Source organism: Euleptes europaea, chromosome 8 (assembly GCF_029931775.1).
Source record: "Euleptes europaea isolate rEulEur1 chromosome 8, rEulEur1.hap1, whole genome shotgun sequence".
NCBI lineage: Eukaryota > Metazoa > Chordata > Lepidosauria > Squamata > Sphaerodactylidae > Euleptes > Euleptes europaea.
The window spans coordinates 62,318,815-62,389,076 of record NC_079319.1 but is presented as its reverse complement, the minus strand read 5'-3'; the positions used below and the strand labels follow the sequence as shown (position 1 = coordinate 62,389,076).

General features: G+C 42.2%; 1 protein-coding gene across 1 annotated transcript; it reads right to left on the bottom strand.

The window, feature by feature from the left end:
• Positions 1–37,287: 37,287 nt before the first annotated feature.
• CCDC102B (coiled-coil domain containing 102B) lies at positions 37,288–60,597 on the bottom strand. The gene is made up of 5 exons (XM_056854943.1): positions 60,022–60,597; positions 59,052–59,269; positions 57,224–57,332; positions 45,435–45,539; positions 37,288–37,497 (listed from the first exon to the last, which is right to left on the bottom strand). Exons 1-5 carry the CDS (start codon positions 60,595–60,597, stop codon positions 37,288–37,290), a joined length of 1,218 nt encoding a protein of 405 aa, XP_056710921.1.
• Positions 60,598–70,262: the final 9,665 nt, after the last annotated feature.

Sequence of the window (70,262 nt, the reverse complement as noted above, 5' to 3'; positions counted from 1 at the left end):
CGGTGACTGTGCCACTTGTGCTGTCCAAACTGGCATGGATGCCAGTGTTGGGTCACTTATGCTGGACCCGTGGACCTGGGCCACAGTACAGCCTCATGCCAACATTCTCCCAATGTAAGTCCCCACGCCGGTGTCCCAGGAGCTGTTCCCAGGGCGTTCCGGGGGAGGGGCGGAGCTGCTGTTAGGCTCTATGGCATTGAAGTCCATTCCCTCTCCAAACCCCGCCCTCCTCAGGCTCCACTCCCAAAATCTCCAGGTATTTCCCAGCCAGGAGCTGGCACCCCTATTGATCGGTTACAGTAAAGATTCCTAACCTTTAACTTACAATATACTGCACTAGAATGAGTGAAACATGAGTAGATGTCACAGTTGGAAAACAAGACTTCACATAGCCATGAAATACAAGAGCTGGAGAAAGAATAAAACAGTGCATTCGTTTTGAATTGGACTCAGTGACCTGGTTCATAGAAACGAAAATTCTCCATGTGGAGCAATTCCAGGCCACAGCAGCAGGAGGAGTAATATACGAGCTGAGGGGACTGCAGCTTCCTGGTGACAATTTCTGGATAGAGCAGACAGTTTTTTATCCATTGTAATTGCCAGCTGGGAACTGTGTGACCCTACGGTTCATCCATTATTTCTGCCGTGCGAATGCAGCCACAGGGTTCTCCAAACGGGGGAATCATTGTTCAAGTAAGGGTCTACCAAAGTCTGTTCGTGTTGCAGACAATTCCCTGGAACTTTGCATTCAAAAACCAAAGGCTGAAACAGGGCAATTAAAAAGTTCACCTAAAACTTTCCATCCAACAAAACAAACAGCTGCATGGAAAGGAATGAAAATAAATATATAGCTGGGATCTGTCTGCCTTTGGTATGAAAACTCTTTTTAAGAGTTGAGTTAATTTTTGCTCTCCAAAATTTCTCGAGCAATATCCACGGTGTCACAATTGCTGCAGCTCCCTCTGTAGTTGCAATCAGTGCTAATTGTCCTGTTTTTACAAAGGCAACACACAGTCGGAAGACAAATAATAGTCCGTGGTTCAACAAAGGCGATGGAACAACGAAGTTGCTATAACTGGAAACTGTTTGATTGCCTCCTGCTGCTAGGCCTTGTTACACTCCAGCTGTGTTTAACAGGGGGCACTCAGAAGAACAGTTATTCTTGCATGGAAACAAGTTGACTTGAGTACACGATGTATTGACACTATAATCCAATCTATTTCTTTAAAAAAGGAAAGTAGCAGAAGTCATCAATTTCTGCCCCGTCTACCCTTTTCCGTCTCTTAAAAAAACCCCATGTAAACAGGAAACACTGTGGAGGAAATGATCCTGTAATTTTCTGTAGGACCCCGGTAGGGTTGCCAGTAGGATTGCCAGATCCCTCTTTGCCACCAGCAGGAGGTTTTTGTGGCAGAGCCTGAGGAGGGTGGGGTTTGGAGAGGAAAGGGACTTCAATGCCATAGAGTCCAATTGCCAAAGCGGCCATTTTCTCCAGGTGAACAAAACTCTATCGGCTGGAGATCAGTTGTAATAGCAGGAGATCGCCAGCTACTACCTGGAGGTTTAGCAAAGCCAAAACAAAAGCACCTCCGTGCCTATACCTAACCGGTTTGGAAATTAGCACGGGTAAAAGGTATACAAATACTCAGAGCCAGTTAACAAAATACAAAAATTATTATTAAGTGCTAGACAAAAGAGACAATATGAAGTGAATATTCTTAACAACTGTGACTAAGCAAAATACAATATGTACAAGGAATAAGTTATTTTCTGGGCAATAAAGTCCTCTTCTTAAAGATGATCCGTTTCAATGGTATGATTAATTTTCAGATATTAATCCAACAGGTATGGATCCACAGTATGTCTTGATTTAAAATACTGTGGATCCATACCTGTTGGATTAATATCTGAAAATTAATCATACCATTGAAACGGATCATCTTTAAGAAGAGGACTTTATTGCCCAGAAAATAACTTATTCCTTGTACATATTGTATTTTGCTTAGTCACAGTTGTTAAGAATATTCACTTCATATTGTCTCTTTTGTCTAGCACTTAATAATAATTTTTGTATTTTGTTAACTGGCTCTGAGTATTTGTATACCTTTTACCCGTGCTAACTACCTGGAGGTTAGCAACTCTAGTTGCCAGCTCCGGGTTGGGAAATATTTGGAGATTTTTGAGGCAGAGCCTGAGGAGGGCAGGGTTTGGGGAGGGGAGGGACTTCAATGCCATAGAGTCCAATTGCCAAAGCGGCCATTTTCTCTAAGTGAACTGATCTCTATTGGCTGGAGAGCAATTGTAATAGCAGGAGATCTCCAGCTATTACCTGGAGGTTGGCAACCCTAGTCCCCAGCCTGATGGATAAAAGACAATGTGCAGCCAAGACTACTGGAATAAGCACCAAGTGGCATTCCAAAATCGACATACCAAGTAAAATAGAAAACTATATATTTTATTTTGCTCCAAAAAGGAAGGGAACTCAAAAAGAAGCTTGAGGATAAAATATGCTTTGCCAAACATGTCTCTGTGTATAATAAATGCATTTTAATTCATCAGTGTAAGGAGAAAAAAATGACCTCTGTGTAGAAAATTGATTAATATAAATGTATATTTTCCATGGCTTAAAAAACAAACTAACAAAAAAACCCTCTGCTAATTCACTTTATTAACTAAATCCAGGGACACAACATGTCCTCAGTCTAATTTATTTAAGGTATTTAGATACCCAAAATTTCCCCCAATACTGTCAGGATACAAGGTGGGTAACAAAAACGCATATCATACAAAATAATTATTTAATAAAATCATCTATTACAATCTGGATTATGATTACCCATTTTATGTCAGAACCTCCTGAATTATTTTATTTAGTCTATATGCTGTCATTGTGACTCAGGAAGCCGCATAAGAGACTACTGATGCAAAGACTGAATTATAATAACAGTTTACAATACCATAAAACAGAACCACTGGAGTGAAGGCCTTCTCGATTAAAAAGTCCTGCAACAAAGACATCAGTCTCAATTCTGCAGGAGAGAGTTCCGCAGTCACTTCATTGGGTGTGTCTTGTAATTTTTGGAATGCTTTATATAAATCTATCTATCTATCTATCTATCTATCTATCTATCTGTCTGTCTGTCTGTCTGTCTGTCTGTCTGTCTGTCTGTCCGTCTTAGGGCTGCCAACCTCCAGGTACTAGCTGGAGATCTCCTGCTATTACTGCTGATCTCCAGCCAACAGAGATCAGTTCACCTGGAGAAAATGGCCACTTTGGCAATTGGACTCTAAGGCACTGAAGTCCCTCCCCTCCCCAAACCCCGCCCTCCTCAGGCTCCGCCCCCAAAATATCCTGCTGGTGGTGAAAAGGGACCTGGCAACCCTTGTCTGTCTGTCTGTCTGTCTGTCTGTCTATCTATCTATTGTCAAAAGTTTTCCAATATAAGGGAAGGCTTATAAGATGCTGCATATAGGATTTTAATGAAAAACAGCAGTTATTGGTGACTCATTTATATGATTTGTGAGGCAACTAATTGTCTATTTAAACAATTACCTATTGAGCAAAGCAGCTATGAATCAAGGATTGGGATAGTAGAACTCAATCAGGCTGTGTGAGAACATGTATGTGTAAAAAGCCGATCGTGCTCCACTGCATGGTTAGTAAGGAATACAGTGAAACAACCTGCCTAAAAATCCATGAACAGATTGTCAAACAAACTGATAGTTGAAAAATAAGGTCTCTGTTTGCAACTGGCAAACAGGATGTGAGCCAAACGAGTGGGTGTCCGACCACCACTAGTAACCAGACATTCCAATTGTTGCCATAGAATAGAACCTCTGTTTGGAGATAGTTTCATGACCTGTCCTGAATTCTTGAGCTTTGTGGTGTCTGGGATTTAATATTAAAGCAGAAGAATTAAGATCAGTCTATGTGCTATTAAGACGCCACTGCATAAGGAAGTAGCCAGTTTCCCTGAAATTTCTGGGACCATCCAGGAATCTACCTCATAATGCAGATTTCTCTGGAAAGCTAATCTAAAGCTATGCCAATGTCATGAACCCATCTCTTGTCCTTTGTGACCTGTCACTCAGGTAAATCAATCATCTCACCCAGATCTATCTCACCTCCACAGTGCTTCATTAATCTTTTCCCTACCACCATCTTGCATAAAGAAAAATTCAAATTTGCCAATAGACAACAGGATTCTGATACACACACATTAAAAACAAGGACTCTAAATTCTTTCTTCATTCAGAGAGCAATCCAAATTCCTCCAGAAACATGCGGAATTCTGAAAAATGGCCTGCCTGTAAAAAAGTGGAATTGTTGTTTATTGATACTTTGTATGTTGTCCACTTCAGTTGTGATAGACCAGGGATCTCAAAACTGCGGCTCCAGAGCCGCATGCGGCTCTTTGGCCCGTTGAGTGCGGCTTTCCAAACTTGGTTCAGAGCCCCTGCTCTTGCGCCCGCTTGCGCCGGCAGCCGGGCTGCGGAGCCAGCACGCCTGAGAGAGAGAGAGAGTGGGTGCGCGCTGTCTCTCCCCCCCTCCCACCGTGGAGAATGGCCGGGGGCCCCTTTCCCTTGCCCTCAATGGCTGGGAGGCTAAAGCCTCCCCTCCCCTCTAGCTGCATGATTGCTGGGCGGGCGGCTCGGCGGTTTCTGCCCCCCCCCCGCCTATCAGCTGTTGGGCGGGGTGGGCTTCCTTTGGTAGACCTGGCCTCCGGCTGAGTCCCATTGGGAGGCCATGTCTACCCACTGGCTTTCTTGGCAGTAGACCTGGACTCCGAGGAGGGGAAAAAGTCCCCCTTCAGAGGCCAGCTCTACCAATTGGCTTCTATGGGCCTCCGGAGGCCAGGTCTACTGCCAAGAAAGCCAATGGGTAGACCTGGCCTCCCAATGGGACTCAGCCGGAGACCAGGTCTACCAATAGGCTTTTATGGTGGTTGACCAGGCCTCCAGACGAGGACTCCGGACGGGGAGGGGGAAATGGCAGGGACTTACAATTTAATTTTTATCAATAAATAAGATCACTATTAAGTATGATATCAAGTTTTATTCAGTGTACCTATAGTTTAATTAAGACTTAAAACTTTAATTAAAGTTTATTAAGTTAATAAACAGTGTACCTACCTATATAGTTTAAGTTTAAGAAATGTGGCTCTCAAAAGAAATCTCAATCGTTGTACTGTTGATATTTGGCTCTTTTGACTAATGAGTTTGCCGACCCCTGTGATAGACCATTCTGTCATCCTCTTTAATTTTCATATCAGAATTGTTTTTGATACTATTTATATGTTGACTTGTTCTGGATAGCTGAGATTATGTAGCAATTTATGCAGTGTACTGACTACTTCTGCATAGCCTTGGTGACAAATATAAATTAGGGTTACCAGGTCTCTCTTCGCCACAGGCTTGAGGTTTTTGGGGCGGAGCCTGAGAAGGGTGGGGTTTGGGGAGGGGAGGGACTTCAATGCCATCGAGTCCAATTGCCAAAGTGGCCATTTTCTTCAGGTGAACTGATCCCTATCGGCTGGAGATCAGCTGTAATAGTAGGAGATTTCTGGCTAGTCTAGAGGTTAGCAACCCTAATAGAAATATAAACCACAGTACAGCTCTGCAACCTCAGGAAGGCTCTGTGCAGTATTCTTGCAGCTATACTGTTGGGAAGATGGTAACTGTTTGCCAATGCACTGTTCACTTGTATGCTAAGTAGATGGTGGCTGACTGTCAATGCACTTTGCCAAGGTAGTGAAAGCATTTCTTGAGCTGTAGATAGCAGAAATAAGTATCCACATCACTGCAGAACTCTACCAACTGTGGAGTTCTGATAAGGCAGAAGGACAGCCCTGGGAAAAGTACAGAATCTTCTGCCTGGTTCTGCAATTATCAGGACTCTCTTGCAAACTTTTAAATGGAACTCGAAGGAATTCCAATGTGGAATTGTTCTGTTAGAATCTTCAATACGATTAATTGTACCAACAAGGGCTTACTCAATTATTACAACTTTCTTAGCCACTAAAGGTATTGCAACACTCAGCTAAACTAGGAAGGCTGCGCTATCACCAGGTATGGCTTTCACGAATGGTCACTGTGTTCATCATGTGCACTGAAGTTTGCATGGAAATGATACAGGTTATCTCCTTTGCATTTTCATAGCCTTTTAACCCTATTGTTAATCATTGTTCCCCTCTGTGCATGCGGACTAAATGTTGGATCCCCTGGAAGATTTCCAGGTGTGCGTAATCCGTGCACAAATGGAACAGCTGAAATTACTTCTCACTGTCTGCTTCTGCTCAGTGAAAGGAATTGTATCCCTGCTATCTTTTCTGCATGCAGAAGACATAAAGTAAAGGTAAAGGTCCCCTGTGCAAGCACCGGGTCATTCCTGACCCATGGGGTGACGTCACATCCCAACGTTTACTAGGCAGACTTTGTTTGCGGGGTGGTTTGCCAGTGCCTTCCCCAGTCACATTCCCTTTACCCCCAGCAAGCTGGGTACTCAAGACTACCAAAGGGTATTTTCTCTGATACAATTTAAAAACCAAATTAAATGAAACCATCTGAATCCCATTGCTTCACATGCACACTGTTATTTCATTAAAAATACATATTAAATTGATTTGTGTTGCTGCATCCATTGCACTGCTGTGCTAAGCAAAAAAAAAAAAGTGCTAAGGTACATTTTCCTCTCCTCTCAAACACCACTGGACCTAACCCTGAGTCTTCATTTCAGGCACTTGATAGAGTGGAATGTAGCTCACAAAAGCTTATGCTGCCATAAATCGGTTGGTATGTAAGGTACCACAATATCCTTTTTTTGGTTTTTGCTGAAACTCACTATCATGGTTTACCTTGCTAGAATTCATTTTAAAAAATTGCTTTGAAGACAAATAGATATAGGTGGTCAGTGCAACACATAGGGTTGCCAACCTCCAGGTGGAACCTGTAGATCTCCCAGAATTATAACTGAACTCCAGATTACAGCGATCTGTCCCCATGAAGAAAATAACTGCTTTGGAGTGTGGACTGTATGACATTACATTCGACTGAGGCCTCTCCCCTCCCCAAACCCTGCCTTCCTCAGACTGTACCGCAAAATCTCCAGGAATTTCCCATACTGGAGCTGAAACCCTAGACACTCTGGGCAACCACATATATAGGTGGTCACTGCTTGTCCCGGGACGTGCCTCCCGGCCCCCTCCCGGGCCTCCCAACCCCCTCCCGGGCCTCAGCCAAACCCCCACCTAACCCCCCTTTTCCCAAGCTCACTTATGGGGGAGGGGGGAGGGCCACGTAACCCCACCCGGATCTCCCGGGGGCAGCCGGGGGATGCCAACTCCTTTCCTTCTCTCTCCCCAGGCTGCTGGCGTGATGAGACACGCCGGCCAAGAGCCGCCGCATCGGAACGAGGAGCCTTGGTGCCGGGCGCAGCCGGAATGACACGCAGCCCAGGACCCCGCCCCGCTCCACAGCTGATCTTTGAGGGGGGGCGGGGGAGGGCCGACAGGGCAGCTGCAGCGGGTCCCGGAGAGGAGCTCATTGGGCTGGCCTGCTACGGGAATGGGGGAGAGGGGCCGGGGGCCGGGAGGGGCGGAGCCTCTCTGGGTCCCGGAGAGGAGCTCATTGGGCTGGCCTACGGGAATGGGGGAGAGGGGCCGGGGGCCGGGAGGGGCGGAGCCTCTCTGGCTGGGAGAGGATATGAGGCGAGAGAGGAGCCTCGGCCAGGGAGGAAGCAGTGACAGGTTGCGAAGGCTGAGCGTGGGAGGGCAGACAACCTGGCTGCGTCCGAAGAGGAGGGTAGCTCTGACTCTCCCTCAGACTGGTCTGAGGCCAAGGAGGCGCCTCCTCCCCCACCCTCTTCCAAGCCAGAGACCTCGGACCCCGCGGAGGTGCAGAAGTGGCATGACACTGCTCTTGTATCTTTAATAATTGTGCAGAAGAGACATTATTCCACTTGTAGCTTAAAGAGCTGCATTTGTACATGTTCCCAATTCTTTACAATGATTAAAGGTTCAGGGCCCAGAGGTTCTTCATCTCTAGTGACCTTGCTAGGTGAAATACTATCTTTTGTGACCTTACAATGTATTGAAAGACTTGAAATGGCAACTGATGAATGTTAAAGGGAAAAGTGCCAAAGCAGGATTACAGCTGAACATCAAGAAGACAACAGTAATGACTATGGAGGGATTATACAATTTTAAGGCTGACAATGAAGAAATTGAAATCTATTCCTTGCCTGAATCATAAAACAAAAGGGAGACTGCAACCAAGAAATCAGAAGGAGACTGAGACTTGGAAGGGCAGCCATGAAGGAAAAGATCTTTAATTTTAAGGAAGTGTCATTGGAGTCCAAAATCAAGATAATTCATGCTATGGTATTCCCCATTACTATGAACAGTTGGATAGTGAAGAAAGCTGATAGGAAGAAAATTGATTCATTTGAAATGTGGTGATGGAGGAGAATTTTACGGATACTATGGACTGCCAAAAAGACAAATAAATGGGTTCTAGATCAAATCAAACCTGAATTCTGCCTAGAAGCAAAAATAACCAAACTATTGTACTTTGGTCACATCATGAGAAGATAATCACTGGAAAAGATAATAATGCTAGGAAAATTTGAACAGGAAGACCATGCATGGAATGGATTGGCTCAATAAAGGTAGCCCTACCTTTGGTTTGCAAGACCTGAACAAGGCTGTTAATGATAGGACTTTTTGGAGGTCATTAATTCACAAGGATGGCCCAGGCTATCCTCAACTTGTCAGATCTCGGAAGCTAAGCAGGGTCAGCCCTGGTTAAGATTTGGATGGGAGATCGCCAAGGAAGTCCAGCTTGCAATGCAGAGGCAGGCAATGGCAAACTATCTCTGAACGTCTCTTGCCTTGAAAACCCCATGGTGTCACCATAAATCAGCTGTAATTTGACAGCAAATAAACGTAAGGTCCCCATAAGTCAGAAGTGACTTGATGGCACATAATACACAATGTATTGAAATACATGCTGGCAAGTGCAATACTAAGCATTTCTTTAATGGCAAAGTCAGACATAGGATTAGACTGCTAGTAATATAACTATATAATGCAAACTATCTTATGACTGTATTCCAAGCCTATTAAATGGATTAGTACGTTCCAAGCCCTATTACAATTACCATTTCCAAAGACAAATGTAAAGGAGCTATTAAGCTTTCAGCATGCCTCTTTTTAATGGCTACCATGTGACACTTAAAACTATTTAAGTGTTTAGTATGAAACTGTTTCCTCTTAACTTCTTGATATTGCCACAGATGTACAATACATTAGATGAACTTGAGTTCTGATCCAAGCAGACTGTCTTTGGTAGTAATATGTGTATGCACTGTTTCGTTCATTGTCAGCTGAAGAGGTCAGTTTGCACTGACATAAATTTTCACCAGTTTATGGAAGCCCTTAGATTCCTGAGCAATTAATTGAAATGACCTATCCTCTGAGTTGCAATTAGGGGAAATATAACTTATGTGATAGAGTTAGCGACACATTTCTAATCAATAATCTTACTATGATTGCCAGGACAAAATACCCACTAGAAGCCATGCCAAAGATCCAAGCAATCTTTTAATATAATTAATATTGCAGTCCTGAATCTTAAACCAATTCTGTAAATCTCATTGATTTACTTATATTTAAATTGCTGTTCAATTAGGTGCCTTTTACATGTTCTTCTAGTTTTATGGCAACCATTTATTTATGAATAGCTCCTACATGGTTGGGAGAAGCTGAAATGACCCAACCATGTGAACTGGGGAGAACTGGTATTGCTCCATCTTGTGCAGCTTGCTTTCACATGTTAGATTGGATTTGCAATGGAAAAAATGGGGGGGGGTATTCGGATTTTGGGGAGGGTATCCATACTGGTCAATCCATCTCTTATTGGGCCTTCCTCTTTTCCTGCTGCCCTCAACTTTTCCTAGCATGACTGTCTTTTCTAGTAACTCTTGCCTTCTCACAATGTGACCAAAATATGATCACCTCAGTTTAGTCATTTTAGCTTCTAGGGTCAGTTCAGAGATGAACAACAAGAGATGGATTGACTCAATAAAGGAAGCCACGGCCCTCAGTTTGCAAGATCTGAGCAAGGCTGTCAAAGATAGGACATTTTGGAGGACATTGATTCATAGAGTCGCCATGAGTTGGAAGTGACTTGACAGCACTTAACACACATGCATCCATATTGGTATTCCAGATTATTCAGGGCTGCAATAATGTTTGGAAGTCAGTTTTTTTCTCCAGGATTTTGAAATATTTTGGGTCCACTATTCTCTATAGGAGATTCTTTGGGGGGGGGGGGGCTGGAGTGTTTGTTTTCCAAGCAAATGACACCAACATTGAAGGGAATCTAGTTCTGCCTGTCCTCTAAGTGTCAAGCAAATTGATCAAGGGATATAATTCTATGGGCCTGTGAACAATGTGCCCCTAAACCCTTCTACTTGTCTCCATTGTTTCCTATGGGGAAAACCCCAAAATTTATCCAGGCAAAGAAGCCAATAGCCAAACACACCATTGCAAGCCCAACAGAACCAATATCAAACAAAAAAAAAACACCCAATTGTTATGACTGGGCAGACAGTTCTAGTACTCTCCCTAATATCTGATGCCATTTCCTAGAAGAGCTGCCTCCCTCTCTCCTCCCTCCTATTTCCCAGGAATCCTGTGAAACTGATTAAAAAACAGGCTTGGGAGCCTTAAAATGCTGGCCCCGAATATTTTTAAATATTCTTGAACATTTCTGGAATTTTTTGGGACCTGATTATCAATATCCTAGAAATACTCAAATATACCTGAAAAATACTGAGAAGATATTTTTCTAATATATGTTTGGACTAGGAATAGCCAGATGCACAACTCTACACTTTAGTAGCTTTTCAGCCTGAATCCCCTCAGGAGGCGGTGTGACCTTGCCGCTGGCGTAAGTATGTGTAACTGTGTGATTACATGTACTTACACCGGCGGGGAGGCCGGGTCCTCCGGTGGAGAAGTACTGCAGGGCCGCGCCTCGCCACTCTGCTGGCGCGGCCTCTCTGTGGCGCTGGCCACGGTGTGGAGAGGCTGCGCCAGCACAGGGGGGCATTCTGGGGGTGGGACGGGGGGAGGAGCCGCCGGTTAGGTGGCTCCCTAACCGGTTTCGGCCTGGTACACTGGCGCCGGGAACGGCGGTGCTGCGCCTGCATTTTAGCAGGGTCAGCTTTGCTGTCCCCTATGGGGCAAAAGCCGCTGCGCCTCTTCCCTGCCATTCCCCTACGCCATCAGCTCAGCAATGGGCTGTTAATTAAGAAGATACAGTCTATAATGACTATATCCCCTTAACATGATGTCCATCCAGGACACTTCCAGTTTTGCTGCTTAATTTGGACAAGATGGATGTGCTACTGTTGAACAGAAGGTCTGACCTGGGATTTAAGATGTCACTAGTTCTGGATGGTGTTACACTCCCCTTGAAAAGCTCTGTAATCTGGGGGTGCTCTTGGTCCCAGGCCTTCTGCTGGATAAGCAGGTGGCAGTTGTGGCCAGGAGTGCCTTTTACTAGTTTTGACTCATTAGTTGCGGCCCTTCCTGGGAAGAAAAGGTCTGGCCACTTTGGTGCATGCCCTGATTACATCTAGATTAGAATACTGCAGTGCACTGTATGTGGGCCTGCCCTTGAAAAGTGTTCGAAAACATTAGTTGGCACAGAATGCTGCAGCCAGGATGTTGATTGGAGTGGGTCATAGGGTGCTCTCATGTAGAAAGAGTAAGTGACTTCAAATAGGCAAAAATCAAATGACAATAGTAATGTCCTACCTTATTCACTTACTATTTCATGGTAGCAGTTGCTTTGAAACAGTTTCTGGAAAATTGCAGCCAGAAGTTCTTTTATGTGGCTGACCTGGGTTCTTGTCCTTTTCACTATAGAAGTCATATAATTTGTGGTACCTTGTCTTTAAATCTAGAAGGATCCTGGCAACAATACGAAAGGATCCCTGTCACTTACTTCTAGTGCTGGGAGCCAGTTCAATAATGGTTCACCAAAGCAGTACCAGCACAGGAGAGAAGCCCCTACCTGGAACTGAAGCATGATGACAACGTAGGATTGCCAGGTCCCTTTTCGCCACCGGCAGGAGGTATTTGGGGTGGAGCCTGAGGAGGGCGGGGGTTTGGGGAGGGGCGGGACTTCAACGCCATAGGTTCCAATTGCCCAAGCGGCCATTTTCTCCAGGGGAACTGAACTCTATCAGCTGGAGATCAGTTGTAATACCAGGAGATTACCAGCTATTACCTGAAGGTTGGCAACCCTATTTAGGGAGGGGGGACAAGTGGGGGAGAAGACAGCAAACTACTACTATCACTTTGCATACCAGTGGCTGAATAACAGCCATTGAAGTTGTAATGCAGACACAGTCTCCCACGAGCTAAGAACTGCCATTGTATGTTTGATATGCATTATTTTATCAGTACTTTCCAACATTCTAAAAATAGGTTTAGCAGACTTATGGCTGCAATCTTAAGACAGTTTCCTGGGCATAAGGCCCATTGAATAAAATTGGATTTACTTTTGAGTAAACCTGCCTAGGGTTGCCCCCTCGTTTGGATAAATGTGCCCTAATCTGTTGGCAGAGCTTTTCCCAAGTGCAGCTGCTGCACAAGTTCTTTCACCGGCTCTTGCAACACCAGAAGGCTCAATGTACTAGAATGAAAGTGCCTTAATTAGCAGAATGGATCTGTGGATCCAATGCAGTGAATACATTAACCTTTGGGAATAGCTAACAGAATACTCGGGCTTATTGGCTCAGTGGTAGAGTCGCTACTTGGCATGCAGAAGGCCCCAGGTTCAGTCCCCAGCATCTGATGGAACTCCCTTTCCAATGAGACCAGGGCCCTGCGGGATCTTAAAGAATTACACAGTGTCTGTAAAATGGAGATATTCTGCCAAGCCTATAATTGAGGGCAGCAATGGTGTATTATCAGAGCTGGTCTGCCCCCCACCTTCCTTTATGGTGCTGTCAACTTATTGGGGGCCTGGACTGTTTCATCAAGCCACCATAACCCATGCACCTGCGAGTAGCGCCATTTGTTGAAATTTTTTAATTGACTGGAATTGGAATTGGTTTTAATGTTTTAAAGTTATCTATGGTTTTATTGTACTGTATTTATTCATGAATTGAAGTATGAATTGAAGTATAAATTGAAGTATGAATGAATGGATGGAGGGATGGATGGATGAATGAATGAATCTCCTGCTAAAAAGATTGGCTAGTGGATGATGTGGAAAAACCTCTAACTGAGGCCCTGGAGAGCTGCTGGCATCTGAGTAGACAGTACTGACCTTGATGGACCAATGGTCTGATTCAGTATAAGACAGTTTCATGTGTGCGTAAGCCCTTCCATCTAAAAATTCAAGAATATTATCTAAAGGCAGGTTATGTTTTCAATTTCCATTGGAAGTGTTGAAATGATTCAGTGGATGATGACGGCAACCACCTCTTCTGTGATAAAGTAAAAGATTTTTTAAAAAATGTGCTATTCATATTTCTTACCAATATCTATAGTAAAGTTTACAACTACAAGATGTTAAACTAGTCCAAATTACCAGTATCTTTGACTTATGCATTAAATCTCCTCTCATGGTCTGGTTGTCTTCTAACATTTTTCATGTTTCTATTTTTATTGCTGAAGAAATTGAAAGAGAACATAAAGCATTAAATCGGAACATTATTTTATCAATCTGTAGAAATGTATTTCTCTACATCAGAAAATATGATCTGGAAAGATAATATTATGATGGTTGAAAACCCAATTTACTTGAAAAATCACTATTATACTAGATTACCTGAAAGTAAATACTGGCTTATAACTTCACCAATGTTTAAACAAGCTAATGGTTTTGCTGGTTTATGCATTGCTGTTTCAATCTCAGTTTCTATCTTATTTATAAAACTTTATGTAGGCAGACAGATCAATATTGCCACCTTAATCCATAAATATATTCATTATTGTGACTTGAAATAGTGATGTTCTCAGCCTGAAACCATTATGCAGAAGTAGTTACAGTAAATCTGTTTAATACCCCTGGAGTTGAAAAGGCTGTCTTCTTAAACTTAGGTACTGAACTAACCAATTTGTGGATCACAACATATAAGTCTGCTGTGTAATGCTTATAGAATTCTATTGGAGAAAAACTACCAATAACAATCTCTACTATGCTATATAGAACACTAAAATAAATGCTCCTCCATCCTTCCTACTAAAACAAAGTGTCATGTACAGGGCCAGAATATAGGGGAACAGTTGCTGCACTGCCCCCCCACCCCCCCCAAAAAAAAACCATAGAAAATGTCTCTGTGAATAGAAACAGAGCTAGCCTGGCCTTTCAGGGAAACATGCCAACAAGAGAGTACAGAGACCCAGAAAAGAATAGCCTTGGAGAGGGACAACAAACCAAGTAGTAACACACTTACTTAGCCTTGTGTAGGTTAGAAGCCGCCTAACTCATATCAATGGATATTAGATTTGTTGAGGCCCAGGTGCAGAAGTGTCTGAGTATGGCAGGAACATCCAACTTCAGTGAAGTAAAGATATTGTTCAAAGATGAGTGTGGTGGTTGAGGGCCAAAAGATATTCATAAGTATGAGAAACTTGTAATCACTATTTTTAAATAGACCAAGTCAAGAGAAAAAGTAGGAAGAATGAAATAACAGTTTTATATATTTTTAAGAAGGCATTTCAAGTGCAGATAACCTTGTATGGTGTTTGAAGTTATAAGATAATGAGTTAGGCAAGAATGTGCCCCCTTATCAAGTGGAACAGTTAGCTATTGTTAGGAAATGAGCATAATAAACGAATAGGGGAAGTTGAATTGATGTTCTTCTCAGAAAGGGCTCCTTGGTGTGACCTGGTTATTTTGAGGGTAAGGTACTTTTGTGGTCTCATGTATTTGCTCTCCTGTAATTGTCTATGTAAGAATGACGGCTGGTATAATGTTATGTTGATTTATGTTAATTTAGTCAATGTTAAGAAATCAATAGTTATGCTTTAATAAAAGCTTAAAATGGAAGCAGAGATGCTCTAATAGTATTATTCATACACTATACCTATAATGAATCTGAAATGTTACAGATGTTATTCTGTGTTTGCATATTCACCCAGCCTTATGGGAAGCAAAGTTAGGGTTGCCAGGTCCCTCTTTGCTACTGGCAGGATGCTTTTGGAGCAGAGCCTGAGGAGGGTGGGGTTTGGGGAGGGACTTCAATGCCATAGAGTCCAATTGCCAAAGCAGCCATTTTCTCCAGGTGAACTGATCTCTAGCAGCTGGAAATCAGTTGTAATAGCAGATCTCCAGCTAGTATCTGGAGGTTGGCAACCCTAAGTACAGTGCCCATCTCATGTCATACAATTGCCTGACCTGACCATCCATAACCCCTGTGGGAGATTTGATTTTATCTCCTCCATGGATGCAAAAGCCCCTGCCAGGCAAGGAGACAAAACTCTGCCATGACAGCTATCGCACAGCCAAAAAAAATAAATGATACCTATTCAACTTGGCTGGCAGTGAGATGAACAAATTCAAAGCTCAACGTTTAAGTGTTTGTGGCTGTTGGACACAGTGTGAACATAGATGTTCCAGAACCAGCTGAACCTAATTATGGAGAAGTTCATGGCATGCCTACTCTAAATCATGACAAGAGCCTACATTGTCAGCATGAACTATTGCCTTACAAAGTTTCCCCTATCAAGTAATGGTGAGCATCTCACTAAAAATGCTCATGGATATATTACCATTTTGCTTTTGGATCTTGTGGCTATCTCTGTCAAACATCCTTTAAAGAGCTTTTACTGTTCGGTGTGTTAAAAAGTAGATCCCATTGTTTTACTAAGAACAGATAATGGCAGTTATAATAGTTGATAAGAGTAAAAATGTAAAACATGGCCTTTTGCTGGTCTTTCGGATGACAGATGTACTAGAGGGATGATTACGCATCCTTCCCTTTCTAGATTCTCATTTTTAACATGAAGCTTCTTACTCAAAAGGTAAAGCACGTAGTTTGATTTTACTGTTTTATAGAATGTCTTACCAATGGTGCTCCTGGTTGTTTAATAAAATATTCTGCTTTTGCATTTCGCTGTTCTGTTCTGGAACATCTATAGTTACAAGATAGATCTTGTAGTCTAGCTGGGTACATTATACACATGAAAGCAGGCTCCTTCATACATATTCACAACTGGAATGTGAACGGTATGCATAAACTAGAGCTGCCCAAAGGAGTTTCCTCTTGCAGTCTAACAACTGCAAAATGCCTGGGCTGCTCTTTCAAGGAGGTTAAAACTCTAGAGCTTAGATGTCTGGGAGGGAGACCATAGAGGTACGATCAGTTTACTGGCTACCTTATTTTATTGGGTTCCATGTGTTCAGCTCCATCTGTACTGCAAGCACTACTTAGCATTGAGACAACTGTGTTTTGTATTTATAATAGTGACATAATTTATACTTGTAGCATTATTTTGTTGACCCATGCTCTATTAATTAGAATTAATAGGTACATATTCACAGATGTTAACAACCCATTCCTGAGCCGGAAGGACGAAAGTCCTTAGGAGGCCAGGAAGGGGCTGCGCCAGCGTCTGGGCCCCCTGCGCCAGCACCCGTGCCACTTATGCCACCTAGGGTGGCATGGATGCTGACGGGGGGGGGGGCGTGCTAAGCCACAGCACCGCCACAGCAGCACCACAGCCTCATGCCGGCATCTGGACGGCACACTCCCATATGACATCCTCCCAGGGACATTCCCAGGGTGTTCTTGGGACATTCCCGTGCCGGGACAGGGAAGGAGCTGCCTTTAGGCAGCCTCCTAAGCCCTTTTGGGCCAGGAATGTTCTCTTTGCCCTTTTTAGGTGGCATGTCCCCGTGCAACCCAATGGAACGTTTCCAAGGGTTTTACAGGTAAGGGCAAAGGTTTGGCTTCATTGGGGGGCAATCACCAGCCCAGCCCCTTCCCTCACAAAGGGGCTGCCAGTATTTTCCCACACAGTTTAAACAACAAAACCAGAGGATACTGTTCTAGAATATAGACCCAGAAGACAAAAATATTTAGAAAATCACATATAAAATCTAGTTCTTGATTGTCATATAAGTTTTGAGTCTATATTAGCACTCTGAAGCTTTATTCAGAAACAAAACAGAACACCCCCATCCATTTTACTCTCAAATATACAGATACAATCTAGAATTTCTTACTCTTTTTAGACCAACAACACAGGAGAATTTATATGCTTTCTTGTTAACGTTTTTTCTTGGCCATTTCATAAACCAGTAGGTGAATAAATAATCCTTTGAAATGCTTTAGTCAAATAGTTTTATCGATTTCTAGTACTGGATATTCACAGAGTTTTCATTCAAAATGTAAATACAAATTAATTGCACGCTAAAATAAACCCAGACAGCAATTCTGATAACTGCATGATGGAAAAATCAATAGTCAAATATCTACTGAAAAACATGAATTACTCGCCTTGGCCTGGGTTATTTGAAGGTCTGGTCACTAAACAACTGCAGAGTTTGATGCTTCATCTTTAAAAACGTCGTTAATTTAAATGTTTACATTTCTATATAACTCAAAGAGAAAAAATTACAATTACAATTGTTATGTATTTAATTGATTAAGCTGCTTAGATTAAATTGGTAGTTTTTATTTTATATATGTTTCAGCTTATACCTAGGGTTGCCAGCTCCAGGTTGGGAAATGCCTGGAAATTGTGGGGGTGGGGCCTGAGGAGGGCAGGGTTTAGAGTGAGGAGGGGACTTCAATGCCATAGAGTCCAATTGCCAAAGTGGTTTTCTTCATGGGAACTGATCTCTGTTGCCCGGAGATTAGTTGTAATAGCAGGGGATCTACAGCCACCATCTGGAGGTTGGCAACCCTACTTATACCCCTTCTTCAATCCACCACCCAAGTCTGGGCTCAAGGCCTATAGGCAGGGCTTGTCATCCTTTATCATAGTAGTACATCTAGGAACCTTTTTTTTTTTTTTTTTTTTTGCCATCAAGTCATAGCTGCCTTATGGCAACCTTGTAGAGTTTTAAAGGCAAAAGACTTTCAGAGGTGGTTTGTGCACCATTTTTTTCCAGCTTTGAACACATGAAACTGCCTTCTACTGAATCAGACCCTTGGTCCATCAAAGTCAGTATTGTCTACTCAGACTGGCAGTGGCTCTCCAGGATCTCAGGCTGAGGTCTTTCACATCACCTACTTCCCTAGTTGGGCTAACCTAACCCATTGACTAAGCACATTCCGAGAGGCTCGAGAGGCATCGGTAGATGGAATTATCCGGTGTAGGACAAAGATGTACAATGCTGCACCTGGGTGACTCATTCATTTGACGCCGGAGGTGTGATCTCGTGCTTTGGTTAGCTCGATGGCTTCCAAGGAGCCATTAATTATGTAGATGGAGGGTGGAGTAGGGTGCCTTCATGTCCGGTCATCCCTTGCAAAATGGCAGCTTTCTGGAGACTGGGTTAGAGAAAATGGATTCCCTCTGGTTCTCCCTTCACCGTCCTTCTCACTATTACAGGTGCCTCTGTCCATAGAGTCTGGGCTTCACTCCCGCCTGGGATGGCGGTGACATGGGTCTGTCTGGTTGCCAAGTAACATCATCCAGGAGATGGCAACCGTTAGGCTACACCTGGGCCATCAAGGTCAGGGCACAAATATGAATTATTAAATCAAATTAATACTGGGGACTATAGTGTTAATTAAAAGATATACACCATACTTACAGTAGCATATTCTGAATTAATTTGCTTTCATTCCATATTGACTGAGCCATACTGCCTCAAGATATACATGTTCAATATTAAGTTATACATGACTTCACAATCCTCAGACTTGCTGTCAGTATGCAAATGTTTAAGAGAGAATGTACCAACAGCTGTAACAGCACGACAGCATCAGCATAAATGTTCAATGTTGAAAAAGTTGTTCTCATAATTCATCAGACTGACAATTAATGTGTTTTTAATTTACAAGCTATTTTGAATAGCTATAGAACAAAGCTGCTATTTTAGCAGATCAGCAGTACATGTTAAGAAATAAGCACAGTCAATGTCGTCAACATTGCACAAAAAAGTAAACAAACAAATCTGCAATTATTTGATTTATCCCAAATCTTTAACTTTTTAAAATTATAAAATGAGAATAAAATTGCACAGAGGAACTATGGCTCAGTGGTGCAGCATCTATTTGGCATGCACAAAAGTTCCAAGTTCAATTCCGGCATCTTCTCTTAAAAGTATCTGGTAGCAGAAGACATGAAAGTGGATCTGGAAAAACTGCATTCCCTTATCCTTATAAAAAGGTTAAGGTAGTCCCCTGTGCAAGCACTGGGTCACTCCTGACCCATGGGGTGACATCACATCCTGACCTTTACTAGGCAGACTTTGTTTATGGGGTGGTTTGCTAGTGCCTTCCCCAGTCATCTTCCCTTTACCCCCAGCAATCTGGGTCCTCATTTTACCGACCTTGGAATGATGGAAGGCTGAGTCAGCCTTGAGCTGGCTACCTGAAACCGACTTCCATCGGGATCGAACTCAGGTCGTGAGCAGAGCTTTTGACTGCAGTACTTCAGCTTACCACTCTGTGCCACGGGACTCTGTTCCCTTATCCTTATTTTTCTAAAATGTGAATATAGTCATGTTTTGTGCGCCAGGTTACCCAGATGGTAGGAAGGGCCAGGGGGCCAGACTTTTCCACCCTAATTTTCCATGTGAGAGTACTTACAAGTTCAAGGTAAAGCTGTTGAAGAAAAAAAATCGCTAAAATTCGGATTCGGCAAAATTTGGCCTGTTTTTATTTGGGAAATGCCGAAGTCTGAACTCCCCCACTTCGGGTCCATGCAATTCGGCATGAGATCCGGAGTTCAGGGGGAAATTTGGCCGAATAAAGCCATTAAAAACACAATTGCGCTTTTCCGTGGCTCCGGGGGGGGGGCATTTTTGGTGGTAGAGGTCCAAAACATTCAGCGTAGCTTGAAGGGACCTTTCTTGCAAGAACCCCCAAGTTTTGTAAAGATTGGGTCGGGGGGGCTGAGATATGGGCCCCGAAAGGCGTCCCCCTCCTTAATGTGCATCTCTGACAATGGGGGTTTGCAATTAGCAGAGCTTACCGCCCACTCCTGAAGCTCCCAGCCCCGACAAACAGCTGAGCTGCGGGGAGCAAGGGCGGGGCAGGTGCGAAGAGGTTTGCAAACCATGCAAAGCAACACATTTGCAGCCATGCAAACCATGGAAAGCAACACATTTGCAACCATGCAAACCATGCAAAGCAACACGTTTGCAACCATGCAAAGCAACACCTGACACCTGGGAGTTTGCAAACCATGGAAAGGGACAGAGGCAGCTAGCTATGCATAAGGAGCAGGAGGGGGTGGAATTTCCCCTTTTGCATCAGACTCAGGACCAGGAAAATGCATTATTTAAGACACAATTTGAACACCAGTTTTGAGCAAGCATCAAAATAGACCTAACCGATCTTATGAATGAGGGAAAACCTGAGGACACACAACTGAAGCCCCCCCCTCAAACCAGGGAGAGAGAGACTCAGGGGGCACCCCCCACAGAACAGGCCAAAGCCCCCTTTGGCTCCCCCCACCTCCAGAAACTGCTCCCTCCCCACACACACATAGACACTGCTCCCCCCCCCCACACACACAGGAGAAAAATTATAGAGAAAAGCCCCAAAATGGGTCTTACTGTGGATGTCTTCTGTTCCATCAGGGGGCACCCCCCCCCCCAGCAGAACAGGCAAAATCCCCCTTTGGCTTCCCCCCCACCCACAGAAACTGCTCCCTCCCCACACACACACAGACTCTGCTTTCCCCCCCCCCACACACACACAGGACAAAAATTATAGAGAAGAGCCCCAAAATGGGTCTTACTGTGGATGTCTTCTGTTCCGTCTTCTTCGCACCTGACCCACCCTTGCTCCCCATAGCTCAGCTGTTTGTCGGGGCTGGGAGCTTTGGGCATGGGCGGCAAGCTCTGCTATTTGCAAACCCCCATTGTCAGAGATGCACATTAAGGGTGGGGAAGAAGACCCAGCTTGGCCACAGGAGAATGCTGCTTACTAACTGACGGTTATGCTGCTGCACCGAACCCCGAATTTGCTGAATTTATTCGCTGAACACCCCGAACTCGCTGAATTCGGCTCCCCGTTTTCCCGCCTTTTTTGAGTTCGGTTCCATCCAAACTAAAAACCGCCGAATCAGGGGAAATTCGGCTGTTTTTCGGTTCGGGATGAACCGAATCGACAGCCCTAGTTCAAGGTCCTCCCTCCAGCTGGCTGGCTCTGCAGTGCTGATCCTGTGCCTACTACACATAACATTACCTGAATGCTTGTAAGTAGAAAGCTTAAAATTATTTCCTAAGCAGTTTAGAGCTATCTTGAATCACTGCTCATGTATTAGTATTCTGTAGCCCTTTAAAAATCTCATTGAGCTATAGCAGCCAAACAGAACACACCATTCAGCAGTGAATATAATAAGGTTTTGTGGTACAACTACGGCAAGATGAACAGCTTCACAACCGTGCAAAAATGTACACAGCAGGGGCATTTTTCCAGGAGAAGTTCTGATTGACTGAAAGGATAAAGGAGCCAAAACATCTCCTCACATAGCAAATGTGATTGCATTGACATTTTTCATTAAAGCTTGTATAGTCAGCATATTCTAGCAGGAAGCATTTACTGATAGCAATAAGCTTTGATCAAGTCACAGGGGAAAATGAAGTCTTTGGAACTTGAACGAGATCAAAATGAATGAAGTAGTTTTACAATCAACAGGGTTGTAAAGAGAGAACACCCTACAAAAAAAGAAGCAACAGATCTCAATTAGGTGAACTGGAGACATTCCATAGATTACCCCCCTCCCCCACACACATACAGACACACTTCAGCTAGATTCTAAGCAAAGAGTTCCAAGATCCCTCAGTATCTTCAGACTTTAATGTGTTGGTATGTGCCTGTGATATTTATTTAATGAATATCAGGCCTATTTTGCTACTCCTGAAAATTGCTTGATTACTAGTTCCTAACATCAATTTTTAAAAGAAAATATCTAACCCTTTTCTTTGCGGAATTATTAGGCCTAGGTTGCAGGATGTGGAGCAGCGTTGCCAGGTCTGGGTGGGGAAATACCTGGAGATTTTTGGATGGAGCCAGAGGAGGGTGGGGTTTGGGAAGTGGAGGGACTTCAGTGGGGTATAGTGCCATAGAGCCCACCTTCCAAAGAGGCCATTTTCTCCAGGTGAACTGATCGCTATCACCTGGAGATTAACTGTAATAGCAGGAGATCTCCAGCCACTACCTGGAGGCTGGCAACCCTACTGTGGAGTAATGACAGAATCATCAATATTATTCATGCACACATACTTGAACACATGAATACATGAAGCTGCCTTATACTGAATCAGACCCTTGGTCCATCAAAGTCAGTATTGTCTACTCAAACTGGCAGCGGCTCTCCAAGGTCTCAGGCAGGGGTCTTTCACATCACCTACTTGCCTTGTCCCTTTAACTGGGGATACTGGGGATTGAGCCTGGGACCTTCTACACGCCAAGAAGATGCTCTACCACTGTGCCAAGCCCCTCTCCTGTACTTTTTGTACATTGAGTTATTTATTTCATTTATACCTACCCTGCTTTTTTGAATTCAAAACACTATGTCGGGTGTTCTCTAGTTCTTTTTTGCATGGTATAAACAGCCTTGGCCTGGGTTATTTGAAGGTCTGGTCATTGAAGTCATTTGTGGTGGCCTTTCTCCACATGCCCCAGCCTGCTGAGATTAGGAAATAAAGCCTAAATTATCTATAATTAGACCAGCGCATTATTGCTTTATTTGAAAAGCAGATGCTCTGATTTAGATTGGGTACAAAAACAATTCTTTTGCCCTTAGTGGACTATCTCAGAACTTGCACACAATTCAGCAGCAGACCACCTCCAAATTCAGTACCTACAATACTAGTTACATCCCTATAATGTAACTCCTCTCTAAGCTTCTCTTATCTGACCTGTGCTTTAAAGCAACAACTTTGTTTGGCATGGGGTACCTTTGGTATGTTCACCCATAAAAAAAGAAAAACAACAACCAGTCTTCTTTTTGAAAAAAAGTCATTGTCAAAGTGGAAAGAGAACTATACCATCAGCCTTCTTTTTGAGTCATTTCCTGACTAAAATTTTCTGCAAGATATTAAGCTACTGATGAAAAGATTTAAAAAGACATTTTGATGCAATGTGCTCCTAGCTGGTGTATATCCATTCACATGCACATTAATTATCTCCATGTTTAGACATTTTCAGCTCCATCGTTTCTCAAAAGAATGTTCACAGGCATCCATTTTCTAGGTATTCTTATTATAAGTGGAAATCAATGAGCCTGAATATCAAAGGCATGGAAAAGCAGGAGTAGATAGAATAATGAAATGGTATGTACCATGGCAACCGTGCAAGTCAACAATTACCTGTTTGATACTTTCATTAAAATATTTCTTTGGATAAAAATATTTTACGAAATTATCGTGCTCCCGATATGTTACAGATAAAAAAGCTCTTTCTAAACAGAAAATCTAAAAGCAGTGAAGAAAAAAATACATGTAAGTGCCACTCAGATTTGGTTTCTATCTTTCAACAATGCAGAGTGCATCCCTACCTAACGATTACCAGACAGTGAGTCAATGAATGAAACAACCACAGTATCCCTCTGTAAAATAATACTCATACCACTCTATGTGTACCCTGTGTCATGTTTTTGCCAAAAATGACTTTTGGGAATCAGAACATAAGATCATAAGAAAAGCCCTGCTGGATCAGACCACAGCCCATCAAGTCCAGCAGTCTGTTCACACAGTGGCCAACCAGGTGCCTCTGGGAAGCCCACAAACAAGACAACTGCAGCAGGACCATCCTGCCTGTGCTCCACAGCACCTAATATAATAGGCATGCTCCTCTGATCCTGGAGAGAATAGGTATGCATCATGACTAGTATCCATTTTAACTAGTAGTCTCCCATCCAAGTAATAACCAGAGTTGACCCTGCTTAGCTTCTGAGATCTGATGAGATCAGGCTAGCCTGGGCCATCCAGGTCAGGGCATCACATGATTAGCTGGTTGCTTTTATAGGGGCAAGCAGGAATTTTCAGTGTTTCACTAGACTGACTTGCAGTGAGCACCCCCCCGCCTGTTCTGCAATATCCCTGAAAGAGGGTTGGTTAACTAAATAGGGTTGGTCTCAGACTGGTTAGGCCACAACTAGTTGGCAGGAATAGGGCAGGCTGTACAAGATAAGTAGGGATAATTGGCAAAAACCCTGAGGCACTGGGAATGACAGAAGGCATGTCTTGAACAGATCATTACACGTCTTATGGTGGAGTGTGCTGGGAAAGAGAGCATCTTTCCAAACCTGGGGAGGCCCCATCAGGGGAGGGGTATGAGTCTGGGCCCATCTCAGCACATAGTGCATGCACAGCCAAGGATAAACAAGGCCAGCGGAAGCAATGGGCAAGTTTGGAGCCAGGGTGGACCTCCCAAAAAGGCATCCGTGTTTGGATGCCGACGGCAGCTCACCCTCAAAATAGTCCACTTGTTTAAATAAGCAATGACGCAGATCGGCCATTTGAATAAATAAATAAAAACTGATTGAACCCATGGTGCTGTCTTTTTTTTGGGAGGTGCCAGGGTAAATGAGGGTCCATATGGCTGAGTTTTTATTTAACTAGTTTCTTCAGCTTTTGTTTGATTGTCATGAAGCCTTCAGTGTTTTGAAATGTAGCACACTGTGATTTTTTCCCACATGGGGTTCATTTGTGCTTACAAAATTACAAAATTTAAAACAGCAATATGCTGGTGCACTTCATTTAACATGCTTTTTTTTTAAGGCTGCATCAGCTATTCAACGAATCACACTTACCTGCATTTAGATGCTACCAAGGCTCACGTGCACTCTGAAAATGTCTCCTTGCAAGCCTCCGGGGTGCTGTGACCATATATTTGGGTCACTAGTAATAAATCCCTGATAATTTATTTATAAGATGGGTCTCTTGATCTGTAACATTTCAGAAATCGCAAGCCCCTGCATAGAGATTGCTATTGAGGTCGGTAATACAAAAACTGTGAAAGGCAGTCTTGGAATTTTAAATGTCTCAGCTGACTGCCTTTCTACATTAACCTTTTGTACACCCCAATCTTGTAGTGGCAGAGAACTACATTTCGTCTACCTGGCTTTTCGTTTCTGCTTACCCACATGAGGCTCCCCTCTCCTATCATAACTGATCTTCCTAAGTGTGCAAGCCCATCTCATTTCATGTCGCGTTACAGATTCATTGGTTTGATCCCATAACAAGTTTTTAGTTTATTTACCGACGTGCTATACATTGAATCCTAGAAGTAAGAACTAATCTTTGGACATAACGTTGCTTTGTCAGACAAGAAGGAATCATAACAACTGCTCGGATAAATGGCAACACAACAATGGGCATATTGTAGGACAACCTTTTCCAACTTACAACAATTGTGCATATACCTTCTAATTGCTTTGTTTTTCTTGATTTACTGAAGAATCATCTCCCCCAGGGATCAGGATTACTCCTGATTACCAAAGACCACAAAAGTGTGTTCATAGTCCTAGACATGTTTCTGAAGACCGTGTTTTATGCTTTGATAAAGAATCTGGAGGCCAAGAAGCACAAATTTATAATGGTAGAAGAAAACCCAACTGATAGATTGGTGAGTAATTTCTAGAGCTGTAGGGGATAGTGATGACATCTCCACTAATCTATAAAGAAACAGGTGGTGTACATGGGTGAGAAGCCACATATATCATTTGGAGATTCAAAGACAGAAGTGAAGCCAAAGAACTGTGTGTGTGTGTGGGGGGGGGGAGTAGTTCCAACTCTTTACAGCAGGGTTCATTACAATGTTCTGAACTGGGTACAGGTCACCTATTGATATCTTTCATGAAGATAACATGTGCTATGGGACAGTGCAGATGTATTCTGATGTTACACATAAGGATGAAGGAGGAAATTTCCTTTTCCAAGTGTGATGATGTGCGTTAGAGAAAGTCAGCATATAAAAACCAATTCTTTTTCTTATTCTAGTCAAAAGCAAGCCAAAAGTGGAGCCTGTTAAGACTGGGTAACCTTCATGTTTCTGCAACCCCAAGCAAGGGACAAAATTAGATTTATCAAACTAATGGATGGCCATGTCACATGGCTGATGGACTGTGCACAGCTTGATGGGCCATGAATCCTGCTTGAATAAAATGGCAGAATAAAGTCAGTTGTGTTAGGAGAAGAAGAGTTGGTTTTTATATGCCGACTTTCCCTACCACATAAGGAAGAATTAAACAGTCTTACAGTCACCTTCCTTTCCCCTCCCCACAACAGACAACCTGTGAGGTAGGATGGGCTGAGAGAGTGTGACTAGCCAAGGTCACCCAGCTGGCTTCGTGTGTAGGAGTGGCAAAACAAACCCAGTTCACTGGATTAGCCTCTGCCGCTCATGTGGAGGAGTGGGGAATCAAACCTGGTTCTCCAGATCAGAGTCCATCACTCCAAACCACCACTCTTACCCACTATACCACGCTGGCTCACTATGATTAAGTTTAATCATAAATAGTTTTTAAAAGTTCACAGCCCAGTTCCATTGTAACTCCTTTACATATCAAAGAAGAAGAGGAAGAGGAGGAGGAAGAACTGGTTTTTATACCCTGCTTTTTTCTACCTTTAAGGAGTCTCAAAGTGGCTTCCAATCACCTTCTCTTCCTCCCCCCACAACAGACCCCTTGTGAGGTAGTTGGGGATGAGAGAGTTTGGAGAGAACTATGACTAGCCCAAGGTCACCCAGCAGGCTTCATGTGTAGGAGTGGGGAATCGACCGCTCTTAACCAGTATACCATCCACACAATTTTTTTTGTTCCTGATATACTTGGACTTGAACACAAGTTCAAGTAGCATTGGCTTTTAAAGGTTTTACAAGAGTTACTAAATGTCTCACCAAATAATTAATGGCCACGTGCTATTTAATGAAAAAGGGCACCACTATATGAGCACATAATTCTGCTGTTCTGCAGGAATTTCCTCTACATTTATGACAAATACCTTGAGGCAACTTTATATCAACATGCTCTGGTAAGCTATTCTATTAAAATCAGTTATGAACCATTATCTAACAGGAATCAACCACCTGTACTATAAACCCACTTGACTGCATACACAGCTTTGTAATGTTAAGAGGATTGTGCATTCAGCTCCTGCTTTTCCTGCCTACTTTAACAGGCTAAGGCATTCTGTTACTGCATTTCTTTCAATTATCCCTGAACTAGAGTGGACAACATTCAGCATTAAGGTTCCTATCATAAATACAGCATGACCTGGAGGGGCCTGGACAATTTGTATGTAACAAATATAATGCACAGTAGCATCATATTGCACTTATTTAGCAATATTTTTATTCAGAGCCTATTACCTCCAAGCCCTTGAAAAACCATGATATATGGATTAGAGCTACTTAGTGTTATCTTTACTTGCTTGCTTGTTTTCCACTCATTTAGCATTTTGGTTTATCTCATTGTAAAAAATCTCTTAGCTAGTATAAAGGCTGTGAATTCCACCTCTAGCATTTTCCCCCCAATGTTCTTTTCCGAAGGAAAACATATTTAATTTTAAGACAAAAACGTGTAATGTTTCCCAATGAAAATGTTAAAGGGATCTGTACAGAAAACAAACCCTTGACGCGTCATTCTGTTCACTGCAATGAGAATTTCTTCATTCAGACAAAAATATAGATGGTTTTAAAAATTACGCATACTATACCAGAATTATCTGCAACTTCTTTATTTAACATGTTTGACTTCAAAATTTCACCCCAGTTTTCAAAGGGTCAGTCACAGATAGAAGACAGAAAATGGCCAAGCATTTTTCCATTGTGCTTTCACCCAATGTCAGCTGAAAATCACATCAATGTGGCCTAGTCTGTGGATGCTTAAACAAAAATCCAAATATAAAACAAAATAGAATAAAAGGTAAGTAGCCCCACCTCCAGTGCCATCACCCTATACCACATGTACAGCCCATTCCTGAGCTGACAGAGTAGGGGAATGGCGGGGAAGAGGCGCAATGGCTCCTCTTCCTAAGCCGTTTCGCCTATGCTGTTGAAGGAAAAATGCCGTGGGGCTTTTTGCCCCTTAGGGAACAGTGAGGCTGCGCCTGCTAAAAAGCAGACGCAGCAATGCCATTCTCAGGCCGGCATACCAGGCCAAAACGGGTTAGGGAGCTGCCTAGCCAGCGGTTCCTCCCCCCGCCCTGCCCCCGGAACGCCCCCCTGCACCAGAGCAGCCTCTCTACTCCATGGCCAATGCCACGGAGAGGCCGCGCCGGTGGAGGGGCGAGGTGCGGCCCCGCGGCGCTCGTCCGCCAGCTTCCCTGGCCTCCCCGTCGGCATAAGTACGTGTAATCACGCAATTACATGTATTTATGCCAGCGGCGAGGTCACACCGCCTCCTGAGGGGATTTGCCTCCCCCCTCAGGAATGGGCTGTAAAAGTATTAGCAAATAAAATGCTCCCAGACTTAGTATCCCCCTCACTTCTTCAGGGAGGCCATTTCATAGAGCTGAAGTAATGATCTGGTCTGGTCGATATCAAGCATGCTACCTTAAGTAGGGGAACAAGCCAGTAGGTGACATCTTGAAGACAATAGTTGGCACATGGGGCATCTAGGAAGAAAATATCCTTTAGATATGTGGATCCTAAGCCATGAAAAGCTTTGAGGGTCATAACCAGGTTGAACTAGGACTTCCAGTTCCCCCCTCTCCACCGGCGGGAGGTTTTTGGGGCAGAGCTGGGGTGGCGATCCCAAGTGCATGGTCGTGCATGATGTGATTACATCACTTCTGGGGGTAAACCCGGAAGTGATGTAATCGATTCGATTGCGACCACATTTACGATCACCATTCTGAGGAGCCTGGAGGATTGCCCGCCAACCTGAGCAACCTGGCAACCCTAGGCTGAACTCAGAAACAACCTGTCAGCCAAAGTAACTGATTTAAAATAGGTAAAATATGTTCCCATCAGCTAACATCTAACAATAATCAGGTGGCCACATCCTGAATCAGTTGCACTTTCTAGGTTGTATTTATGGGCAGCCCGTTACAGTAATCCAACTGCAAGATTACAAAAGCATGTGTAACTTGCAGACAAGAGCTATCAACTTTTGATGGAGAAAGAGAATGGAAGAGAGGAATTTTATGACTTAAAAGTTCTGTAACACGAAAATATTAATCTACTCCTGCTTCCTTAATCATATTGTCACAGCAATACAGTCATCATCCTGATTGGCTTCATGGAAAATGCTCACTCAGCAAATTATAATGCATGCATTTATCCCAACTTTGAGTATTGATACCTGAGTTGAATAAATGATGATGTGGCTTTGAGCACAGTGAAAAACGTTTAGAAGAACCATGTGCCATTGAGTTGCTGCTGACTCATGGCGACCCCCATCCACAGGGTGTTCCAGGCAAGAGACCGGCAGAGGTGGTTGCCTGTGCCTACTACCCTAGTCCCTCTCGACTCTCTGTCATCCAAATACCAACTGTGGCAAACCCTGCTTAGCTAAACTGGGCTATTCAGACTGCAGTAAAATGTTTAAGAGATTCTTTAAAGGTTTCTTTGCATTAAAAGTCTAAATGAACATTATATGAATGTATTTAGATGTATGTGTTCTTCGTTATATTTTCATTTTCTAATGTGCACCTTAATGCCAGACTGTGAGTACAGAACACATTTTTTTTCAAATTTATATTGACATGCAGTTTTTTATTAACATTATGTGAATCCCATTTTAAATACTTTCTTTCTTCTGCTTAGCTGTTCAGTATTTCTCTTATTATAAATCTTACATTTGTCAGTAAAGGACTCGTAAGAATAAAACCCATTACTGAGATTACATCAAAGATCAGAATTATGGGTAAGATTTCACTTAAGTACATTAAAGTGAACTCTCAAATGAAACAGTAGTTAAAGCTTTCATCCTCACAGAATTTTTGTAATGAAAAATTAAAATAATAAGAAATTGTATCTTTGCTAATGAGAATTCATTAGTTTGTACATCACAGGCTAGGTTTCGGAGATTTTTGAGGGGCAAATTTATACATAATCAAAGAGTTAGGAGGCATTTCATGTAATGAAGCATGAAATAATGTTGGCTCTCCTAAGATTAATTTTCCCTGCATACACTGCGGCCTATTAATGTAAAGAAACAGACGGTGCATAATGACAGAGACATCTGTAGAAGAGGTTTCAGCTGTCACACAGGAAAAAATGAAGTGAATTTTTTTGCTATGCTTGCCATAAATTTGGGAAATCTAACACAAAATGACTGCAGCATTTTTTAAAACCGAAATACCAGGAATTGACTTCTCTTTTATCTTTGAAAGTCAAAGATTTTACCTATCACAGGAAAAGGAAGCTAACAAATGAAGAAGGAATAATTTATAGGATTTCTGGGAAATACTGAAATATTACTAGCTGACATTATGCAGTTCCTTGATCAAAATTCAGAAAACACTGAAAAGTTCTGGATGCTTCTGGTTATAAATTCTCCCGGATTATAAAATGAACATAGAATTAACAGATCTGGAATACACAGCCACTCAGTGATTTAAATCTGATAAACATAAATGTTTGAAGTTTGGAATGACTCACCTTGTATTTATTAGCTATACATGTCTGTAATAAAGTAACCTTACTATCAGAAACAATCAGTGCGTGATGCCCTTAAAGGCTGCAATGTTGGAGGGGACTCCCAAAAGAGATTCCAAAAGAGAGACTGGGGAAGCTTCTTAGGAATACTATGGTTTAATTTTCTGTTACGTGTTTTACAGCCCATTCCTGAGCTTTCGGTGTGTGGGGACGGCAGGGAGGAGGCGCTGCCCCGGCGCCTTCGAAGAAGTTCCCCGCATGCTGAAAGTACCAAAAAAGCCTTTAACTGGCTTTTCCCATGTAAAATGGGGCAAAAAGCCCCATAGAGAATAGCAAGGCTGCGCCTTCAAAAAAGCAGGTGCAACAATGCCATTCTCAGTACCGGTGTCTGGGGCTGAAAGGGGACAGGAAGCTGCCTAATGGCAGCTCCTCCCCCCAGAATGCCCGGGAACACCTCCTGGGACCCCGGCTAGGGTTGCCAACTGCCAGGTAGTAGCAGGAGATCTCCTGCTAATTCAACTGATCTCCAGCTGATAGAGATCAGATCACCTGGAGAAAAATGGCTGCTATGGCAATTGAACTCTATGGCAACGAAGTCCCTCCCCTCCCCAAACCCCACCCTCCTCAGGCTCCGCCCAAAAATCTCCCACTGGCAGCAAAAAGGAACCTAGCAACACTAACCCCGGTGCAGGCCTTTACACTGGCGGGACACTGGCGAAAGGCCGGCGTTCCGGGGTGGTGCTGCCACGGTGGCATCCGGAGACCAGCGTCAAGGCCTCCATGCTGGCACTGGGGCCACTAACATCGATGTAAGTAGCCCAGGCACCGTCGTGGGGGGCCCAAATGCTGGCGCGGCCCTTTCTTGGCCTTTTAAGGCCTTTCACCCTTGAAGGTCAGGAATGCACTGTTAGTCTGTAACTGGGATTTATGTTAGGCATACAAGGCAGACAAAGCACAAGCTAGAGTTTCTCTCTAGTTCAAGATACTACATTAGGGGTCCTCAGCCTTTTAAAGCTGGAAGACATCTTTGAAATTCTGAAAGAGGATGGTAGACACAACTACAAAATGGCTGCTGCAGGAAGCAGAACCAAGCACAAAATGTTGGGTAGTGAGGTTATGCATGACTAGTACTAACTCTTCAATATTTCAGGTGCAAGCTCTGCTTAACAGGATGCTATTAAATTGAACTTATTGTTTAAATGAATTCCACATACATTCAGTTTACCTTCACTCAGTTAAGTTCCTTTACTGTGGTATCAGATGCTGTTAAAGCAATTTTTTTTGAAGTGCATAGCCAATCAGACCTCCAGAGGCCAATCAGCAATTATGCCAATTTTCTAAAACATTTGGTGGATGCTAAGAAAGGTGACGGTGGGTGTCATGACACCCATGGGTGCCATGTTGGGGACTCCTGAGCTACATCAAAAGGCAACACAGGCTGTGAAATGTACTACACCAACTACATCAACAGGCAACACAGTCAGCTGTACAAAAAAGGAACTCAAGTGTGACAAACTTACATCATAATGCATGTCTTTATGTATCTACAAATAGATTATGATTTATAGGATTTCAGATATTTTAATTGCCTTTAATTTCCTTTGATATAGTTCCTGAGAGAAACCTGCAGAAGACACACGCCACTAAAGTTAATAATGCCAGAGGGATACCCATGTCAGCTGCAGCAGAAAGAAACAGGAGTCTGATAGGCTGACAACATTTCAATGCTGCATAAATTTTAAAAACTTTTGTAGTCCACAAACACTTATCCTGGAATAAAGTTTGTTAGTCTTTATGGCTAGGTTTGAGTCCAGTGGCTGTTTGACTGCAGACCAATATAGCTACCTTCTGAAATTAGTCTTTATGGTGCCATTAGACTTCTGTTTATATTACTAAGCATGCCATCCTAAGGGGTGGGGGCAGGAGTAGGCTGACCTTATGTACTGTTTTGAATGGGACAGACCCAACAAGAGATGGTTTGACTCAATAAAGCAAGCAAGCAATTTTATTAATATTTTAGTCACAGACCTTAACAAGACTCAATAAAGGAAGCCACAGCCCTCAATTTGCAAGACCTGAGCAAGGCTGTCAAAGATAGGACATTTCGGAGGACATTAATTCATAGGGTCGCCATGAGTTGGAAGCGGGTTGACGGCACTTAACACATACACACACACTTGCAAAAACATGAAAATATATATTTTATAGAGAGCAATACAAAAAAGGGGGGGAAAGGGTGGGGGGGAAATTGGAACAAAAAATGTCTGTGTCCGAGCTCCAATATAATGATACATACATGCCCCCTTCATCAGCGTTAAACTTGGATTGCTAGTTTCTAATACTTATTATTGATGTAACAGTCTTCTTAATTACACACTAAAAAGCAAAAAGGTTTAAGGCACTTAATTAATGATCAAGTAGTGACCCTATCCTTCCAGATCTTTCCTGATAATCCTAGCCTTAGTAACCTCCTGCTCGATTGCTTTCGATCTCTCCTCTTCTCACTTGTTCCTACTCTCTTCTTTTGGGTTTCTTATTTAATACAGACTCCTGTGTGCTTCCTGCATACTATTAGCTTGTGGTTGTTATACAATTTACAGTTGACCTACCAATACAGGTCAATATGTTCCAAGAACAAATACTAGCACAATCTGATCAAAATTTGAAATGGAATTGAGTAGAAAAGTGTAGATTGCAAAAGTACAACTGGATACACTATACATATTTCATTTGTATTTGTAGAGTGTATCAGTCATCTTAGTTGAATATAGAGTTGTAACTTCAAATGTCTCTCTACAGTGAACTAAAGAAACACACTGGGGGGGAAAAGTGAATGAATGACTATTGCTTGCAGTGCTTGATCTGATTTTGGATCAAGGCTGGTTTATCTATATTAAGAAGTCATTTTTATAAATATAGGCAATGATACTTACATCCAAGAAAGGTCAAAACATGAAAGATAAGCATAGATTTAATATTTTCAAAATATGGTATTAATTAATGATCAGAATGCCCTGAGTGTCCTTCTGAATATCCATGTCCCAGTCACTAGAATATAAATGGCCTTTATAAAGTACAATCTCCCCTTCATTTCCGAAAGACTTTAAAAATGGAAATATTCTATAACCATATTTCAGAAGATTTAAATGTAAATGTGATGGGCCCACCCTAAAATGAACTTTCTTCTTAAGTTCTTGAAGGAGGCATTCTAAAAGGTTCGTTCAGATGCTAAAAAATGATCATGCTATAGTTTCCCATAACTGGCTTAACCACAAACACTCAAGAAAATGACACTGCCATTATGACAATTGGATGTATAAAACGTTCTTGCCATGGCAAAACATAAGGCTGTGATAAAGTGAATATAAAGTACTGAATAATGCATAATTGCATTTCGTATAATTAACTAGCAAATGAATCTGTTACCCATTTGTCCAAATGTTTGAAAATTACAATTCAATTGTAATTAATCTCTCTGTTCCTAAGTATATGCCACTTGAAGTCAATTCTTCTCCCACCGCCATCTTTTTCATTTCTGTTTGGTTAATGGCAAAAATGAAGAAATGACTGACTCCTCTGGTTGGTGCCAGCATAAGCAAGGCGGGGACAGTCCAGGGAGCAAAAAAAGACCATTCAGCTCAAATTTCAATCTTGGAATGATCCACTTAATTTCATTATTTGATACTGTCTCCCCCACTGTGCTATAAGCATTTAGAAGGAGACAAGTATGTCATTTAATGTGTATTTTCTCCATTAAAATGCTAATAGCAGAGCAGGGGAGCCAGTTTTAAATAAGAGAAATGAATTGAAGCTGAAGTAGGGTTGCCAGGCCCCTCTTCATCACTACCAGGAGGTTTTTGGGATGGAGCCTGAGGAGGGTGGGTTTTGGGGAAGGGAGGAACTTCAATGCCATAGAGTCCAATGGCCGAAGCAGCCATTTTCTCCAGGGGAACTGATCTCTATCGGCTGGGGATCAGTTGTAATAGCAGGAGATCTCCAGCTAGTACCTGGAGGTTGGCAACCCTACAATTACTGACCAGGGCCGACCCTGCTTAACTTCTGAGGTATTTGTTATTTATAGTACCTGGAGGTTGGAAACCCTAAGCTGAAGAGTTAAATCCACTCTCCCTAGCCTGCAAGGCCCTGAAGCAACTGGGGCTACATGAACTTGCAATTTGTATCGACAAAGACATGTGATCTTTACCTTGTCGGTCTGAACCCTAATAGTGAGGAGATCCTGGTTCAAATCCCTGCTAACTATGGAACTTGCTAGGCGACTCTGGGCCTGTCATTCTTACTCAACATAATCTATCTTAAAAATTTGATGTAAAGGGGAGATGAGGACAATCATGTACAAAGTCCTGGTCCCCCTTGGAAGAAAGTTTGGATGAAGAAAAATGTAATAAATAAGCTTTTTATTTACCTCATTGGCAGTTTAACTATAGGGCACTGAAAAACATCAATAAATCCTACCCTAGACTATTATTTCTCCAACCCTTTACTTAAACCAACAAAGTTTCTATTGTTATTCTTGACATGAAAAATCTAGCAAACCATGTATGAGTTTAGAGATAATGTAAGGAGTGCCATAACTGCAAATATCATTTCAGGATATGACTTTGAACGCATAAATGACTCTTCATTCAGATAATATATTTCCTTCCGACCAAGCCTGCTTTCAACCTGTCAAAGGAGTATTTGAAAGCTGAGTTCATAAAACTTGCACGGACCACATAAAACATTTTGATCCCCATGTTTTATATCTCTAGTAAAATACAGTAAAAGCCCCACTTTCTACAGCCTTTGATAATACATTTGAAAAAAATAACATGGCGGCATTTTTTTTAAAAAAAGTTTCAAGCACAATGAAGATTAGATTTGATACACATATTTCATATAATCAAGGCAGCTGTCTGAAAAACTTGGCAGCAGAACCGAAGGGAAATATGATATATACCAGTCACGGAACTGTAGAAGGAAAGGTAAGAAAGCAATAATGTATTATTCTGTCATAGTATATTTGTTGTCAGTGTGATCTGAGAGTCAGTCTCATGTAATTGAAGTCCCTCGATGGATATGAAACACGCTGTTGATCCCAATTCAAATTTAATTTTACCTTCCTATCCACTCCGTCTAGACCAGTGGTTCGCAAACTTTTCGGGCCACCACCCCCTCGGTTCCACAAACTCAACCCCAGCGCCCCCTACCCTATCCAACAGCATAGTTGAAGGGGCTCTCCTCTAGTGCCCCCTGCTGCCCCAGTGCCCCCCAGGTAATCCCACCCCCAAGGGAGTGGCACTGCCCATTTTGGGAACCACTGGTCTAGAAATTAAGATGAATTTTCTAACAGTTAGAGCGGTTCCTCAGTGGAACAGGCCTCCTCGGGAGGTGGTAAGCTCGCCTTCCCTGGAGGTTTTTAAGAAGAGGTTAGATGGCCATCTGACAGCAATGCTGATTCTATGACCTTAAGCAGATGATGAGAGGGAGGGCATCTTGGCCATCTTCTGGGCATGGAGATGGGGCCCCTGGGGGTGTGGGGGGGAGGTAGGCTGTGGGCCCTTGTGCCGGCACGGGCCGGCTCCGGCATCCAAAGGGCTTTGGGTGCGGCCGGGCCAAAACCTCCTTAGGAGGCAATGCCACTGTGTTGCCTCCTAAGCCCAGAGCACGCATTCCTCTCAGGAATGCACCGTCAGTGTAACGATGCACCAGACAAGCTATCAGTCTCTCAGTCCAAATTCTCACCATGGTTTAAACACTTTAAAAGGGATCATGTCAGAACTTCATAAATAAATGGTAAATATCCCCTTCCACAATCTCAGAATAACGTTTACATCACTCTGGTTTCAAACCATGCCAACAGCTTTGTTAGCTGGACATTACTTCCAAACACCATGGGCCTCTCGTCTATGTATTTGTGGAGCCATAGTTCCAGAGGACCTAATACATTACATTTTATTATGTCCTCTTTATACAGAGCTCAGATCTAAATTTCTTGCTGTGTTTCTAAAGGGCCTAAATCTTTCTTCAGATTCAGAGAAGCTGCTCTTTCTCCTCTCAGACGCCAATCCAGTTGTCTACTATGGAGTGTCAATCTTTGCCTTAGCGGCCGAGAAAATCCGGGCTAAGGCTATTTTTAATCAGGGAGTTTAATGCTTTTAATTACTAGCTTTTTTTTTTTAGTCAGACTGTTTTAATGTTACTATTTATGTTTGGATTTTGTATGACAGATTGTAATAGCCTTCAGCCACAAACAATAAACTTTTATCGTATTAAAATTTATGAAACAAAATCTGACCCAACAAATGCCCTTCTGCAAATTGCAAAAAATGTTCCACATCCGAACAAATATTTGCTACATTTTGGAAATAGGCATAAACATGATGATTTTTCTGATCTGATGGTTATTTTAATACTTCAGTGTCTGATTTCAGTTCGTGAGAAGCAGTAGATGGAGAGCATTTGGAATTAATGCAAAACTATGATACATTTAATTTTTTTGTGAAATGGCTGTTCTTTGCTGGTAAGGATCATACCTTATTTTCCCCCAGAAGTTCAGTTTGTGTTGCCTGAAGATCTCCACACAAATTAATTGCAGACAGTTTTCTGTCAAGGAGATTTTGAAGATCTTTCACGTGGATCTTCAGTCTTCTGTTCTCTCTATCCAAGTCTTGATTTTCTGTTTCAAGCATTTTTCTTCTTCCCCACTCTGAAGCATTTTCAGACTGAAGTCTCACTATCTAAAAATTTAGGGAAAATTAAATGTATTTATTTACAAAATTAATAACCCACCTTTCTGCTCTCATCAGGGACATCAAGGTGACTGGCAGATTTAAAACATACATAATAAAACACATCTTTAAAACCAATAAAACCAAACAAAAATAACACGGTTCCATAAATTAAAACCAAGTTAAAACATACACACAATCCAATACAATACACATATAAAATGATAATTAAGATCAGCACAGGAGGGAGGGATCACTGAGAGAATGCCTAAATAAACAAACAAAAAAAGTATTAATCCACTGGCGAAAGATGGCAACAGAAGGAGACAGGTGAGTCTCTCTGGGAAGAGAGTTCCAGTGTTTTGGTGCCACAACTGAGAAGGCCCTCTCTTGGGTCACCACTTGGCTCATCTCAGAGGGTGGGGGCACCTGAAGCAGGGACTTGGAAGATGACTGAAGCAGATGGATAGGTTCTTATTGTAGTAGGCTGTTCTTCAGATATGCTGATCCCAAGCCATGTACGGTAGGTCTTTAAAGGTCAACACCAGCACCTTGAATTGTGCCTGGAAAGAGGCTGGAGTGATATCTTCACTACAACTCACTCCAATCAGTGTCCTGGCTGCTACATTCTGCACCAACTGACATTTCCGAACACTTTTCAAGGGCACTTTCCCATATAGCGTGTGGAGCACATTACAGTAATCTAATTTAGATGTTACCAGGGCATGCATTACAGTCATGATCTATTCCCCCTTACAAACAGAAAAATGACAAAGGTTTGGATCCAAAGCTGCTCCTATCAACATAATGGAACTTACAGTAGCAAAACAGCCCTTCCATTGGTGAAGGGGGGTGATTTTTGTCAAATCCCTTCTCCCTATTCATGAGGGTTCCCTGATTGCCAGGGGCAGAATTTTTTGGTGCTCAGTCTGTATAGGACAACTCCTGTTGCACAACACTACAGCTTTTTTTTTGTTCCCACCCATGGAGAACAGAACTAGTTTAAACAAACCTGAGGACTTCCCATGTAATATTAGAAGCGACAGGCAAATAAATCTTAAATGGTATAACACAATTATAAAGCCACAATTAATGGAAGTGTCTCTCCTCTGCTCTGTGCCTTAAACTGTCTCAGAAAAGGATGCATGCTTTACCTTCCCCATATTGCCCCCCATACATTAGAAGACAGGTGTGGACTTTTGTACCTGCTATAAGAATGTGAGTACTTCTGTCCAATGTTGGTGCTTTTAAAACCTACTTTGCATCTCTTATTCCATGGATCCTGTGTGGCATAACAGAAAAACATCTAGGGATGCACTGAAAGCTTTTGAGGGCCATTGTGATAATTTATGGCTTACTGTTTCGCATAGACAAAAACTGAAGAATTGAATCAAAACTCAAGTAAATAGTTTCCTGGTTTAGCAGTAATTAATACCTGGGATAAGGGTGGACTCCAGGAATCTAAATTAGAACATGCCACTTTATTCTTCCAATTTGGCACAGCTTCAGAATATTACTCAGTGCACAACTAACAAGAGCAAATAATCAACAAAAAGCCAATAAATAAGGTTATAAGGAATGAGGTAAATGCAGCTGCTTTAAGGACATATAGGAGCTTATGTCAAGACTAGGTTTTAGTGAATTGATTTTTATAACTAAAATCAGATAACAGGCACTTATTAAATGCTCTGAATTGGTTGGACAGGAGAGAAAGGAAGAATGTTGTATCCAAGAAATGGGAAAAGGGAGTGAAGAATTAACAGGAAAAACACTTCCTCAGCACCAGAACTACAACATCTGGACTGGGAAATTGAATCTGGTGTCAAAAGCACGGCTTTTGCCAGGGAGGGCAGGGTTGAAATTTGATAAAATTAAATAAATAAATATCACATTGCTCAAGCATCTGATATACTACTAGTGGGCTGTGAGGGAAATTCTTGCATTTGCCTTTTCATCTCATCATTGCATGCCATTTTGCACTCTTCAGATATTTGCATAAATCATTATTGATAAAATCTAATGGATTGCTGAAGAAAAAATTCTAGTGAGGAATAACATGACACGAGAGGTTAATTTATCAATAAAAAGGGAAAGTTGTTTTTTTTAAGTGTTTTGCAAAATAAGAATTTTGAGGTCTTACTTATATGGAAACCATATAGTTAACAAAAGGAATTTTCTAGGTTTGGGATCAATAGTTGATGGAAAGAAGAAAAGACAACTTGGCATAAATTCTGCCAAGTTTCTTTTTGTGTTTCAGAGCTTCACCTCTCATAACACCGAGTTTCCAGCTTAATGGTAGCAGGGGAAAATGAAAATGAACGCATTTTTTTTCTTTTTTCTCTAATATTCAGCAGAATATAGACATAAAATAATTGTCAATAAAAAGTAAAAATTTATATGTGGTTTGCTATACAACATTTTGGCTTATATCCTTATACATATGAAAATGCTGTAGTCCTACGACATTTCTTGACAAACTGCTACTGTTTAAAAAGGTAAAGAATATCCTTTGAAGAACCTTTTAAAATCACAGAAATGCACAGACTATTTCAAGTTTCACAGACTGATTATGGAGGCCTACTGAAGGAAAAATTAAATGTAAAAGTAAATAAATAATAAGAAAACTGAAATAAGCTTTTATATCACCCACACGCTTTGGTTCAAAATTTAGTTGTATAGTTGGAAAGATGAAGTAGAGATGGTAACTGACTGTTTTTATCTGACTGTTTTTCTTTTTTTTGTATCTATGTTTTTCAGGGGGTTTGTATTAATTATGATTATTATATTATAAAATAAAATTTAAAAGATCACAGAAGTCATACTTCACATGTTTTTATTTATTCCTTGAATAGGCTCAGACTATATGATGAACCATGATAGACCTGTTTTTTAAACATGGGGCTATTCTAATTATGTTTAAAAAAAGGAGGCAGGGTGGTAGGGAGACTGATTATAAATGCAAAAGGAGTGTGTCAGTGGCCATTCTATGCAGCCACTGCTTACTTGCTTGTAGTCTAACTTCTCTCCCTGAGTGGGTCACCTTTAACACAAGAAAACAGGTGTCAGGGGAGAGGTAAGTGGCAGATATGGAGAACATTCAGCCATCTTCATGCATATTACCACAACTCTATTTACGATTATAACAGATCCAGGTTTAATTAGTGGACAATCAATAGGTTAAAATGGAACTCAAAAACTCTTTAGCTCAGTGGTAGAGCATCTGCTTGGCATGCAGAAGGTCCCAGGTTCAATCCCCGGCATCTCCAGTTGAAGGGACTAGGCAAGTAGGTGATGTGAAAGACCTCTGCCTGAGACCTTGGAGAGCTGCTGTCGGTCTGAGTAGGCAATACTGACTTTGATGGGCCAAGGGCAGCTTCATGTGTTCGATTACTAAGGTATCAAGCTCATTGGATGAACTTAAACCAATCATTCTCTCTCATTGAGTTGGTATGAAGATAAAATGGGTGGTAGGAGAACCATGTAGCCTGAATTCCATGGAAAAAGAGGTGATAAAAAGGTAATAGATAGATAAACAAACAAGACTGCTGTCATAATGTACAATCTGAGCGACAGTAATAACCATTTGTAGGAAAGGTCTGTTGTATTAAGATTGTTTACTGCAGTACAATCATGAGCTCTCTTATTGTATCTAATTTTGCTTCATTTTCATTATACACAGTATGGTCAGGCAGCTAGGTATAATGGGTATCATCAATCTGCTTCTCAGGAATCTTAACTTTGGTAATCCTCAGCAAAACATTCATTTTTAGTGTGATGCTTCTTCATAAACAAGCAACCCTATCATGACCTAAAGGCATTACTCCAGGGGGTCATGAATCCTTGTTAAACACAACAGAAGGATGCCTCAGGCTATTTCACTCAACTACTGGCTGAACAGCTGTTTTAAATTTCAAGAGTTCAACAAGGAAAAGATAAAATCAATACAAGACTATTAGTGTTTAGAAGTGCTATGTTACAGTTGTTCAGGCTTCAAATGAGAGTTGTGTGTGCTTTGTAATGGAATGTCATTTAGAAACCATAATTTTGGGATGCTTTCTGAGAGCACATTGCCAGTACAGTGACAGGGGGTAGCACAGGGTATTTAATATCCATACTGTTCTGACATCATATGGCTTTCTCCCTATGTTAAGTAAACCAGAAGGAGCCCCGTGGCATAGATGGTAAGCTGCAGTACTGCAGTCCAAGCTCTGCTAACGACCTGAGTTTGATCCTGCCGGAAGTTGGTTTTAGGTAGCCAGCTCAAGGTTGACTCAGCCTTCCATCCTTCCTAGGTCGGTAAAATGAGTACCCAGCTTGCTGGGGGTAAAGGGAAGATGACTGGGCAAACCACCCTGTAAACAAAGTCTGCCTAGCAAACGTTGGGATGTGACATCACCCCATGGGTCAGGAATGACCCGGTGCTTGCACAGGGGACCTTTACTTTTAAGTAAACCAGGTAAATCATACAGTGGTCTTTCTTCACTTTGGCTTCGTTCATACTTTTCCATCAGCATCTTAACATAGTTCCAAATTCCATATCCATAAAAAGAAAAGAAAAACAGCAACAACGTTAGGGTTGCCAGCTTTCTGGTGGTGGCTGGAGATGTCCCGCTAGTACAACTGATCGCCAGGCGATAGAAATCAGTTCCCTTGGAGAAAATGGCTGCTTCGGCAATTGGACTCTATGGCATTGAAGTTCCTCCCCTCTCCAAATCCTGCCCTGCTCAGACTCCAACCACAAATTTTACAGGTATTTCCCAACCTGGAGCAGGCAACCTTAAACAAAGCCCTTGGTAGCAAATCTCTGCAGTAGATGTCTGAAAACTGCTTTCCAACTTTTTTTTCTGGATGGTGGCAACCCTCATCCTGGAGGTTATAGGTGCAAAAACACGGTATTGCAAACAGCCACTTAAAATGAAAATTACATGCTAAACTGCATATCTATAGAAGCTGGACAACTCCTGTACTAATAGATGTACTCTAAGCTAGTTTACAGCCTGAGGTGGGCAGGGTTTGGAGCGATCAGCTGGAGATCAGTTGTAATAGCAGGAGAACTCCAGCTAGTAACTGGAGGTTGGCAACCCTAGTTGTGGTGTTCTTGGGCTTTCCTCTTTGAGCTGGAAAAAAACCAAGCCAGCCTTTTTTTCCTTCAGTTTAAACAGGAAATGTGGGGAAGTGTCTGTGTGGACACTCCTTCCAACATCAGTATGGGGAAGAGGGAGAAAGTTAAGCCCCATCTTCAAAATGGCACAGGGCAGCTCACAGCTGTTGCCACCCACCCCCATAGCCCTTTAATGGGCTTTATTCCCTTTCCCTATCAATCTATGCTGTCGGGTTACAGTGCAGCTCAGAAGAAAAAGGGACAGTGAGGAGAAAGGGAAGCTCATGGCCATGGGGCAGCAGCACGATCACCGCAATAGAGAAAAGGGGGATGAGTGGGGGTTGGGGCCAGCAGCAGCAGTTTGTGGAGTGGATTGGGGTGTGGACACTATTTGCGACTCCTCCTGCATCACTTGCTGCTGTTGTCCAGTGGAGGCGCATTTTCACACCCTTGTGTAGAGGCCGCCACTGAATGACTGCCTTCCAGAACAAATATATCCCAACAGTATTCTTACAGAGCTCCAGGGAAAGTGAATGCAGCTGTTCAGCCGACTAGTAAAATTGTTGGCATGCTCTCTGTGTCCTTATTTAATAGTACAGTTCATAAACTATCAGATAAACTTAGAAAACATAATGGAATACAGAGGGGAAAGTAATATCTCAGATATGGTAGTAAGAAAGCATGAAAATATTACACAGATAAACACACCTTCCCAGAAACCTTAATCTGAGAAGAAAAATGTAATTTGCTACGTCCCAAGTAGATTGAATGTCAACATTTACCAGCACTAATCTTTGCTTGTACCATTGCAGTTTAGCACCTTAGCTATATTCAGCCCCCTCCCCCTACCTGGCTAGCCTGATCTCGTCAGATCTCAGAAGTTAAGCAGGGTTGGCCCTGGTCAGTATTTGTAGGGTTGTCAATCTCCAGGTACTAGTTGGAGATCTCCCGCTATTACAACTGATCTCCAGCTGCTAGAGATCAGTTCACCTGGAGAAAATGGTCGCTTTGGCAATTGGAGACTATGGCATTGAAGTCCCTCCCCTCCCCAAACCCCGCCCACCTCAGGCTCCACCCCCAAAACCTCCCACTGGTGGCGAAGAGGGACCTGGCAACCCTAAGTATTTGGAAGGGAGACCTCCAAGGAATACCAGGGTTGTGACGTGGAGGCTGGCAATGGCAAGCAACCTCTGAACATCTCTTGCCTTGAAAACCCCACCATAGGTCGCCATAAGTCAACTGTGACTTGACGACAAAAAACACACACAACAAAAACAAACCAATCATGTGACTGAAAGCTATGTCTTTGGGAAATTTCACTGAAAGGTATCCAGAGATCTAAATACACATAGAGGTTAGAGTAGTCGTTAGAGTGGCCAGCATAGTATGGTAGTTACAGTGGCAGTCTAGGATATGGGAGGTAAAAAGGTAAAGGTAGTCCCCTGTGCAAGCACCAGGTCATTCCTGACCCATGGAGTGATGTCACATCCTGACGTTTACAAATAAAAATAGGTTAAGTCCTACACCATCATCATTGATGTCGCCAATAGAAGCATGTTATAACAGCACAGAAAGAAAAAGAAATGATAATATATCAAGAAATGATCAGTACACATGGAAAAATCAAAATGTGGCAGATAATCAAGGAGGAGAATGAAAATATACAATAGATTACATATTGCCAATTGGTATCAAGACTAAGAAAAGACTGTTTAGTAACCGGCAAACTGAGGGATCTGACAGAGTTTGAAACATTGGTCACTAACAGAGCATTCCTGACCTTTAAGGACGAAAGTCCTCAGGAGGCCAAGAAAGGGCTGTGCTGGCACTTTTGCTGTTCAGGATGGCATGGACACTGGTGGAGAGGCCCAGATGCTGGTCTCCCGGCTGTCACCCTGGGATGTCAGCTGGGCCTTCTGCCAGAGTCCCACTGGTGTGAAGGCCTGCACCGACATTCAGGGGGGCATGCCAGTGCCCTGGGACGTTCCGGGGGGCCGGAGCTGCCTGTAGGCAGCTCCCTGTCCCCTTTCAGCCCTGGACGCTGGCACAGAGAATGGTGGACCTGGACTGCTATTTTGCAGGCTCAGCCTCATTATTCTCTATGGGGCATTTTGCCCCATTTAAACTCAAAAAAGATAGCAAGCGGCTTTTTTAAGGCTTTCGGAGGCTGGGAAGCAGGTTAGGAGGTACTGCGGCCGCCGACAGGAATGGGCTGTAAGAATACAGATCAACTTTTGGGAAAGATGTATAAATTATTACTTAAATATGACACAGAACTTGAACAAGTTAAGCCTTGTATGGTGAAATGAATGCAGAATTTTGGAGAGGAGATCACGATGCAACAGTGGGAGCAGCTATGGACCAAATCAATTAAATTTACAGCAAATCAAGCTTTGAGAGAGAACTGGTATAAACTGTTCTTCCGCTAGTATATCACACCAAAGAATATCCAGAAAATGAATAAGGAGTCAAATGGTCAAAAAAATTCCAATATATAAAACTGTGAATATTCTTATTAATGTGATATATGCTTTTAATGGGATTTTTTTTCATTTGGTAAAAGCTAGCAATTATAATGTTCATTTTCTCTCTCTCACTTTACACCATTTAGAGCAGAACAGATATCAAAGGAAAAAATAATACTGTAGGATTCAAGGATCATAAAATCTACCTGGAAGAAACTTTAATTGAATTTAAGAGGTCTTACTTCCAGATCTATAATATTAGAATACCACATGGCTGTCAAACATATACTATGATGTGTGAAGAGAATAGTATGGTCTCTGAAATTTTAGTTGGTATTTAGTAAGCACAGCATTCAGAAATATTAACAAATGAAACATACCTCCGCTTGTAAATCCTGGATCTTTGTATCATTTTTGGCCATGGCTCCAGTTTCTTCTTCTACATTATCCAAAACTGTTTCCATCTTGTTCTGATTTATACCAAACTGAAAGACAGAGTACAGATTAATCACACAAGAATTAGGACACCTGCTACAATTCTTATAATGTTAAACTACATATTAAAACTCAACTCCATCTCTAAATCACTTGAACTATATGGTGCTAAAGAAGCTGCAGATGGATCCTCACTTAGAAGTGAGCTCTGTATTGTCAGTGGGATTTGAGCCCTGCTCACTTGCTTGTTTTGGCAGATACAATGTGTAGAGGAGGAACCGATATTCTACCTGCTATCCCTTTCCCAATAGGTTGTGCAAGTCAAGAGCCTATGTGCAATCTGGAATCCTGTAAAATGTATGGTTTCTGGTCACACAGAGAGATCCTATACAGGCATAGATAGGGTTGCCAGGCCCTTCTTTGTCACCGGTGGGAGGTTTTTGGGGCAGAGCCTGAGGAGGGCGGGGTTTGGGGAACTTCAATGCAATAGAGTCCAATTGCCAAAGCGGCCATTTTCTCCTGGTAAACTGTTCTCTATTGGCTGGAGATCAGTTGTAATAGCAGGAGATTTCCAGCTACTACCTGGAAGTTTGCAACGCTAAGTATAGAAGCTACCAATGCATGGATCTTGGCAGTGGAGAAGAGGCAATGACAGAAACCTTGTTTTTCCCCTCTGTGCAAACACAAAACAATGAAACTGCTTTTAACTTCCTTATACAGGAGTTCAGGAGCCCCGTGGCGCAGAGTGGTAAGCTGCAGTACTGCAGTCCAAGCTCAGCTCACAACCTGAGTTTGATCCCAACGGAAGTTGGTTTCAGGTAGCCGGCTCAAGGTTGACTCAGCCTTCCATCCTTCTGAGGTCGGTAAAGTGAGTACCCAGCTTGCTAGGGGTAAAGGGAAGATGACTGGGGAAGGCACTGGCAAACCACCCCGTAAACAAAGTCTGCCTAGTAAACGTCGGGATGTGACGCCACCCCATGGGTCAGGAATGACCCGGTGCTTGCACAGGGGACCTTTACCTTTTTTATACAGGAGTTCAGGATTGGGGCCTTAATTATATTAAAATACTCCTGGAATGCCATCTATATGACGCTTCAAGAGACAACTTAATAAAACCTTTAATTTTGAATTCCTTCTCAAACAACCGGAAAACACTTTGATGTTTGCATCTACAGATGTCAGTGATGCCACAAAAGTGCAGAAATAAAACTCTTCTTAAGACTGGACATCTCTTGTACAGCACAAACTGACCTTTCAGCGGCCAGGAACGGCGTGGCCAAGGCGCTGCCGCGGCACCGCCAAAGCCGTTTCTGGGCTGCCGAAAGGCTTTAAAAAGCCTTTCGGCGGCTTTTTATTTTTTTAAATGGGGCATTTTGCCCCATTGAGAAAAGTCAGGCTGCGCCTGCAAAGAAGCAGGCACAGCAACGCCATTCTCCCTGCTGGTGCGCTGGGCCGAAAAGGGACAGGAAGCTGCCTATTGGCAGCTCCGCCCCTGGCACACCCCGGGAATGCCCCCCAGGATGCTGGTACAGGGCTTTGCACTGTGGGATGCCAGCAGAAGACCCAACCGGCGTCCCTGGACGATGCTGCCGCAGCAGTGCTGGGAGACCGGCATCTGGGCCTCCCTGCCAGCATTGGGGCCACTCTGCACGATGTAAGTGACAGGGGTGCCAGCGCAGGGCGCCCCAACACCATAAAACAATTACGGCATTTCACTGCAAGTTGAAGGAAATGTACAAAGTAAGAATATATAGATATTTGCCAGTTCATATTTTGGCCTCTATGACTAGTCATGAAGAACCAGCTCATAAACCATTCTTTATACTGATAGTATGTGAATCTGACATTCATTTATCATCACTATCACTTTAATTTTAAAGCTTTTAAAATCTGTTCTTTCCAAATATTTTCCTTTGTTTTAGATCATATGTATGTTAACCAATAAGCATTCAATGAAAAAATCCAAAGAAACTCATTTATGATTGCAGTTATGACATAGGCAGAGGGAAAATACCTTTTAAAACTAGCATATATTATAGTTCAATATTAGGGAATAAAGGAGACCAGAAGAAAGGAAACACTAAAGCTGGTCATAAAAATCTGAAGACAACTCAACTGTACATGTACACACAACCTCCCATTTCAGGGATTCCCATAAATAGACGATACCTCTTCACGACTTCTCCCTCTGTCTCGAAGTACACCAATAAAAATTACTAACCAGAACTTGAAGTACACTCTGTTGCTGTACTCCCAGTACTGACATACCTAAGTACTAATGATGATAATAAGACTAATGATCCAAGACATATAACAATTTGGAAGGGCAGTGCTTAATTAAAAAAAAAAAAGATTCTAGTGCCAAAGCCTAAATCCACGTTAGAAAACCTCCTCCTTAATCCTGAGTATCTGAGGATTTAGGCTGAAACTCTTTGTGCATTGATTTGGTAGTAATTCTCATCAAAGTAAGTGAGAGTTATTTTTAATTTAAACATGCATAGAATCGGATTGGAAGGCTGTATTATTCTCTGAGGCAAAGCCCTGGATCCTGCGAACCACCAGCAGAGAGCAATGGTGTTCTGGGATCTTTCCCCCTCTCCCCCCCACTCCAGCCACTTCTGATCCCAAGAAAGTTTATTACCAGAATTAAGGGATTTATGGGTAATAACGGGATCAAGGGATTTATGGGTAACAACGGCAACACTGGTTGTAGAGCTGTAGCGGAGAAGAGGAAGGGAATGAGATTACCATTTTTTGCTACTTGTGTCTGCAGAGCTTTTCTCATGGAAGAGAAAGGAGTAATTTTTGCCCCTTCCTCCTCCCCACTGCAGCCACCCCACTGGTGCAGCTATTAGTAACCAGTGTGGTATAGTGGTTAAAAGAGGTGGTTTGGAGCGGTGGACTCTGATCTGGAGAACTGGGTTTGATTCCCCACTCCTCCACATGAGCGGTGGAGGCTAATTTGGTGAACCGGGTTGGTTTCCCCACTCCTACAAATGAAGCCAGCTGGGTGCCCTTGTGCTAGTCACAGCTCTCTTAGCCCCACCTACCTCACAGGTTGTCTGTTGTGGGGAGGGGAAGGGAAGGTGATTGTAAGCTGGTTTGATTCTTCCTTAAGGGGTAGAGAAAGTTGGCATATAAAAACCAACTCCTCTTCTTCAAGTACACACAAGTCTCTAGACCCTGTGAATAAACTTTCCTGGGATAAGAAATGGCTCGGGGCCATGGGAGGGTGGGAAAGATCTTGCAGTTCTTTTGCCTGTGGATTGTGGGATCCAACCCTTCAGCATTATGGGACATATTTAGAAATAGTTTTCTTTCTTCTTATTTCACATATATCCATAATTAATTTGATTAGGATTTTGGAATAAATCTTGCAGTTGGGAGGAAAACCCAATTATGTAGGAAATCATAATTTTACTTTCTTTTTCTCTGATGTGCCATATTATAATTTTTGTTGCTCCAATATAACAATTAGAAGAACTTAACCAAAGAATGGCGGGGGGGGGGGACACTCATGCATTAACTGTCGATTCATCTAGACTACTTCTGAAGACAACTCGACTTTACATTCTGCTACTACACAGTGGAAATCTTAGACCCCTGATGTTCATTCCAAATGGGATTTTAAAACATTATTAGCATGTTTTTCTACTAGTTGATTGGATTATGACAGAAGAACCCGGCAGGGGTAGCAGTAGTAATATATTATGCAAACTGTGTTCAAAACCGTCTGTAAATGGTGAAAATTGTTTTAGGCAGAGGGATTATAGCAATTATTTCTTCTAATTTAATTTTAAATCTCAAAAGTGCAGCTGTTTTTGAGCATTCTAAAGCAAAAGATCTGAAGTAAAACATGAGCTTTCATCCCTTAATTTTCCTGAATGACATCCTAACATTGCAGGAAACACAAAGATTGCTCACTAATTCCCACATGTGTTCAGTGTTCAATAACAGAGATTTGCTTTACATTTCAAAGGACTGTACCATGCTTCTATCTCAGGCGACATTTTAATGACACTTGAAACAGTGCAGCAAGACTGGTGCTCTTTGTCCTTTCTTAACAAGTAATGTATAAGTAGTAGAACAAAATGCTTCATCTCCATGATTTGAAGCTGCGGTTGCTTGTTTATCGGTTTTAAAAAGCCGCACTTTGCTACCATCTTATTCCAAGCATATGGAACATTGACAGGCAGTTGGGAGATTGGTCCGACTCTTGCAAATCTTTGCTCCTGTCATACAGCTGGTGTTGCACAACCCTTGTTCCTGTGTAAAAAAAGGGGGGAATACGAATCCTTGAAGTCAGGAATAATCTGATTCACTGCTGAGCAATAATTCCAATGGAGTATTAAAAAGTGCAGAAAAAATGGTGTGCAGCAAGAAGAAGAAGAGTTGGTTTTTATATGCCGACTTTCTCTACCACTTAAGGAAGAATCAAACTGGCTTACAATCACCTTCCCTTCCCCTCCACACAACAGTCGCCCTGTGTGGTAGGTGGGGCTGAGAGAACTCGAAGAGAGTTGTGACTAGCCCAAGGTCACCCAGCTGGCTTCGTGTGTAGGAGTGGGGAAACAAATCCAGTTCACCAGATTATCCTCTGCTGCTCATGTGGAGGAGTGGGGAATCCAACCTGGCTCTCCAGATCAGACTCTACCACTCCAAACCACCGCTCTTAACCACTACACCACACTTGTCAGATGAAAGGGATGCAATATTGCCTGAGAAGTTTGACTAGTATTACTGAAGCACTTCTGCAGTGCAATACTATGCAGTTACTCCAATTTAAGTCTATTTAAATCACTGGGCTTAGACTAGAGTAACTCTGCATAAGATCACATTGTAAGAGACCAGTCTTAAAGCAGGTGTACTCTGAACCCTAAGCAGGTCCATTAAATGGTACTTAGATTGCACCGCTGGTCTCCCTAGAAGATGATGATCCTTCAAATCTTCTTCAAATATTTCTCTAGATGACACCTGATGACAAACAATCTAAAGAAGGATGGAGCACCTGTCAAAAAAATTTCTAGCCTTACTGAATTTTTTTTGTACGGCTTTTGAACTTCCTTGGATATGTTACTTTAGGAGGAACCTGCAAATGAGTATCTAACGTTTTCTTTGTGCAAAATTCCCTTGGCCATCTCACATAAGATGATCACTTTAATTGACCAACTTCTACTAGTATAAGGCTGTGAATCCTGGATGAAGTTTATGTATTTGGAACCCTCTGTGGTCCTTTTGAATAGTATTTGATAAACACTGGACTGGCTGACAAAGCCTTATGCGAAACGTGGTGTTTTATCTAGATCGCACATTCCTGCTTGGATTCTTTTTGAACCCTGGACGTTCCAGTTTGCCTCCTGATTGAACACAGCCGCCCCTTCCTTCCACTTCGCTGCTCGTTCTTTGACTCGTTTTCCTTGATATCCAGCTGATAGAGATCAGTTCACCTGGAGAAAATGGCCGCTTTGGCAATTGGACTCTATGGCATTGAAGTCCCTCCCCTCCCCAAACCCTGCCCTCCTCAGGCTCAACCCCAAAAACCTCCCACCGGTGGCAAGAGGGACCTAACCTTGTCCTCTTTGCACCTCATAGGAGCTGTATTTTTAGTGTGATCATCATTGGCTATTGTATGGGGACTTCTTGCTTATTAAAAACAATGCAAGAAAAATAATATAATACATACAACCTTGTCCTCTTTGCACCTCACAGGAATGACCTGGTGCTTGCATAGGGGACAAGCAAATTTAATCCTCCAGGTTAAATGCAATCTTGTCTAACAGCCAAATGACATAATATATTTTTAACAAGCCAGGAATCACTCCCCCCATACCAGCTATGGGAACTGGTCATGTTTAAAGCCTACAGAACCCCAATTCAGCTTGCAAAGTGTGTGTGTGTGGGGGAGGGATCAGAGGGGTATATTCTGAGCATGTGCAGCTCAGCAGTTAAGCAAATAACTCCATACAAGGTCTGTTTCAACTTGGGAAAATGGCAGGGGGAGAGGGAAGGCAAGATGTCATGGTTCCCAGCCAGATTGGGACCCTGAATGGTTTTAAAAGGAACTCAGACCCAACTTGTAAAAAAAAAAAACATATCACATGGTTGGTCTGTCAAAGAGGTTGTCTTCCTAATTCCAAATTGGTTCTGTCGCTTATTTGTGTTTGTCCACATCCTGCTTTTCATTGATTTCAGGTACTGTAATAGTTGAGGGTTTCCACTGTTCCATGGAATCCAAGGAGGAGAAGACATGGTGTTACTCACATATAAAACCACAAGCCTTCTGATGACCTCCCCCAGAGAATTCATATAGATATTAAATATCACAAGCAGTACAACCCTAGAAAATAATGGCTTTCAGATAGAACTGTGGCCTCCCAACATCACCATAGTATTTGTTTGTTGCACCCTCTATTGCAGGAATTTACTTCCTCTTAATGTTTGGATGTCAAGTTAAACTCAGTTGTGTGAATTCACAGCTGCATACAGGATTCAAGTTGACTTTGGGAGGTGCTGTGGCTCAGTTTGTAGAGCATCTGAAGGTCCTAGGTTCAATCCCTGGCAACTCCAGTTAAAGGGACTAGGCAAGTAGGTGATGCGAAAGACCTCTGCCTGAGACCCTGGAGAGCCGCTGCCGGTCTGAGTAGACAATACTGACTTTGATGGACCAAGGGTCTGATTCAGTATAAGGCAGCTTCATGTGGCTTTTAAAATTTGATTTTTAATATAACTATCTGTGTATCGTTCCAATTTTAGTATATGTGCTGCTGAAGCGAGCACAGATTTAATATAAAAATCTTAATTACATAGAAATAGAAATTATGCACAATCTGAAACACAGGTTACTGGAAATTAGCAAAGCTTCCTTAATACAGAGATTGAAAACACACTACTCAAATGAAACCTTTGCATTTGATTGTTAATCATTTTTACTTGTTGAAATGTATTGGTTTTCCCCTACATTGTTAACATTCCATAAGAGGAACCAGATAATTCAATAGCACAAGAAGAAATCTCATCCTGCTATCACTGAGATTAACCTCTCTAAACACAAAGGTTGAGCAAGATCAATTTGTGTTGCAAATTAAACAGAGAAACAATGTTTGACCGAGTCTCTTCCCTGTCCTTCTTTCCTCAAATGTCTTTCTGCCTCTGTTTCAAAACTGACACAGCCCTATTTACATTTTAGCTTGCTTGGGGGGGAAATTAAAAACTGTTTCAGGAGCTAGAATGAAAGAACAAATCTAATTTATCTTCACCAACATACTTAATCATGCAGGTATGAAGGCATGTTTACATATGCAGCAGGTGTAGGTACTTATCTGAACATTGTACACAGAATGTCAATGTATGATTGTAGGGTAGTGTGTTTGCATTCTCTTTGCCAAGAGGAGAAGAAAAATGATTTTTTAATTCACGTATTACAAAACAGTGAAGGCCCTGAGATGATAGACCTTTTGCACCCCCTAGTGATTAAGTTTGCATTTCTGAGTAACTCAGATTCAGTCATAGTTGACAAAAAAGCAACAGTCTCATAGCCTCATGACCTGCCATTCTACAAGCTACCTGAGTCAGTTACTACTGAAGTAAACGGTTGTTGCCCATTAGGACTGTTCAGTGGAATAATTCTTTAAATGCAGTACTAACAGTCCAAAGACATGCTCACCCTCTTCCATGTGTACAGTACAAATGTTCCATTCTTGTCATAAGCCTGGGTTCCCGCCTTACGGGAGCCATTTTGCTGCCCCGGGTGGAGAAGGAATGGCCATAGGTGAAGGGGAGGGTGATCGGGGCCGGCCAGCCGACATGTGCGTTCGCGTGCACAAGTAGGCTCGTGTCTGGCCCGATCTGCCCAGTGACAGCCCCTTCATTGGTTAGAACAGGGACGATCAACCAATGAGGGCGGAAGGCGGGAGCTGGGTGGGGGCATGGCTAGCCCTGCCCCAAAAGCATATAAGGGGGAATGGGGCCCGCCCACAGCTCACTCCGTTTTTCCTTGCGGACCCACCCACACACCCTATTGGTTTAATTTACTCAGTCACAACTTGGGGCAGTTTGGCATGGAGATGTGTCACGTTGGGGGAAGCGCATGGATATGGGTTCGCGAATCCCAGGTTCGGGAATCCCAGTTTGGGGTTTTGGGAGAGGCTTCCAGGACATGCCCTTGCGGCAGGGCAGTTTGTCCGCCTCTTCCCATGTGGCGGGGGATAACACATAGTGGCGTTCGTCCTAGTGTTTTCCTGGACTGCCATCCCGGTTGCTCACAGCGGGTGCGCTGTGGGCAGGTGCTATGTCAGGGTCTTGGGGGAAAAGGCCTTGGCTACTGACACATCACACATGCTGCGCCACAAGGGGTCGCAGCTGTTTGCCAATTCCAAGTTGTGGCCCAATTTATTCCAATTCATTCCAATTCCTTACAGTTAAATATTAATAATGTTGTTGTTTAATAAAGTTGTGTTGTAATAAAATGTTAACTATGAAAGTGTCTCTAACTTTTAATGAGCATCGGCGTTCCTTTTCAATTAACCCTGGGTCAGCAAAGTCAGGGGGCTGCAATTTATTAGTTCAGCCTTTGAGGGGGGCAGGTGTGGTGTGAAGACAGTACTTCAGAAACTCCACAAGATGGGTACAAGGCAAATGCACAGGTTTCTGACGCAGCTCTTTGCATCCCAAATCAAAAGAGTCAGTTCTGTTAGGAATGGCAGTACAACACATGGGGAAGAAAATTTCCAGATTTTTCTCATGTTTTACTTATTTCACCTACCTATGTTTCTTGTTAATGGGCTGAGGGAAGAAACTCTACTAAGACATTGACAGAGTTTGCTTACTTTAGGTGGCACTTCATAGAATAAACAGGATTTTGTATCTCTAGAGGCAAAACATCTTAACATTTAGATGAACAGTGGCATAATTCATAATTCAATAATTAGCTCCCCCAGTTATGTCTGATAAAGGGGGGGAATTGGGGGGAATCGCTTCAGACATTTTTCTCTACATTTGTATCTTAAAACACATAGCACTGCTGTATGATTAAGGTGTCTAATAAATAGACATAAAAGCATATGTTAAACTTTGCATGTAATGTAGAGCTAAGATTTCACAAATAATATTGATGTGGATCTTAAGACAAGAAGTTTGTTGATTAAAGTAGAATCTGAAGCATCCATGGGAACAATATGGTAGATGTACATAAATTGTATATGAAATTAACTCAAAGAACGATATTTCAAAATATTTTGCTTGATAACAAATCCATTCCTTCTACTTGTTAAAAAAATAGGTGCAGTAGGTCTATACTGTCTGATATTTAATATGTAGAAACTGACTGTATTTTCTAAGATTTACAGCATATCTTATACATGTTTACTTGGAAGAAAAGTCAGTGTGCATATGATGCTACATATAGTTTTCTCTCTCCCTCCTTTCATGTATAGCTGCATATTCAAATCAGAAAAATAAACTGTGCCATTACGTCATAATGAACAAATTCAGTTTTTTTTCCTGAAAAGAGGGAAAAGAAATTGTGCTATTTGCTAACGCATTTGTAAGACTACACTGCACACCAGTGGTCAGTAAAAGAATCTGCACATTATTTCTGAGACTACCATGCAATGTTTCCTAACACCCCTTTCCAGTGGATCACTGTAAGATCACTGTAAGACTGCATATATTTAGTACAGTTATGAAATTTGCCACTGAACATTAAATTTCTAAGTTCTGTACTTGGACAAGTGTTTCAAAAAGTGATATCTTAGAAATGAAAATTATTAGAAACCACTAGGTTTATTTCAAAAATAATTTAATGGCACATAACCAGTATACAATTTTTACATCTGAACGGAAATAGGAACCTATTGGGAGTGTGTGTATTCATTTTTTCTCAAAGTTAAAATGGAGGGGAAAAAGGGGGGCTGCACCAAGGTAAAACGAAGGCAGGGAAACAAATGGTGCAGAGGGAAACAAACAGCCCATTCCTGAAGGGGGAGTGGCTTCCTGGCCACCACAGGGAAAATAAAACAATTTAAAATGTAAAATGGGGGAAATGCCCACATAGAAAACAGTGAAGCTACGCCACCAAAAAAGGTGGCGTAGCAATGCTGCAACTTGATAGGGCATTTCCAAGGCAAAAGGGGTTAGGATGCTGCTAAAGGCAGCTCTGCTCCTTGGAACGCCCCCTTCCCTATGCCGGCATGGGCTCTCACTTCTGGGATTTTGATCCCAGCATGGCTGCGCCAGTGGCAGAACCCTGCACAGCAGCGTGGCTCACTGTCGCCAGCGTGAATTCCCCTTGTAACAGCGTAAGTGCCCCTTATCCTGGGATAAATGGGCACTTACATCGGCGCGGTGTCATGCCGGCTCCTATGCTGATTTAGCCCCCCCTTCTTTCAGGATTGCGCTCAAACGTTTTACAACACCTACGTGCTTCACATGCAGCTTCATCAGGGGGAATTAATGGATGCATGGGGACATTAATTTTAAATAATCTGAAAGATTGTAAAAAGTATTAAAGAATTTGTTTCCCTCTGCACTTTTTGTTTCCTTGCCTTTGATCAAAGTTAAAATGGCACATAACAGAATCCTTGGAGGGAGACAAATTTGTTTTGTAGACCAACTTAAGAGAAAGAGGGATTCAGGGATCATGCTGCTGAGATTTTCTGATTTCGCTTTTAAACAATGGCTATTTTCTCAAGAATTCTGCTTTGCTAGTCTGTTATGGCATTATACTGGAATATTAGCAATCACTCTTATTTTTTCCTATGGGATAGTATAATCTGATTATTGAATTATAGTCTAAACTCAAACCTATGTTGAGCCTTGAGCAGATTTCTGAACGGTGCATATACATTCTATAAATAAAATAGTTAATACATGTGTACATTTTTCAACAGAGGCAATGCATGAAGAAATTATTTTTGTAACTCCTTATATATGATTTTTTAAAATAAAATTGTTATCAGGCTCTCTATTGTGTTTTCCATGGCGAACTAAACCATTTATTCTAATGATACTTACGTGGATCTAGAGCAAGGTAAGTGAAGAGCTGAATTCGCAGAATGGATTTTGCAAATTCCACTTTCCCATTGTAGACCCCCGTGTCCCCTAAAAAAAATCTTCTGATGTTTAGGGTGCCCTCAGGAATGGCATAGAATTCTCCTCATCCAAATTTCTCCAAGGATCTTGGTGTTTCAAATTACCTTACCTTATCTGTGGGACATCAACAGTAGTTTTGCCATCTGCAAGTCTTCCATTTTTTAATTTCTGGACTTCGTAAAGCTGATGGTGCATATATAATTTGCCACATATCTCAGTCCCTTCTGGTTATTGCCATTTCCCCCCTCTCAACCTTATAAAATGGGCAAAAACACAGGTGTGCCTTTATGAAACATAGAGTCAAAAAAGAATGTACCATTGCTTCAAGATTCCTTTTTGGTATAGTGTTTCTTCAATGTGCAAAAGTCACCTGCTTAAATCTCAGGGAGATTTAAAATGAAGAAAATGAACAGAAGAAGTAGAATGCCTTAGCAAACTCCACATACAGACTCTCTGGAATTAATTTTAAGTATTTTCCATGTTAAATCAGAAGGTGCAGGCAATGTGGAACCGAGCCAACCTACGGAATAACAACAGAACGGAACGAGGGGATTTCCCTACTTTAACATAACACATAATTTCAAGGACAAAGCTTAGGGGTTTGGAAATACAAAGCATTTCCATTGTATTTTCATTTAAAATATACCTGTTTTAAGTTTCCCTCTTTGGACATTTTTAGCTCATCATATTTCCATTTCCACAGAGATTTCTTTGATTTCACTTTCTTTACTTCCTTTTCCAGACATGAGCGGATTCTACGAGACAAGAATGATCACAAAACAGTGTTTCACAAAATAGCAGCATCCAAAGTCCTGCCTCTGACAGAGACAGGGTAGAAATGGACGGTGTTGGCTTTTTCAGAGTGGGCCAGAGGTAAGTCAGCATCCTAGGTCTGCTAAACCTGTGTGCTGACCCCAGCACACTGGCATAACATTACAGTGGCCACAACCCTGGCATAATTTTTAAATCCACACAAAATTACGTTGAGTTGGTTATGATTGATGCTTTAGTGGGCAGAGCTCCCAGTACCTATCTAGCCTAAGCTTCCTCTTTTTGTATTTTCCTGACTGCCCAAATAGGTTGGAAATGATAAATATTGGCTGAGCCAATCTTGATTTATGGATGCAGCTCCACAATGAAGAATTTTAAGGACCGTTAAGCCTTATTGGCTAGCTGAGAAATCAGGAGGGGGTGTACATGTTCATTTGTTGGTACATGCTGGAGTCTCTACTGACTCCAAGGAAACCAGCAGGGCATGGCATCGTATGCGGAGTCAATGAGTTGCCAGAAAGCCTCTGTGGCCACAGAAACAGTAATGACACCATTGAGTATGAAAGAGCACTGCTGAGGACCACTTTGCCCCAAATGCTATTTTTAAGCAAATGTACACCAAGACTGTGGTAACTGCTACAATTCCATGTGATATATTATGTGAGCACACATGACGCTATTCTGTGGGAGCATACCTAAGGGCCCCCTGAATCGACTTAGGAGTCTATGGGACCCCATGGTGGCATAAGTGCCCGTTTATCCCATCATAATGGGCACTAATGGTGGCACGGGGAGCATTTCCGCCAGTGCCCGGGCACCGCAGAACTGCACTGGCCTCCCCCGCCAGCACAGCCTCCCACCGGCATTCCCCTGGAGAAAGTTCCCGTACCGGCATCCTGGGAGGCATTCTTTCTCGGGGCATTCCTGGGGGCAGAGCTGCCTTTTGGCAGCTTCCTATCCCCTTTCACCCCAGAAACACCCCCTCCTGTATCAGCATGCCCACGCTACCTTTTCTCCCTATGGGGACTTTTCAGCGGTATTTTGCTTTTTACCCTTCCTACACCATTTCTTTCCCTCCACGGTAGCTGGGAAACCTCTTAGGAGGCATTGTGGTTGTGCCGCTCCTGGCCGCCATGGAAATACCCCCCCTTAGGAATGCGCTGTGTGTCACTGTGTAAACGTACAAGTCTCAGAACGTTTCCTGGGACAGAACTGGCCACCACTGTAGCATATGTGATTTGGTCCTCAGATAGTATTTTGTTTGAGGGGGAGCTATTTCTCTTTCATTGCAGATAGGTCTGTGAACATATTTGGCACCTAATAAATATTTAGTAGCAGTAGCAACAGCTGTCATCCTTTTATACCAGCATAAATCACATTAAGGTCTATTCTACCAATCAGATGCTTTAAAATGCAGCAACAATATCTTGGTTGTAACACAGTGCAATAGACATAGCCTTGCTACAGAAAATTTTAAATATAAGCCACAGCTTTTCCAAGGTGCTATTGTCAGCTATGTACTTGCAGAGAGATGGAGAACTTCAGAGCTGATAGATTTATGTGACAATGTGAACTATATTCCCGAGTGTTTAACTTTGGGAGAAGTCTTTTCACCATATGCCCATAAATATAATTTTATCGTAAAATGGACTGATAAGAGTGCCGTTTAAAAGTATTTCTTTAAAAAAATGTTTTGAACTTACTTTTGTTCTTTCTGCAAGATTTTCTGCAGTTCATGAAGTTGTAAATGTAACATAGAAACATGCATTACTTCATCATCCTGAGAATGCAGTGCATGGTCCTTGCTTGGGTTAGGATTTTCCAGAGAAACTGAAGTAGTACATTTGTCTCCAGAATTCAGAATTTCCAGACTGATTCTTATATCGGGAGGGTCTGAAGAATTTTCTGTTGGACAAGTATCCTGAGAAGAAAACATGTTAACTTGTTGGCAAAACAGCTCTATCTGGCTATCAGAAAAATACATGGCCACTTATCAATGGTTAGTAGCAGTACCTTTGTGAGAAACCAAAAAGAACAATTGTCTTTCTAAATATTGTCGAAGGCTTTCATGGTCAGAGTTCATCAGTTCTTGTAGGTTATCCGGGCTGTGTGACCGTGGTCTTGGTATTTTCTTTCCTGATGTTTTGCCAGCAGCTATGGCAGGCATCTTCAGAGGAGTAACACTGAAGGACAGTGTCTCTCAGCATCAAAGTGTGTTGGAAGAGTAATATATATAGTCAGAAGGGGGTTGGGTTTGAGCTGAGTCATTGTCCTGCATATTATTTTGCAGGACAATGACTCAGCTCAAACCCAACCCCCTTCTGACTATATATATTACTCTTCCAACACACTTTGACGCTGAGAGACACTGTCCTTCAGTGTTGCTCCTCTGAAGATGCCTGCCAGAGTTGCTGGCGAAACGTCAGGAAAGAAAATACCAAGACCACGATCACACAGCCCGGATAACCTACAAGAACTGACGAATTGTTTTTCTCATTGGTTTAAGGGACTGATTTCTAGAGTTCTAAATTATATAATACTGGGCCATTCAATGCTTCAGTATTGTGGAAGGGATGGGATTAATAAGCTACTGTGAAAGCAAATTGAAATGGAACTGTAGGGAATGGCTGTTTCACTTTGTGATTTTCAAAATATTTACTCATAGCTGCTTACCTGATGGACACAGTCTTCATCACATATCTTGTTCTGGACATATTTAAGAGGTTCTTTCTCCATATGTTTTGTATGTTCTTCTTTCATCCAGTACAAGTCAGAAGAATCAAAATTCTTTCCCCAAATATTTTCAGTTTCTATTTCTTGATTCTCACTCAATACACGTTGATTAATTTTTTTCAGGGCACTCAGCTCTTTCATTGTGGCTTCCAGCCTGAGCTTGAGCTGTCTCCCCTCTTCACGTGCTTTATTTCTTTCTGCCCTAACTTTGCTCCATTTCTCCCTCCAGTTGGCAGTACAGTCTGACCACCAACGCATGGTCTTCTCCATTTGAGCTGTCCTGGCCTTGGCCTCTTCAAGCTCTCGAATCCGTAGCTCCTCACATATTTCCCAGTCGCTGCTGTTATAAATATACTTACAGTGGTGACAGGCTGAAGAAGGAAGGACTCTTTCTGTAATTAAATTTGATTTACAGTTCTTATATGTTTTTACATGTTTCTCTTCTACAACTTCTTTCTGATGGCTTTTTAGAAGTTGTTTATCGTCCATTAAATTGCAGACAGAGTCAAAATTCATGTCTTGAGATGGTTCACTTGTTTATTTATTTATTTCATTAAAAACAGGTTGTCCAATTGTGGCATTGCAAACAGTTCCAATCTGGAAGTTCCTGGTCCTAACCAATCCAGCTAAAGCAGTTAGTTCCCTCTGGGTTGGGGAACACAAGACTTTCTCTGGACACAGATTTGGCTCCTGCACTGTTCTCTTCCTTAGCCCTTCAAGGGCAACAAATAATAATAAAACAAAGGGGGAATGAGATGGTAAACAATCCTCTCCCACCTTTGCTGATGTCAGGGATGAGTTGTCCTCGCCTAAAGCAAAAGTGGATATGTAAATATATAAATACTTGAATAAATAAACAGGATAATTAATGACAACATGTTTTAGATTTCAGTAAACACTCCTTTAAAGTTAATTTACCATTAGTGGTACCAAATCTAGGGGCCTAACGCACTCAGTATATACTACATATAAAAAAATGTGTTATCCAGGTTAGATCGCACCTCAAACCTCCCATTTCGGCTTGGAAATGCTTTGGAAGTGCCAGACATCTGTTTTTTCCCAAAACGCCTATAACCACGATGTATTTCGTTATGTCGTTTCAAAACCAGCAATCCAAGGGGTGCGTTCAATTACATACGCTATTCAGTTCTCCTCCCATCTTTTTGCAACACCCAATGAAAAGCCTTTCTCCTCCCATCCCACCTTCCCCCTCCCCTCCTGTTTGCACCCACCAATCATTATTGTTACTTAACCCCCCCCCCCCAGTGCTTGTGGTCTTACAAAGGAACACGGGACCGTTGGAACATTAGATCAACCATTTGTATTTGTGCAGAGTCCCAATCAAACATTTCCCTCTTTTATTTGCTTGCGTCCTCCATTTTTTTTGCTATCGTTGGGTCAAAGGGAGGCTTGTTCATTGAGACGAAGGGGAGGGGGTGGAAGAGAGCAGGCTACAGGATCCCAGATGGGACACGCTCCTTTTGATTGGTTTGTGCTTGGACAGTACCATCACTTAAACATGAGCGGGTGGATTGTATTGCCAAGCATTCCCCCCCCCCCATCACATTGGGGAATTGTTGCTCTCTACCTAGCATCAATGAGAATTTCATTTTTTTTGGAGGAAAAAAACCTTTTCTTAACCTCCAAACCACCACAGTGAGCATCCCTGGCAGCCTCTGGTAATTGGAGAAATAAAAGTGTACGCTTGCAAGCCACCCCTTTATTTAAACCATGATAACTTCTAGTGCACCCCCCCCCAATTTCTAGGCAGAAGGACTTTCCCTATTCTGCTTCTGGGTCCCGATTGATTGCAAGACCCCTCTGTTTTCCCAACCACCCAGCTTCTAGGGCACCTTCCCTCCCCTCCCCATTAGTTTCACTAGTCGGTTACAATGCAATCTGATTAGAGAGTTCTGTGTGTGGTTTGTGTGCATGCGAGAACTAGAGGCATCGGGGGGAAACGTGAAGCCATTGTCCTATCGTCCCATTGCAACAACGATCCAAAATGCTGAGGGGGGGAGGTAGAGGGGAACCCAAGCAACGTCACGGTTATGTGTTGCTCCCTCCACGCCCCCTCTCTCTTGTGTGCACACTATTTTATTGGAGGTGCGCTCTGAAAGCAGACGTTTCAGAGACGTTAGAACGGGCAGGAGTGCGGGGGGGGAATTGGAACTCGCATCCAGGACAAACGCTTTTAAGGTGTTTGCCACACGTTTCCTGGACTGGGTGCGATATCCTCCTAGTTAGAGAAGACAAGATATTAAGCAAAGTCAACTTTTCACAGATCTGGCTTCCTTTTCTCCCTTAGAAGATGATTTTTAAAATTTCCTTACAGTAAGATCCAAATTGAATTAGACCTAAATAGATGCAATGTTATTTTTCCCCAGCCACCATTTTATTGCTGGCTATCAGCGGTTACATTGGTTGTTGCATAGCATGGTTTGTGCGGCAGCTGTGAAGCCAAGTCAGCCTTGTTCCCATTCTCAAAGCCAAGTTCCACAAGGATCTATCATGGGGTGAATGGCTTTCCCTTTATTATTAAGCTTGCATGACCAAAGGTCTTGAGCATAAAACCTAGACATCACACAGGAAATCAAACAGACAAACCAATAAAACATGTCAGGACAAAAAACAAAAACAAAAAACGAGATACCAAACCAATTAAATACAATAAAATACATATGTCTCATAAAATCTACAACCCATTAGGAAGTAAGATATAACAATGAGCCTATACATTTTCTATTAAAATCAAAATAGTACTCATTTTAACAACATTTTAGGGAGATCACTATTGTCAGAAATTTTGCTACAGATTGGGTTATTTGTGGATCGCGATCTGCTAATAATGATACTACTCAGGGCTCGACAGGGAGCTGGCATCTGGACAGAATAGGAAAAATCCAGAGGGCTCTGGGAGTAGACTATTGGTCACACAAAAGCAAAATCTGATCTACAGTCTTTAATGCACCATATGCACAATTACAAAAACGTTCTGAGAATGGCATTTTAAGGAATCATCCTCTAATTTCTGTGGTGAATGACATGGGGGAAACTGTCATGTATTAGGGAACATGTCTAGATTAATTTACTACAAAAACTATATATGGAAGACTAACAGAAAAGCATTTTAGTAAACTATTTCATCTCTAAGCTTTCTCTCTACTCACTGCTTATCAATTACTGAGAATGAATGGAACTCCATATAAATAAATTTATTATTCCACTTTTTAAAAAAAAATCATTTTACAGTTAAAAAAAAAACTTATATCTTGTTATTTATTATAGTAAAATGTTTCCAAGTATATAAAAGATCTGTTCAAAAGCCAAGGGAAACAAGATCTCATCCATTATCCTTATACTTTGTTTCTCCCACAGGGTTTGATGGATTCTACAGCTGAGTTCACTTGATAGCATTCACAGCTTAAAGACCACCCAAATTATTTAGGAGAGCGTTGTCAATTTTATTCCATAGAAAAACTGTCAGGTAAAGTGGCATGTTATAAGCCAAAACTCTCAAAAACCTAATTTCATTTTTAGAATTTTGTAGATTACAAAAATGTAAAATGTAGGTAATGGCTTGGATCCACTGGAGGATTATGGTGGAAGGGTGACAGTTTCCACCAATTTCCTTTTTTTGCTGCAGACCTGTTATCGTGTGCTGTTCTTGGGGGTTCCATTTCCCCAGAAGCCACATTCCAGGGGACATTTTGAGCTGCAGTTGGAGGAAGTCATACTCAGCCGATGGAAATCTCTTCTATCACCAGACAATTCTAGTGGGTCCAAACCAATTTGGTTTAAAGATACAAATGATACTTTTGGACAAAGATTGCAGCTGGTCAGTACATTCTCAAATATCTAATACAATACAATGCCACAACCAAATTTAATGTCATCTATCAGAATTTTTTTAAAAAACTAATCTGCAGAGCATTTCATCTGTCCACACAACCATCTGTTTGGAGCTTCTAATTTTCATGTCAAGTTGTCATTGGGTGAACAGATGATCCAAGGTGCCTGATCAACTGCTGGTTTAATCTCCTATCTGCCTGCACTTTCTAATCAGAAGAACCCACCATTCAGCAAACCTTTGGCTGTCTTCAGACTGGTTCAGTCTTTGTGATTCTTCTGCTGCACTGTGATAAAGAGCAGCTCTGACTGCCTGCCTTTACATAGCATTAAATGAATCAGTTTATGCCAGAAAGCCTATGCAAACCTGTTCCACATGGGGTCTAATTAAAAGTTTCAGTAAAACCCTGAGGCACTCTAATGAAGAGCTTTACTCAAATGTAAATGAGCAGTTTGATCATGCATTTTTGTAGGTGGTAAAGGTCAGCAGGTAAAGGAGCCCCGTGGTGCAGAGTGTTAAGCTGCAGTACTGCAGTCAAAAGCTCAGCTCACAACCTGAGTTCGATCCCAACAGAAGTCGGTTTCAGGTAGCCGGCTCAAGGCTGACTCAGCCTTCCATCCTTCTGAGGTCGGTGAAATGAGTACCCAGCTTGCTGGGGGTAAAGGGAAGATGACTGGAGAAGGCACTGGCAAACCACCCCGCAAACAAAGTCTGCCTTGGAAACGTCGGGATGTGACGCCACCCCATGGGTCAGGAATGACCTGGCTCTGGAACAGGGAACCTTTACCTTTTACCTAAAGGTCAGCAACTTCATCATATGGCTTTTCCACATTTCTCATGTGGCTGGACAATCATCTACTTTGGGTGGTTTCTTGTTTGTTAACTTGAAATAAGCCTCTGGTGTCTCATTTCTTCTGAGGTAAAATAAGTAAAGGGGACTAAGAAGGAGAAAAATTAAAAACTCCCATCAAATATTCTGACAAGCAGTCTATCTCCCTCAGTACGCACGCACGGGGGTTCGTGATACGCCTATAAAAGAGAATGAAATAGAAGCTCACACCAGCTCTCACTCAGCTGGCAGAACTGGATAATATATTGCACATACAACAAATGTAGTATGAGTGAATGTGTGTATGGGATAGAGAATTGTAGCAGCACACTCTTCTCCAAACCTGGGGGGTTACCGCACTATGTATTCCCAGCGATGTATTAAGAGTCTGAAAATGTTATAAAAAAACATCGCTTTGAAAGGGTTTTTGGATACCACGGCTTATAAATGGTTGGAAGATGTCTTCACAGCTAAAGGGGCCAAACAAAGCGCGAACAGTATTTTTTATAACGTTGTCAAACTCTTAATACATCGCTGGGAATACATAGAAAGTGCGAACAGTGTTTTTTATAACATTTTCAAACTCTTAATACATCGCTGGGAATACAAGTGCGGTAACCCCCCTGCATGAGTTGTACAGATCCTACACTCATGCAAACGATGTATACTTAGACATCTCCTCACAATCACAACCTTATGGCAGAATTCTCAATCACACATAAGGACTGTTCGTGCGGGTTGCCTTACAGGTAGCGCCTGTTGCTGTAAATCCTTCTCCCCTCATCTGCCTGCACACATTCAAAATTTGCACAGGCATTTCCATGCACTTTTAACCTTGACATCATATTCATGGCAGTGATTTCTCTCCTGCAATGCTGCTTCTGCCTGTGTTTGCGAGATAGAAAGCAGAGGAAAAATGGGCCTGAAACCTTCGAACTTAGAATGGCTGCTGAGCCGGCCCACTGGCAATATTGATGTCTCGAAGGGACCAGAAATTCTAGACCTATTATAAAGAAGAAGCTCTTCTGTACAGTGTTTCTGTGTGATAACAGTGAACAACACTTCCTCTCTAAGCAGAATCTGCAAATGTAATCCTTACGAAGAGCATTTTTCATGTGCGACTATTCTTCTGATTGGCATGGACTGACACTTTCACAGCATGTTCATCCTTCTTCAGAAAAACAATGATGACTGGCAAAACACCTTGAACAAGGAATTGCATACAGCTGGGAGACAAATCTGGAGATAATTTACTTAACATAAATTACAACTGACTTCAGAAGCAATTACTTACATTCCTGACTTTCCTCTGATATTCAGCCAATAAAATCACATCTACCAACAATATGATTTCATACATATTTCCCTGCTAAACTGGTTAGAAAATACAAAAATCTAATGTACACAGACATTTAATATGATTTGTGCACGTCCTGTGAGAAGAGGCCCAGACATCACCCATTGGTTATAGTTAGACCAATATCTATCACCTTCTTTTGAAAAGAGAAAATATACAATAGATAGATGAACTCTTCAGGAAATAGGAAACCCATTCCTGGGGAAGTGGGGGATTCATTCACCTCCTTTAGAGGCTATCCAGCCGCCACGGAGAAAATTAATGAATTTAACAAAAAGGAAAAATGGGAAAGGGGGGAAATGCCCCATTGCAAAAAGTGAGGGTGCACCACCTTTTTCAGTGGCGCAGCCACACTGCATCTCGAGGAGGCATTCCCAGGAGGAAAGGGGTTTGGAAGCCGACTAACATCGGCTCTGCCCCCTGGAACGCTCTGGGAATGCCTCTCTGACGCCAGAGCCCGCTGCCTCTTCTTGGGCAAGTCACCACGGACTCCCTGACAACTGTGTCCCTGAGAGCTAAGGTGGATGGGGAAAGTCAAGAAAAAATAGGTGGAGGAGCTATGCAGGAAACTCATGTGTGTAAATAAGCTCCACATGCCCCCATATTTACAGCAGTGATGACAGCAACATGAAAATCGTCACTGTGTACAAGCAGTCTGACTCTTTTAGAATGGGCAGCTAACTCTATATAGAAAGTTTCCTTGTGAAAGTGATCAAAACAACATGCTTATATAAGAACATCTGTAATAATTTTGTATGCTGACCAAGGGTCTTTCCTCTGGTTTGACTCAAATAACACATTTTGGGAATACTTTCCAAAGGAGGTTCGTCTTTTTTTTTTTAATAAGATCAATATGGATTGGACTATATATTGTATGTTTGCAAGTTCTGTCTAACAGCCACAAGTCTTGCAGCCAGTCATGAACTGAGCAAACAGTTCAGAATATTCAGTGGACAGTCAATGTGCTATAGTGCTATAGAGTGTCTGGGTAGGACTATTTCCTGCAAGGAGCTCAGGAAGGTATATATGTTTTATTCCCGCAGAGAAAGTCGGCATATAAAAACCAACTCTTCTTCTTCCTCTTCCTCCTCCCCAGCCTGAAACAGTCCTGGGGAGGGGTGCTATTTGGCCAATTGGGAGACAGAATAATGAGTGTGAAGAGGCAAATTGCCTGAAGTCATATGAGGCTCCACCTGATATTGGGCTAATAGTTCTACTTGATTCCTACCAAGCAGCAGTTATTGTTTGTTCTGCAAAAAAGCAGAGTTATCCAGAGTATACTCAGTAGTCATATTTTACATGACAGAATAAACATTGCCAATATCACTTGAAACTATGGAGCTTCTTGCTACAGATTAACAGAAGCAGATGGACCACAATATGCCTTTTACAAACAGGAAAGAGAGATTCATTACTCAGGTCCTCTCAGTCATGAAGGACAAAATTGCAGGCCCTTGTCTTATCCATCATATTTTCTTCTCAAATCAGGCATATAATTGTAATTACTTCCAGGAGACTTGGAAACAACAATAAAGATGAGCTCTTAAGTCAAATATCCTCCTTAAATACAAACCCTATCTGTACTGGTGCACTAATCACAAACAAGAAACAAATAAGGGATTTAAAACAAAGGAAAATATGCACTAGTTGTACTATTCCTAATTGTTTCGCCGATGTTAATCACCTAGTTTCTCCCCAGTTAGGATTTCTAGTTTATTGTTTTTCAAATTATCCTACATTTGTTCAGAAAACAGTTTCTGTTCAAGCCGGATGGCCAGTGTGCTTTTCAACCTGTTCATCAATGACCTGGAGTCGGGGATGAACAGCAAGGTGGCCAAGTTTGCAGATGACACCAAATTATTTAGGGTGGTTAAAACAAAATCGGACTGTGAGGAGCTCCAAAAGGATCTCTACGAACTGGAAGAATGGGCATTAAAATGGCAAATGAGATTCAATGTGAGCAAGTGTAAAGTAATGCATATTGGGGCAAAAATCCCAACTTCGCATATACGCTGATGGGATCTGTGCTGGCAGTGACAGACCAAGAAAGGGATCGTGGGGTGGTAGTGGATCGCCACTGTGTGAACAGACTGCTGGATTTGATGGGCCTTGGTCTGATCCAGCATGGCTTTTCTTATGATCTTGTAGGGCTGTCAATTCGGTTCGGTCCGAACTGAAAATCAACCGAATTTCCCCTGATTCGGTGATTTTCTGTTCGGACGGATCCGAACTCAAAACTGGCGGGCAACCGGGGGGGCCGAATTCAGCGAGTTCGGGAGTTCGCGAATAAATTCGGCCCCCCTTCAGGGGAGCCCGCTGAAAGGTGCGGGCTGCCCTTTAAACTCATCTGAGCCTCCCAGCTGGGAGGCGCAGATGAGTTTAAATGACAGCCTGCGCCTCTCCAGCGGAGCCCGCTGAAGGGGGGCGGGCTGTCGTTTAAACTCATCTGCGCCTCCCGGCCGGGAGGCACAGATGAGTTTAAAGGGCAGCCCGCCCCCCTTCAGTGGGCTCCGCTGGAGAGGCGCGGGCTGCCCTTTAAACTGACCTGCGCCTCCCAGCTGGGAGGCTCAGATCAGTTTAAAGGGCAGCCCGAGCCTCTCCAGCGGAGCCCGCTGAAGGGGGGTGGGCTGCCCTTTAAACTGATCTGCGCCTCCCAGCTGGGAGGCTCAGATCAGTTTAAAGGGCCCCCGCGCGCCTTCAGGGAATCCCTCTGAAGGTGCGCTGGGGCCGAATTTTCCCCCGAACTCCGGATTCTTATGGGTAGAATTCTTCATCAGTCCTTCATATAGATTCCTCTAATATTGCACATCTTAAAGATTAAATTTCAAAATACTGGATGCATGTTAGTTCCCACGAAGGGTAATTATCCTTAAGGCAGCCATCCTTAATGATGGCTTGATGGCTGCCTTAAGGATAATTACCCTTCGTGGGAACTAACATGCATCCAGTATTTTGAAATTTAATCTTTAAGATGTGCAATATTAGAGGAATCTATATGAAGGACTGATGAAGAATTCTACCCATAAGAATTTGAAACGGCCGTATCCTCCATCAAGTTACTCCTCTAAAATTGGTATTTCTGCTAGAATTGCACACTTACCTGCATGGGACTTATAGAAGAATGCAGCACCTTGCCAAAGACCTTGCATTTTTGTGAATTTTGTTAGTGTCTGTGTCACCAACCATGTGGACTTGTTTGGTTGTGCTTGTTATTTTTGTATGCTTGTACATAACACTGTATGTTTATATGTATAGTTGTAGTTAGACACCATAGGAAAAATATTGGTTGCACTTAACAGTAATTGTTATTGTACAATTTTGTCACCCCTGTACTGATTTCCTAACCACCTGGAGGTTGGCAACCCTACCTTTAGTTCTGTCCCATCGTCCCCTTTCTTTCTCTTAAACTTTATTTAGTGACAGCAGCAGTGACCCCAAAGCCTTTGTCTGAGGCTTCCGCCCTTTCCTTATGCCTATTAAGTGCCAACAAAAATGCCCAATGCATTCTAGAACCCTGGTGCATATTGTTCCCAGAGGACCTAATGTCCCTAATGAGCACTAGGGCATGTCCAGCTCAATTTACTTTCCAATCAGGAGGAACATTGACATGCAGTTCATAATGTAGCCAAGCACTATGCCTTGGAGTAATCAGAATCAGCCTTGTAACTATGAACCTCAACTACATAACAAAATAAATTTGCTTTCCTAAAGTTCACCACCCCGAAGAGACACTTACAAGACAGAATCCACCGAAAAACAGGCAGTGTCCAGAAAATTCCTGAAATATGACTGTAACAGTGTTTGCATTAGAATGCATCATGTAGGAAGTTGGATCTGTTTTCAAAGGAAGCCACTTGGGTTTGGCTGTCACACGCAGCAGGCTTTAAAATTAAAGAAAAAGAAAATTCAAGGAAGAAAATACCACTTGCATGGGGTGGAGCATACTTGTACATGAATTAGGGGAAATATACAGCTAGCATGAGGGAAATTGCTAATGTTCATCCAGCAAATGTGTTATTGAATTAAACTGATTCTGATTTTATCTGAAATTGGAAAGTTATATGCATTAAAGAAACATCTGGTAAGCCACCAGGTTTTGAAAATGCTTCATCCATTACAAATCTTATATAGAATTGATTTGTATG

What these genes read in the sequence shown, in the direction of transcription:
- CCDC102B (XM_056854943.1), bottom strand. Translation starts at nt 60,597, where the DNA reads ATGAATTTTGACTCTGTCTGCAATTTAATGGACGATAAACAACTTCTA. An exon ending in ATCTTGCAGAAAGAACAAAA is followed by an intron (nt 57,333 to 59,051) that starts GTAAGTTCAAAA and finishes CTTGTCTCGTAG; the next exon opens with AATCCGCTCATGTCTGGAAA. An exon ending in TCCAGGATTTACAAGCGGAG is followed by an intron (nt 37,498 to 45,434) that starts GTATGTTTCATT and finishes CTAAATTTTTAG; the next exon opens with ATAGTGAGACTTCAGTCTGA.